At 38.9% G+C, this 72,089-nt stretch overlaps 3 protein-coding genes across 4 annotated transcripts; 1 reads left to right on the forward strand and 2 right to left on the reverse strand.

Moving 5' to 3' along the window:
- The first annotated feature begins 30,406 nt into the window (after positions 1 to 30,406).
- LOC107800069 (uncharacterized) lies at positions 30,407 to 36,747 on the forward strand. 2 transcript variants are annotated; one of them, XM_075219953.1, is made up of 10 exons: positions 30,407 to 30,786; positions 30,879 to 31,006; positions 31,823 to 31,870; positions 31,984 to 32,043; positions 33,709 to 33,792; positions 33,902 to 34,006; positions 34,465 to 34,626; positions 34,839 to 34,939; positions 35,901 to 36,012; positions 36,159 to 36,747. In XM_075219953.1, the coding sequence occupies exons 1-10, from the start codon at positions 30,459 to 30,461 to the stop codon at positions 36,285 to 36,287; spliced, it is 1,257 nt and encodes a 418-aa protein (XP_075076054.1). In that variant the 5' UTR covers positions 30,407 to 30,458; the 3' UTR covers positions 36,288 to 36,747. The 2 variants fall into 2 exon arrangements, with proteins under 2 accessions (XP_075076054.1, XP_075076055.1); XM_075219954.1 differs by having other exon boundaries at positions 30,413 to 30,786; positions 34,465 to 34,578.
- A 5,642-nt stretch (positions 36,748 to 42,389) lies between these two features.
- Positions 42,390 to 44,065, reverse strand: LOC107797534 (peroxidase 3-like). The gene is made up of 4 exons (XM_016620435.2): positions 43,754 to 44,065; positions 43,397 to 43,594; positions 43,151 to 43,313; positions 42,390 to 42,973 (listed from the first exon to the last, which is right to left on the reverse strand). The coding sequence occupies exons 1-4, from the start codon at positions 43,961 to 43,963 to the stop codon at positions 42,558 to 42,560; spliced, it is 987 nt and encodes a 328-aa protein (XP_016475921.1). The 5' UTR covers positions 43,964 to 44,065; the 3' UTR covers positions 42,390 to 42,557.
- Positions 44,066 to 54,822: 10,757 nt separating this feature from the next.
- LOC142163459 (uncharacterized) lies at positions 54,823 to 55,389 on the reverse strand. Its single transcript, XM_075220745.1, has one exon. The coding sequence runs from the start codon at positions 55,387 to 55,389 to the stop codon at positions 54,823 to 54,825; it is 567 nt and encodes a 188-aa protein (XP_075076846.1).
- Positions 55,390 to 72,089: the final 16,700 nt, after the last annotated feature.

Below are 72,089 nucleotides of genomic sequence, written 5' to 3' on the forward strand. Positions count from 1 at the left end.
ATCTTTAGCTAGATCCCGCACCATAGTCTTAGATTTGAGAAATCTGCACTCATTCCAAACTTGGCGAACTCTTCCTTCTGGAAATACAGCCTTTGGGCCTAATTCGACGACATGTCCACTCAAATCTTCGTCATGGGGGACGGTTTGAAACCTGCCTAGTTGGCGCAAAACCCTATGAGGAGCATATGGCTGGATGCTCCGGATGCCCATTAAGAGAAGATAGCACACTTCGTCTGACATGCATACGACTTCGGTGGCAGGGAGCCATCCGAACGTCCACTCAATTTTATCCGAAGTTAAAGAACTTAAGTGTGCAAACCAAGCCTCGGTACCCTCTGGAAATTCAACACCCTCCACTCGACTTTCAAATTCTTCGATGCAATTCAAACTGGTTATGCCGTAGTTCATATACCCGACACGGTGGTAGAGATGTTCCTGTATCCACAATTGTAGTAGTAGGTTACAGCCTTGGAAGAATTTTCCCCCTTCTCGACAGATGGTCAAAGCTCGCTAAATCTCAGACAAGATCAGGGGAACCAAGGTGCCATTAGCTTTCTTGATTGCGACATCAACCATCCCCACGAGGCCCAATTCTATGTTGCCATCTTTTCGCGGACAGATTATAACACCCAGGAATGCTACTATAAAAACCAAACCCCGCCTTGCCTCCCATTTATCTTTATTTCCGGCATGGGTCAGACCAATATTCGGTGTTTCAAAACCTTGGGGATTGCCATAGCGTTGGTACAAGAACTGGAAAGTGCAAAACCCTTCAGATAAATTCCCATCCTGAATATCCCGGCAAATAATCAACATATCCAGAAACTTATGAGGAGATACTGGTCTCGGTGACACCAGGTACCGACTTCTAAGGTTTCTGCTAAGGCCGGTGTAACCCGCAATTTCCTCTAGCGTGGGTGTGAGCTCAAAATCAGAAAAGCGGAACACATAGCGAGTCGGATTCCAAAAAGGTATCAAGGCTTCAATCACGTCCAATTTTTGCTTGATGTTCAAAAGTCTGACAAGACCACCCAAAACTTTTACCACGGTTCCTCGGCTGACTTTTCCTAAGTCATTCCACCACATGTGGAGCTGTAAGGGGATCTCTTTAAGAGCTGCGAAGGGTTCATTTTCATCTAGGCTCATCGTGCACATTTATTAGGGTGATTTAATTAAAAATGATTACGACTTATTTTGACTCAAGAAAAAAGTTATCACTATATTTTTTCAAAATTTTCATAAACAAATCGGGCTTTGCAAATACAGCCTTTCAGCACTTCGGGGAAGAAGATTTTAAGGCTGTGTTTGCTAACCGGCCAAAACATTGAAAAAGCGACCAACGGTGGCTATTCTTGCAAAAAATGGCCTTTCGGCGCCCTTTTGGGGACATTCAGCTATTTTAGACAAGAATGACATCACCTTACTTATTTACAATAAAACAATAAAAAAATTTGTTCTTTTTAGGCTATTTTTGCAAAAAGGGAAGTTGGACCCGATGGGGGTTGCCTATGTATCCCACATCCGGTGAGAATCAAACTGGCGTAGTTCGGGCAGATTTGACAAAACCAACTATTTTTAAAAACAAAATTTTCTCTCTTTTTTTTCTTTTTTTTTTCAAAATTTCGGCAGAGTTTTGGTATATTGGTTTTTTCAAAAACAGGCAATTATCTCTCTTAGCCCTCACATTGACTCTTCTTTTTCCCAACTTTTCTCCTATTATCCATAAGCCGGTCAACATGCAAATCCGAAGCAAATAAATGCACATGTAACAAGTAAGATGCATCAAGATGGTCTTTTCATTTCGGGTACACCTGTCCTAGACAGACCCAACCCTTGTACTGAGTCTCCAAAGTCAAATGCACGTGATGCAAACAAACGTTCCTACTAGATTTAAAACTTGGGTGTATTGTTCTAGACCTAGCTTACCCGAGCGGACAACTCGAGCCGAGGGGGCAGCGTACCGGGAATACAGAAGCTTCACCAGCTTTGAAATTTGTCCGAACCTCGTTCTAAAATTGGATAAGACTCTAACAGAAGAGAAGTCACACGAAGTGCACACTCCCTAGATGATTTAGAAGACTCAGAGATAAGAAGGGTTTCGTAACAGTTTATATATAGTTCACGCAATATCAAAACGGTAAAAAGCGACATTTAGCACATTAGGCCCAACATGTAAAAATCAAATAAAACAAGCCAACTACAACAGTTATTCTAAGCTCGAATTCTTAAACCAAAGTTCTAGGTTTAGATCCCCAGCAGAGTCGGCAGAGCTGTCACACCTCCTTTTTACACACCCGAAGGTATATATAAGGAAGTTTTTCCAATTTAAGTGACATTATTAGAAATGAGATTATTTATTTATTTTGTTCAGAGTCGCCACTTGGGATGGTTTGTTTTTGGTGTCCCAAGTCACCGATTTATTTTAAAATCCCAAATCAAGGAAAATTCGACTTTCCTTTTGAAGTCTGCGAACCAGAAATTCTGAATAAGGAATTCTGTTAACACGAGGGAAGGTGTTAGGCACCCCCGGATTCCGTGGTTCTAGCACGATCGATTAAACTATTATAATTGGCCTATTACCTGATTTTAATACATGTTTTAGCTTATGGTACAATTTGTTAACTTATTAACCGCTTTTAATTATTTTTAGGAAGATTCAACGTTATTTAAAACACGCCTTGAACCACGCCACATGAAATGCACCCGTGATCCACGACACATTTTATTTAACGTTGTTGAGAATTGGAGTTGGGTCACATAAAATGCAAACCCGAATTTAAGGAAATTAATTTAAATAGCGCGCCTAAAGCAACTACGCACTTTCAAGTTTGCGAGGGCCATGGAAAATTCACTAATGGCACACCTCGATTTCTAAAGAGTTAAAATTAATTAAGTGAGAGCCATGAGTTTTGAGATTTTATTTGGCATGACACGCCTCAAATTATTCTGTTAAAAGGGTTTCTAAGTTTAGTTTTGAGGGCCATAAATTATATGTTCGACTAAAATGGCATGCCTCAAGGTAAATTGATAAGCTAATAAAAAGGGCCTATTTAATTAATCTAAAGGCTAAGGGGATTTCTAATTTATTTAAAGCAAAAGCTTAAGCTCAATTTTAATAACCAGTAAGCTAACAGTAAATGAAACCAAAGTTGAGTTGCTGAAGGAGTTCAGGCAGGCTGTGAGCCCAATAGCCAACTACCCATTACATGAACGAGCATGAAGACACAACTAGGCTCAATCACGAAGCCCATATCGAGAATCTGCCTTCCAAAGGGAAATTTGGCACAACTGGGCCAATGCTAATAGCCCAATTCAGCAATTTAAGCATTAACACTTGAAAGTAAACTACATTGTTATGAAAATTTAGAGTTTGAACAAACACTAACGACCTTGAACAAATGCAAAGCACATTCTTGATGCTATCATTCATGCTAAAATGAAGTTACAATTCCTGATTGGTAACGGCTCATATACAGGCCGTTTCATCATTTAAAATCGCCAATTTGAATTTCCAGCGAGAAGAAAAATAATTTATAATTTCAAAAAAACTTCATTTATTAACAATGGACTCGGAACTGCCTGACTCTAGACCTTGAAAAGAAAGCAAATACTAGCTGATTTCATCTAAACCAAATGAGAGATTTTCCTGTATTGCAACATAGAACACTTTATAGCTCAGAGAACAACCAATCTTCTACATCTTAAAGTCATAACTACTACGAATCATCATTGAAACTAAAACACTTAATGATACTACCATAGAGTATTATAACCAATCACCATATTGGTATCACTATCAAGACATAGCCAACTTTTACTTCAGTTTTCATCAGAACACTTGATGGATTTCAAAACATATGCATAGGCCTGGTAACATGGATTCAACAGGTGATTCTCGATCAAATCCCATGTAGCAAATCAAACGAGATTTCCAAATCCTACATTGACTTCATTAATACTTAAATATAAAGAAAACCAACAGTCCCCACACTTAAACAGTATTCCAATCTTTTTACAAACCAGTCAGGCAAACTAGAGTATCTATCTAAAACTTTCAAAAAACTTAGCAACAAAATGATCAAAATGTACACAGAATGGGAACTAAACTAAAATGCAGCAATCAGCTAGTTTCAGGAGTGCAGAAATAACATTTAACCTAACTGATGTGTCACAGATTTTCAGCTCACTCAAACAAACTTCATGTTCTTCCATTTCATACATTAAGGGAGTGTAGTGAATACCTGGATACAACAATCAAAACAGAAGAAGAAAATGTGCTTAAAGATCAGCAAAAATGAGTTCAGTCGACAGCAGCAGTATTTCAACAGCAATGGAATAGTGCACAACAACCTTTAAACCATCTTTGAATCCAAAATAAGCTAGAAATCCGTTGAAGGTTTTAGAATTGAAAGACTAATTGCAGAAACTTGATCAATTTTCTACCAAAAATGCAAGAGTTTTGGAGTTCTTCTTTTTGCTCAGCCGTTTGAAAACTTTTCAGTGTTTATTCGTTTTTCCAAAATCTCCTTTGTTAGTGAAGAAATAATGCCCTTATAGGCAAGCCTTAGGGCAGCAGAAATGGGTCAGTTTATTGCCATTTACCCCTTTTCAAATTTTTATTTTTTGCTATTCAATCCGTAATTTAAAATCAGATTTTCAAAACAGCCCCAAACCCACCTTTCTAGAAGTTTCCCCAGTCAGTTATACAAGATTCCCTATCCTAAATTTCCTAAAATAACCCTTAAACCCCTTGTATTTACTTCAAAAACCAAACAGGTCAAATTGACCCAAGGCTTAGCTCCAAACCAACGGGCTTGCCACCCGGATTGAACCCCCTTTTGGGCTTCGAATTTTCAGGGTCCAAGTTCAATCGAACTCAACAAATCCACACAACCAAAAGCGTGTAGAGTCTCTAAGACTCACGAAGCCCTGAGCCCCAAAGAAAGAATGGAAACAGAAAACTAAACTACTCAAAAAGAAAACTCAAGACCAAAAACAATGCTAACCAAACTAACTCTAAAACTGACATTCATACACAGATGATTTGAAGGAATAGAAAAATAAGAAATAAAAGAAAGAAGCAGAAGAGTAGGATAGGAGAACTAAGAATTAAAAATGAAGAAGCAGAAAAGCAAACAGAGAAAACAAAAGAACAAATACCTTGAGAGACGGTTTGGGACATCGAAATTGAAAAATCTTCACACCTTCAAATTTCGGCCGAGATTGACATTAATCGTGTGTTCTTATTAAGAGCACATGAATAAAATCAACCTTGAACCCTATCCTTTATTGAAACTCGGCGATTTGGGGAGATTTGGGTTTTAGGGTTTGGGATCGGACCACTTCGATTGAAGATTCGAGAAATCCTAGGGTGATTCGAAGGAAATCTGTTAGGAATCGGGAAAGGGGAGGTTGTGGAGGTGTTGTGGTGTTAGTTTGGGATTGATTGGAGGTGGAGCCTCCGGCTACAATGGCAGAGAACTCAAGGGTGGCGCTAGGGTTAATGGTCTCTCTGAAGGAGATGGAGTGAAACAATTCAGTGTACTAGGTTTAATGAAGGAAGTTCAGACATTTTTATGTAATTGGGGCAAGTAATTTGAGCCATTGGATGCGAATAAACGAAAGGCTGAGATGGATCCGGACTAGACTAACTCGAAGCTACGTCGTTTGGTTAGGATAAGGCTTGGACTGGGCAAAGACACTGGTTTGGGTCGGAAATTGGACGCGTTTCAAGGCATAATCGTTTGGGCCTGGGGAATTTTAATTAAAAATGGCCCAAACAGACTTTTCATTCAAATTCTTTTCTTTTTCTTTCAATTTCTTTTCGATTTCAAAATCTTCTTTTCTTTCTAAATCAAAATAACCTAAATTAATTACTAAACCAAATTATCCTTCCAAATTAGACTAATTACTTAATATAGTACTTACAAAAACTAATTAAGTCCTAAATTAAAAGAAAAAGCTATGAAATTCAAAATTAAAGAGTTAAAATGCAACATGAACTATTTGGGGATTTTTCATATTTTATAGAACAACTAATTTACTAATTAAATCCTAAGATGCAAAATTAAATTCTAAATGCAAATGCAAAGTATTTTTGTGTTCTTTCGTGAATTAAATGAAATTAAACATGCATGCAAATATGCAAACAATCAGAAGAATTCTACAATAATTCCAAAAATAACAAATAATTAAAAGAAAAATCTAAATTTTTGAATTCTGTAGGAGTAATTCATGTGAGGCAAAAATCACGTGCTCACACTCCGTCAACCATCCGAAATCACCTCGAGGTCCCCCGGACCTCAACCAAAAGCACAAACATATCCCATAACCTTATTGAAACTTGTACCAATCTTCAAAATACCTCAAACAACACTGAATCAACCAAAACACATCGTATTCAAGCCTAAGTTTCCAAAAATCTTCTGAATTCCGCTTTTGATAAAAAACCCAAACAAAACATGTCCGAATGACCTGAAATTTTGCACACACATCCCAAATGACATAACGAAACTACTACAACTCTCGGAATTCCATTCCGAGCCCTATATCAAAATCTCGCCTACCAACCGGAAATCGCCAAAATATCAACTTCGCCAATTCAAGCCTAAATCTACTCCGAACCTCCAAAACTCATTCCGATCACGCTCCTAAGTCCCAATTCACCTCCCGAAGCTAACCAAACCATCAGAACTCACATCCGATCCCTCTAACATATAAGTCAACATATGGTTGACTTTTCCAACTTAAGCTTCTTCAAAAGAGACTAAGTGTCTCAAACCTTATCAAATCCTTTCCGAACCCGAGCCAAACAACCCGATCATACGTAAAACCGATAGACAAAGCAGTAAGAAACAGAAATGGGGAAAATAAAGAGGTAACTCATGAGACGACTAACCGAGTCGTCATAAAAGTGAGGTCATAAAACTTTTTCAAACTGCTGCAAGAGTATACAGGCACAAAGAATTTGATCTTTATAGGTCAGATATAGCAAAAGTAGATAAGAAGACTTATGAATACTTAGTGGAAGAACCACCAGAAAGGTGGGCACGTTCTTGTAGTTTACGATGAAGATATGACATGCTCACAACAAACATGTTGAGTCAATGAATTTTGTCCTATTAGAGACAAGGGAGATGCCTATATTAAGAATGATGGATTTCATTCAAGTGAAGCTATAATGTTGGTTTTATGAAAGAAGAAATGAAGCAGAAGGAACTTTTTATGATGTTTCTTGTTGGGTAGAGGAGGAATTGAAGAAAAAGATAGATTTAGCATTTTTCTTTGAATGTAAGTATTATGTTATATGTTTAGGTTATTATTTTAATATAATTTAACATAATGTACTAACTTATAATTTTTCAACATTGAAGGTCTTCCCTGTTGATTCATGGCATTCTAGAGTTGAAGAAGAAGGAATAACTTTCTTGGTGGACTTAAACAAAAGAACATGTGATTATTTTCAGTTTCAATTTGATGAATTACCATGCATACATGCAATTGCAGCTATCGAGAAGAGAAACATCAAGAAGTTCAACTTTTGCTCGCACTGGTACTTAAAGGAATCTTGGCTGAAAACATAGGAAAGACAAATACATCCTGTAGGACTGTCACGACCCTAAACCCGAACTCGGTCGTGATGACGCTTCTCGTGAAGACAAGGCCAGCCAATTAAACCCAATTCACTTTTAAAATAGTTAATCAACATAAATGTAGTCTAAAGCATGATTTAATGATAATAAGTAGCGGATAATATCAATAAGGTGCAGAAGTACAACCCGACACAGCCTTAACCGGGGTGTCACAAGTCACGAGCATCTAACAACACTAAGTCCTCAAATGTAACTACAGAGTTTAAATACTGAACTAAGGATATTAAGGAAAGAGATAAGGAGGAGCTCCGGGCTGCGAACGCCAACAACTACCTAAAGACTCTTCGAAGATCCGCCTGAAGCTGGATTGAATCAGCACTCGGGAGCGGGATCAGCTACGCCTGAATCTGCACATAGGGTGCAGGGAGTAAAGTGAGTACTCCAACTCAGTGAGCAACAAATGTAAATAATGACTGAAAGTAAGAAAACACGTAAGGCACAAGGCATTCTATAATAAAGCAGTAAGACCATTTAAAAGTAGTAAACAGTGAAAAGTCAAGTAAAATCCTCTTTCAACAGTAAGCAAGTAATTGACAGGTAATTAAGGTAAAGTAACAAATAGAAGTTTTCCCCTCGGGCACAGTATCACCACATCCACCCCTCGGGCAACATCTCAGAAAAATAACAGCCCCTCGGGCTCGATCTTACAACACAATGAGTACCCGCGCTCCTTGGGGGTGTGCAGACTCCTAGAGAGGCCCCTTACGACCCAAGCGCAATAACAAGCCATCTCGTGGCATCAAAACTAGGCCCTCAGCCTCATATCAATTAGGCCACCTCGTGCCGTACATATCTCAGGCCCTCGGCTCATAATCAAATCAGTGTATCACCGCTGTGGCATGCAGCTTGACCCAAAAGTATCCTCACAACACAGGCCCTCGGCCTTACTCAGTCAAAAATCACATAAGCCACTCAGGCACAGTAAAACATGATGTTGAGCCCAACATATTATTTGAAATATCTTTTCAAGTGTTAAAGCAGAGTAAACATGGCTGAGTTTTGAAAACAGTGGAAAATAACATGACTGAGTTCAAGTATAAAGACAAAACAGTGAGGAAATATCAACAAAAATCCCTGAAGGGTTCACATAGTTGGCACGAAGCCCAAATATGGCATTCAGCTCAAATCATGATGATAGCAAATAGTTTTCAATCAAATACGCGGTAAAATCATCAATCGGGATAGACCAAGTCACAATCCCCAATAGTGCTCAACCCCACGCTCGTCATCGAGCGTGTGCCTCACCTCAATATAGCACTACGATGTGCAATCCGGGGTCTCAACCCTTAGAACATCATTTACAATCATTACTCACCTCGAACCATCTAAATCTCTAGCTCGCGACGCCTTTGCCCCTCGAATCGGACTCCACGCGCGTCGAATCTATTGAAAATCAGAACAAGAACGTCAAAATATGCTAAGGGAATGAATCCCAAGCGAAAACAACCATTAAAGGGCACAAATTCCGAAATTACCAAAACCCGACCCCCGGGCCCACATCTCGAAATTTAGAAATTTTTACATCAATAGGTTCCTTATCTCCCCATGAGTTTGTACATATCAAAAGTTCTCAAATCCGACCCCAAATTGTCCTTCAAATCCACAATTAAAGGCCTAAGTTCTCAAGCCCTAGTTTCCCCAATTTTCACCATTAATTTCCATAATTTTTAGCTTTAATCCGTGAAATAATAGCTTAGGAATGAGTTTTAGGTACAAATTCCTTACCTCAATGAAGTTACTTGAAATCCCTCTTTTAAATCGCCCAAAAATCTCCAAGGCCGAAGTAAAAATGGTGAAATAGCTCAATTTTGCGAAATGAAATAACTGATATGTTCTGCCCAGGACTTTCCGCATCTGCTGTCCAAACCCCGCTTCTGCGGTACCACATTTGCGGTTAATTTCTCCGCTTCTGCAGAAATCACTAACAGCCCAAAAGTCGCATCTGCGATACGCCTTCCGCATCTGCGGCTCCGTAGATGCGACCATCCTTATCGCTTCTGCGGTCACTGACAAATCCTCACAATTCGCTTTTGCGGCCATTCCATCGCATATGCGGCGCCGCACCTGCGGCCCCCAAACCGCAGGTGCGAAAATACCAGAAGCAGCAATATCAGCTACCGCAACAAGATTCCAACCTCTCCGTTAACCATCCAAAATCACCCCAAGGCCCCTGGGACCTCAATCAAAAGCAAAAACATAACCCAATACCTTATACAAACTTGTTCCATTCATCAAAACACTTCAAACAACATCAAATCAACTAAAACACCTCGGATTCAAGCCTAAGTTTCAAAAATCTGCCGAATTCTGCTTTTTGATAAAAAATCCAACCAAACCACGTCCGAATAACCTGGAATTTTGCACACACATCCAAAATTACCCAATGAAACTACTGCAATTCTCGGAATTCCATTCCAACCCCTATATCAAAATCTCGCCTACCAACCGGAAATCGCCAAAATACCAACTTCGCCAATTCAAGCCTAAATCTTTTCCAGACCTCCAAAATCCACTCCGATCAAGCTCCTAAGCCACAAATCACCTCCCGAAGCTAACCGAAGCATAGAAACTCACATCCGAGCCCTCTAATACATAAGTCAACATTCGGTTGACTTTTCCAACTTAAACTCAATCTAAAGAGACTAAGTGTCTCAAACCTTACCAAATCCTTCTTGAAATCGATCCGACCAACTCGATACCACATAACACGGATAAATAAAGCATAATGAAGCATAAATGGGGAAAGTGGAGCAGTAATTCATGAGATGACTGGTTGGGTCGTCACATCCTCCCCAACTTAAACAAACGTTCGTCCGCAAAGGAATCAAGAAACATACCTGAAGCCTCAAACAGGTGAGGATATCTGCTCCGCATCTCCCACTCAGTCTCCCAGATAGCCTCCTCTACCGGCCAACCTCTCCACTGCACCTTCACTGAAGCTATATCCTTTGACCTCAACTTCTGACCTGACGACCCAAAATGGCTACTGGATCTACATCATAGGTAAAATCATCATCCAACTAGACCGTGATAAAATACAGAACATGAGACGGACCTCCAACATACTTTTGGAGCATAGAAACATGAAATACTAGATGCACACTCGACAAGCTGGGTGGCAAAGCAAGCTTGTAAGCCACCACCCCAATCTTCCGAAGCACCTCAAAAGGTCCAATGAATCACGGACTCAATTTCCCTTTCTTCCCAAATCTCATAACACCGTTCATGGGTGAAACCTTCAACAGAACCTTCTCGCCAACCATGTAGGACACATTTCGAACGTTCCTGTCAGCATAACTCTTTTTCCTCGATTGCGCTGTACGAAGCCTCTCCTGAATCACCTTCACCTTCTCCATAGCATCCTGCCCCAAATCTGTCCCCAATAGCCTAGCCTTACGGGGCTCAAACCAACCAACTGGAGATCTACACCGCCTCCCATACAAAGCCTCATATGGAGCCATCGAAATACTCGACTGTTAGCTGTTGTTATAAGCAAACTCCGCAAGCGGTAGAAACTGATCCCATGACCCTCTAAAATCAATGACGCAAGCACGCAACATGTCCTCTAATATCTGAATAGTGCGCTCGGACTGCCCGTCCATGTGAGGGTGAAAAGCTGTGCTCAACTCAACCTGAGTACCCAACTCTCGCTGCACAGACCTCCAAAACTGCGATGTAAACTGAGTGCCCCTATTTGAAATGATGGAAATTGGGACACCATGCAAACGAACAATCTCCCGGATATAGATCTCTGCCAACCGCTCTGAAGAATAGGTAGTACACACAGGAATGAAGTGCGCGGACTTGGTCAGCCGATCTACAATCACCCAAATAGCATCAAACTTTCTCAAAGTATGTGGAAGTCCAACAACAAAGTCCATAGTGATCCTTTCCCACTTCCACTCGGGAATATCCATCTGCTGAAGCAAGCCACCCGGTCTCTGATGCTCATATTTCACCTGCTGACAATTGAGACACCGAGCTACAAATCCCACAATATCTTTCTTCATTCTTCTCCACCAATAGTGCTACCTCAAATCCTGATACATCTTTGCGGCACCCGGATGAATGGAATACAACAAGCTATGTGCCTCTTCAAGAATCAACTCCCGAAGGCCATCCACATTGGGCACACAAATCCGGCCCTGCATCCGCAACACCATATCATCACCAATGGTCACTTCTCTAGCATTATCATACTGAACTCTGTCCTTAAGGACAAGCATACGCGGATCATCATACTGGCGCTCTCTGATGCGATCATATAAGGAAGACCGAGAAACCACACAAGCCAACACCCGACCGGGCTCCGAAATATCCAACCTCACGAACCGATTGGCCAAGGCCTGAACATCAACTGCAAGGGGTCTCTCCCCAACTGAAATACATGCCAAACTCCCCATACTCACTGCCTTTCGGCTCAAAGCATCGGCCACTACATTGGCCTTTCCCGGATGATACAGAATAGTGATATCATAATCCTTAAGCAACTCCAACCATCTCCGCTGCCTCAAATTAAGATCATTTTGCTTGAACAAATGCTGAAGACTGCGATGATTAGTGAACACCTCACAAGATACGCCATACAAGTAATGCCTCCAAATCTTCAATGTGTGAACTATGGCAGCCAACTCCAAATCATGAACAGGGTAGTTCTTCTCATGGGGCTTCAACTGACAAGAATCATAAGCAATAACTCTACCCTCCTGCATCAACACACAACCAATCCCAACTCTCGAAGCATCACAATACACGGTATATGAACCTGAAGCTGATGGCAAAACCAACACTGGAGCTGTGGTCAAGGCTGTCTTGAGCTTCTAAGAGCTCTCCTAACACTCGTCCGACCATACAAATGAAGCACCCTTCTAAGTCAACTTGGTCAAGGGCGATGCGATAGATGAGAATCCCTGAACAAACCGGCAATAATAGCCTGCCAAACCAAGAAAACTGAGAATCTCTGTGGCTGAGGATGGTCTAGGCCAACTCTGAACCGCCTCTATCTTCTTTGGAACAACCTGAATACCCTCACTGGACACACGTGCCCCAAGAAAGCCATTGAACTGAGCCAAAACTCACACTTGGAAAATTTTGCATAAAGCTTCTCCTCCCTCAATCTCTGCAACACAACTCTCAAATGCTCCGCGTGCTCCTTTTGACTACGCGAGTACACCAGAATATCATCAATGAAGACTATGACAAATGAATCGAGATAAGGCTGGAACACGTTGTTCGTCAAATGCATGAACGCTGCTGGGGCATTGGTCAGCCCAAAATACATCACCAAGAACTCATAATGACCATATCGGGTCCTGAAAACTGTCTTAAGAATATCCGAGTCCCTAATCTTTAACTGGTGATAACCTGAACAGAGATCAATCTTGGAGAACACCCTCGCTCCCTGAAGCTGGTCGAACAAATCATCAATGTGAGGCAAATGATACTTGTTCTTAATTGTTACCTTGTTCAATTACCTATAATCAATGCACATTCTCATGGTGTCATCCTTCTTCATCACAAATAGAACAGGCGCACCCCAAGGTGACACACTAGGCCAAATGAACACTTTATCCAGGAGTTCCTGAAGCTGTTCTTTTAATTCCTTCAACTTCGCTGGTGCCATATGATATGACCGAATAGAAATAGGCTGAGTACCCGGCACCAGGTCAATACCAAAATCAATATCCCTATCCGGTGGCATGCCCGACAGGTCTGCAGGAAATACATCTGGAAAATCCCTCACAATTGGAACAGAATCAATACTAGGAGTCTTAACACCGACATCCCTCACATAGTCTAGATACGAAAGACAACCCTTTCCAATAATACGCTGGGCTTTCAAGAATGAGATTACTCTACTAGGAACATAATCAGTCACACCTCGCCACTCAATCCGTGGCACACCTGGTATAGCCAACGTGACTGTCTTAGCATGACAATTCAGAATAGCACGACATATATATAGCCAATCCATGCCCAAAATGACATCGAAATCCACCATACACAATAATAAAAGATCCATACGGGTCTCCAGACCTCCGATAGTCACCACACACAACCGGTACACACGGTCTACAACAACAGTATCGCCCACCGGGGTAGATACATGAATAGGTGAAGCAAGAAACTTATAGGGTGTACCCAAATAACGAGAAAAGTATGATGACCTATAAGAAAAGGTGGAACCGGGATCAAATAATACAGAGGCATCCCTGTGGCAGACTGAAACAATACCTGTAATGACAACATCTGAAGCAATAACATCGGGTCTGCCTGGGAGTGCATAGAAATGGGCCTAACTGCCCTCTGATCGACCTCAGCCTCTGGGGAGACCCCTGGATGACTGACCTCTACCCCTAGCTAGCTGAGTAGGTGGTGGTGAAGAAACTGGTGCTGAAGCCGATGACTGACCCCTCTGCTAGGACAAACTAGCAACACGACGAGGACACTGCCTCCACATGTGGCCTATCTCGCCACACTCATAACAACTCCCAGGTGCTGGAGAAGGGGACTAAAGGGAACCCCTCGCACCAGAGTGACTAGTAGATGAACTCAACATAGAAGAGCCCTGAACTGATGGAGAATGGGTCGAACTCTGAGCTAGAAGGGCACTAAGTGATGATTGGCCATGCTGAGAACCATGATAACCATGACCCAAAGAAGCCCCACGATAACCTGAGCGAGCTAGCTGAGCAGACTTGAATGAACAGCCTCTACCGTGCTGAAACTGACCCCTCGAAGGAGCACCACTATAACTAGCAGATCCTCGAGGCCTCTTGGCCTTCCGTTCCTCTCGCTCTTAGCGACGAACAGACTCAATCTCACGGGCAATATCCACAACCTCCTCAAGTAGCACCATTCACCCTCTCCCTAGTCATCAGAATACGGAGCTGATAAGTAAGACCATCAACAAACCTCCTAATCCTCGCTCTATCTGTCGGGACCAACCATATGGCAAGATGAGCCAACTCAGAGAACCTCAACTCATACTGCGACACGATTATCTCCCCCCTGACGCAACCACTCAAACTGCCTACGTAGCTCCTCTCTGCGAGACTGCGGCACATACTTCTCCAGAAAGAGAACGGAGAATTTCTGCCATGTAAGGGGTGCTGCACCAATAGGCCTACGCCTCTCAAAATCCTCCCACTAAGTGAAAACAGCTCCTAAACACTGATAGGTGATAAAAGCGACCCCGTTGGTCTTCAGAATACCCGCTGTATGAAGCATCCTCTAACACTTATCCAGAAAACCCTGGGCATCCTTGCCCTCTCACCATTGAATGACGGAGGACGAAGTCTACCAAACCTCTCCAACCTACTCTACTCGTCCTCCAGCATGGCAGGAACTACATAGTCCTGAGAAGCTGCAACCAGCTGGGCTGGATGTGCCCCCGACGTCTGGAGTCCCTGCACGACCTGCTCAGGTGTGCAAGCGGCAGGAGTTTGATTGCCTCCCCCGACCTGAGAAGTAGCTGCGGTTGTAGCGGCTGAAACAGCCAGAGCTAGGCCAGTGTGAACTGATACGATCTGAGTCAAGGCCTCTTCAAGACCCGGAATCTCGATGGGCACAACTGGTGCTGCAGGCGCGTCCATAACTGGGACCTGATCCTAAACTGGGGCAGCTGGTGGATCTGCAGGTGCTGCTCTAGCTGCTCTGCCCCTACCACGACCACGGCCGCGTCCTCGGCCTCTGGTGGCCACAACTAGTGGTACTGGGGGTCGTCCACCCCGACCAGTAGCGCATTTTCCTTACCATCTGTGAGAGAATAGAACAACAGAAGTTTAGTACTCGGATCAACAAGTTCTCACGACAATAATTTCAAGAATATGAAGTTATTCCTAAAGGTTCTGTAGCCTCTCGAGGATAAATACATACGTCTCCGTACCGATCCGCGAGACTCTACTGAACCTGCTCATGACTCGTGAGACCTATGTAACCTAGGATCTGATACCAACTTGTCACGACCCTAAACCCGAACCCGGTCGTGATAGCGCCTATCGTGAAGACAAGGCCAGCCAATTAAACCCAATTCACTTTTAAAACAGTTAATCAACATAAAACTAGTCAAAAACATGATTTAATGATAATAAGTAGCGGATAATATCAATAAGGTGCAGAGGTACAACCCGACACAGCCCTAACCGGGGTGTCACAAGTCACAAGCATCTAACAACACTAAAGTGAGTGCAGGGAGTAAAGTGAGTACTCCAACTTAGTGAGTAACAAATGTAAATAACCATTGAAAGTAAGAAAACACGTAAGGCACAAGGCATGCTATAATGAAGCATCAAGACCATTTAAAAGTAGTAAACAGTGAAAAGTCAAGTAAAATCCTCTTTCAATAGTAAGCATGTAATTGACAGGTAATTAAGGTAAAATAAACAAATAGAAGTTAGCGCCTCGGGCACAGTATCACTACATTCGCCCCTCGGGCAACATCTTAGAACAATAACAGCCCCTCGGGCTTGATCTCACAACACAATGGGTACCCGCGCTCATTAGGGGGTGTGCAGACTTCTAGAGGGGCCCATACGGCCCAAGCGCAATAACAAGCCATCTCGTGACATCAAAACTAGGCCCTCGGCCTCATATCAATCAAGCCACCTCATGGCGTACATATCTTAGGACCTCGGCCTCATAATCAAATCAGTGTATCACCGCTGTGGCATGCAGCCTGACCCAAAAGTATCCTCATAACACAGGCCCTCGGCCTTACTCAGTCAAAAATCATATAAGCCACTTGGGCAACAGTAAAACATGATGCTGAGCCCAACATATTATTTGAAATATCTTTTCAAGTGTTAAAGTAGAGTAAACATGGCTAAGTTTTGAAAACAGTGGAAAATAACATGACTGAGTTCAAGTATAAAGTCAAAACAGTGAGGAAATATCAACAAAAATCCCCGAAGGGCACATAGTTAGCACGAAGCCCAAATATGGCATTCAACTCAAATCATGATGATAGCAGATAGTTTTCAATCAAATATGCGGTAAAATCATCAATCGGGACGGATCAAGTCACAATCCCTAATAGTGCTCGACCCCACGCTCGTCACCGAGCGTGTGCCTCACCTCAATATAGCACTATGATGTGCAATCCGGGGTCTCAAACCCTTAGAACATCATTTACAATCATTACTCACCTCAAACCGGCTAAATATCTAGCTCGCGACGCCTTTGCCCCTCGAATCGGCCTCCACGCGCGACGAATCTATCCAAAATCAGAATGAGAACGTCAAAATATGCTAAGGGAACGAAGCCCAAGCAAAAACAACCAATAAAGGGCACAAATCCCAAAATTACCAAAACCTACCCCTGGGCCCACGTCTTGAAATTCAGAAATTTTTACATCAATAGGTTCCTTATCTCCCCACGAGTTCATACATATCAAAAGTTCTCAAATCCGACCCCAAATGGTCCTTCAAATCCACAATTAAATGCTTAAGTTCTCAAGCCCTAGTTTCCCCAATTTTCACCATTAATTTCCATAATCTCTAGCTCTAATCCGTGAAATAATAGCATATGAACGAATTTTAGGTCCAAATTCCTTACCTCAATGAAGTTCCCTTGAAATCCCACTTTCAAATCGCCCAAAAAGCTCCAAGGCCAAAGTCAAAAATGGTGAAATAGCTCAATTTTGCGAAATGAAATAACTTATATGTTCTGCCCAGGCCTTTCTGCATCTGCGGTCCAAAACCCGCTTCTACGGTACCTCATTTGTGGTTAATTCCTCCGCTTCTGCAGAAATCACTAACAGTCCAAAAGTCGCATCTGCGATACGCCTTCCGCATCTTCGGCTCCGCAGATGCGGCCATCCTTACCGCTTCTGCGGTCACCTATAAATCCTCACAATCCGCTCCTGCGGCCATTCCATCGCATATGCGGCGCCGCACCTGCGGCCCCCAAACCGTAGGTGCGAAAATACAAGAAACAACAATATCAGCTGGTGCAACAAGATTCCAACCTCTCTGTTAACCATCCGAAATCACCCCGAGGCCCCCGGGACCTCAACCAAAAGCACAAAAATAACCCAATACCTTATACAAACTTGTTCCAATCATCAAAACACTTCAAACAACATCAAATCAACTAAAACACCTCGGATTCAAGCCTAAGTTTCAAAAATCTGCCGAATTCCGCTTTTGATCAAAAACCTAACCAAACCACGTTCGAATAACCTGAAATTTTGCACACACATACCAAATGACCCAATGAAACTACTGCAACTCTCGGAATTCCATTCCGATCCCTATATCAAAATCTCACCTACCAACCGGAAATCGCCAAAATATCAACTTCGCCAATTCAAGCCTAAATCTTCTCCTGACCTCCAAAATCCATTTCGATCACGCTCCTAAGAAACAAATCAACTCCCTAAGCTAACTGAACCATCAGAACTCACATCTGAGCCCTCTAATACATAAGTCAACATCCGATTGACTTTTTCTACTTAAACTCACTCTAAAGAGACTAAGTGTCTCAAACCTTACCAGATCCTTCCCGAACTCGATACGACCAACCCGATGCCACATAACACAGATAAATAAAGCATAACAAAGTAGAAATGGGGAAAACGGAGCGGTAATTAATGAGATGACTAGCCAGCCATATAAAGCTTCATAAGGAGCCATCTGAATACTCGACTGGTAGCTGTTGTTGTAGGCAAACTCTGCTAAGGGAAAAAACAGATCCCACGAGCGTCCAAAATCAATGGCACAAGCTCGGAGCATATCCTCAAAAATCTTAATAGTCCGCTCGGATTGTCCGTCCAACTGAGGGTGAAACGCTGTGCTCAACTCAACCCGTGTACCCAATTCTCGCTGAACCGCTCTCCAGAAATGGAAGATAAACTGCGTACCTCGATCCGAAATGATAGATTCAGGCATACCATGAAGGCGAACAATCTCCCAGATATAGATCTCAGCTAACCTCTCGGAAGAATAGGAGATTGCCACATGAATGAAATACGCTGATTTGGTCAGCCTATCAACAATAAGCCACAACTACATCGAACTTCCTCTGAGTCCGTGGGAGTCCAACAACGAAGTCCATAGTGATACGCTCCCACTTCCACTCAGGAATCTCAATCTTCTGGAACAAACTACCAGGCCTCTGATGCTCATACTTAACCTGCTGACAATTCAAACACCGAGCCATATATGCAACGATATCCTTCTTCATTCTCTGCCACCAATAATGCTGCCGCAAATCCTAATACATCTTCGCGGCGCCCGGATGAATAGAGTACCGGGAACTATGGGCCTCCTCTAAAATCAACTCTCGGAGTCTATCCACATTAGGCATACAAACTCGACCCTGTAATCTCAAAACTCCATCATCACCTAAGGTAACCTGCTTGGCACCTCTATGCTGCACCGTGTCTCTAAGAACACACAAATGAGGATCATCATACTGCCGATCTCGGATACGCTCCAATAATGAAGAACGAGTGACTATGCAAGCTAACACACAGTTGGGCTCAGAAACATCCAACCTCAGGAATTGATTGGCCAAAGCCTGAACATCCAAAGCAAGCAGTCTCTCACCGACCAGAATATAAGCAAGACTGCCCATACTAGCTGACTTCCTACTCATAGCATCGGCCACCACATTGGCCTTTCCCAGATGATATAAGATAGTGATATCATAATCTTTCAACAACTCCAACCACCTCCTCTGCCTCAAATTCAACTCCTTTTGCTTGAACAAATACTGAAGGCTCTTGTGATCCATGAACACCTCACATGCCATGCCATACAGATAATGCCTCCAAATATTCAATGCGTGAACAATGGCTGCCAACTCTAAATCATGAACCATATAGTTCATTTCATGAATCTTTAACTGCCGTGAAGCATAGGCAATGACCTTGCCATCCTGCATCGATATTGTACCAAGTCCAATACGAGATGCATCACAATAAACTATATAAGGCCCTGAACCTGTGGGCAAAACCAACACCAGTGCCGTAGTCAGAGCTGTCTTGAGCTTTTGAAAGCTCGCCTCACACTCGTCTGACCATCTGAACTGGGCACCCTTCTAGGTCAACCTGGTCATTGGGGCTATGATAGATGAAAACCCCTCCACGAACCGATGATAGTAGCATGCCAATCCCAAGAAACTCCGAATCTCTGTAGCTGATGCTGGTCTAGGCCAGTTCTTGACTGCCTCAATCTTCTTCGGATCAACCTGAATACCCTCTGGTGATACAACATAACCCAGGAATGCAACTGAACTCAACCAGAACTCACACTTCGAGAACGTAGCATATAACTGACTATCCCTCAAGGTCTGAAGAACCACTCTAAGTTGCTGCTCGTACTCCTCTCGGCTGCGGGAATAAATCAAAATATCATCAATGAAGACTATCACGAATGAATCCAAGTAAGGCCTGAACACTCGGTTCATCAGATCCATAAAAGTTGCTGGGGCATTTGTTAACCCGAATGACATAACCAAGAACTCATAATGCCCGTACCGAGTGCGAAAAGTTGTCTTAGGGACATCGGATGCCCTAATCCTCAACTGATGGTAGCCATATCTCAAGTCAATCTTCGAAATACCTTGGCACCCTGAAGCTGATCAAACAAATCATCAATCCTCGGTAATGGATACTTATTCTTGATGGTAACCTTGTTCAACTACCAGTAATCAATACACATTCTCATCGATCCCTTTTCTTCTTAACAAACAACACCGACGCACCCCAAGGCAAAACACTTGGCCTAATGAAACCATTCTTAAGCAAGTCTTGCAACTGCTCCTTCAACTCTTTCAACTCAGGCGGGGCCATACGATACGACGGGATAGAAATGGGCTGAGTGCTCGAAGCCAAATCAATGCAAAAGTCAATATCTCTGTCGGGTGGCATACCCGGTAGGTCTGAAGGGAAAACCTTAGGAAAAACACGAACAAAGGGCACAAAATCAATAGAAGGAACCTCAACATTAGAATCACGAACATATGCCAAATAGACCAAACACCCCTTCTCGACTATACGCCGAGCCATCACATAAGAGATAACACTACGGGTAGAATGACTAGGAGTCCTTCTCCACTCTAAACGAGGTAAACCCGGTAAGGCTAAGGTCATAGTCTTGGCATGACAGTCCAAGATAGCGTGATAAGGTGATAACCAGTCCATCCTTAATATGGCATCAAAATCGACCATGTCCAAAAGAAGCAAATCTACACGAGTCTCAAGACCTCCAATCACAATTATACATGAACAATGGACACGATCTACCATAATAGAATCACCCACCGGCGTAGACACATAAACATGATCACTCAAAGAATTACTAGGCATGACCAGATACGGTGTAAAATAAGAGGACACATACGAGTACGTAGACCCTGGATCAAATAACACTGAAGCATCTCTATCACAAACCAGAACTGTACCTATAATAACTGCATTAGAAGCCTCAGCCTCGGGCCTGGCTGGAAGAGCATAACATCGGGGATGGGCCCCACCACCTTGAACTACATATCTGGGACGCCTGCTGTTGGCTGGCCTCCACCTCTAGCGGCTTGAGCTCCACCTCTAATACCTCTACCTCCACCTCTAGCACCTCTACCCCCACCTCTAGCTGGCTAAGCGGGCTGTGGAACACCTAGCGCCTGAACCATGGCACGGGAACCCTGATGCTGAGAGCTACTCGGTGCTTGAGGGAAATAACTAGCTATGTGCCTCATGTCACCACAAGTAAAACAAGCCCTCGGCTGCTGGGGCTGACGACCCTAGAAACTCTAAAGCGGTGGTGCACTGATAGGAGCTGGTGGTGCACTGTAGGACTGATGATCAAAATATTGCATCTGAGGACCACGACCACCTGAAGCACCGTGAAAAACCTGAAGTGCCAACTGAAAAGGCCTAGGGGGATGGCCTCTACCATGCGAATCCCTACCTCCAAACGAGGTACCACTGAATCTGCCTGAATGATGAGGCCTCTTGTTCGACCCATGACCACCTCCCTGTGACAGAACCATCTCCACTCTCGTGGACACATTGGCCGCCTCTTGGAAAGATATCTCACTCCCAGTCTCCCTAGCCATCTGAAGACGAATTGGCTGAATAAGACCATCAATAAACTTCCTCACCCTCTCTATCTCTCGGTGGGAAGTATGACAAGATCATGACGAGCCAAGTCGATGAATCTGGTCTCATACTGGGTAACAGTCATAGAACCCTACTGGAGACGCTCAAACTGCCTTCGATAGGCCTCTCTCTGAGTGATGGGGAGAAAATTCTCCAGAAATAGTTGCGTAAACTGCTCCCAAGTCAAGGCTAGCGATTCGGTTGGTCTAGCCAAACAGAAATCCCTCCACCAAGTCTTGGCGGATCCAGACAAGCGAAAAGTGGCAAAATTGACCCCATTGGTCTCAACTATCCCCATGTTCCTGAGAACCTCGTGACAGCTATTTAGATAATCCTGGGGATCCTCAGTAGATGCACCGTTGAAAGTAGTAAGGAAGAGCTTGGTAAACCTATCTAACTTCCACAAAGCATCGACATACATAGCCGCTCCATCATCGGTCTGAGCTACCGCACCCGACTGAACTGCTCCAACTGGTTGAACTAGGGTCTGCACAAAAGAGTGTAGAATGTAGTATTAGCACAACCGACCCCATGTGCTGGTAAGTACCTAGCCTAACCTCGGCGAAGTAGTGACGAGGCTAGGACCAGACTACCAAATAAACCTGTGCAGTTATATAATATACAATGGAAAGTAAAGCAGGAATAAACAAATAAGGATGGGCGGCGGAAACATGCTTCAGGGAATAACAGGTAAAAACAGAATATCAAGAGAATTATAAAGGGATCCAAAATCCAACCACTAACAAGAATAAGGAAAAAAAACAAAGGCAGATTTCACTTTCTTTTCACATCTTGTTGCAGGTGTGCAACCCGATCCCATTTCCTGTATCTTGTGGTAGGCGTGCCACCCGCTCCCATTTCATTTATTTTGTGGCAAGCGTGACACCCGCTCCCATTTCACTTACTTCGTGGTAGGCGTACCACCCGCTAACATTTTATTTATCTTGTGGTAGGCATACCACCCGCTCCCATTTTATTATATCTTGTGGTAAGCGTACCACCCGCTCCCAGTTACAAGTAAACAAAAATCACAAGGAATCCCGAAAAGGGAACCAGAGCAATATAACAACTTTCCGGCAAGGGAAAAATGATATTTCAACAACATCCCGGCAAGGGAACAATAATATCAAAATAAACATCCCGCCAAGGGAACATTACTATCAAAACAAACATCCCGGCAAGGGATCATTAATGTCAAACAAACATCCCGGCAAGGGAACAATGGTGATAATAACACATGAAGCGCAATAAACCACAACTGAGTCATAACAATTATAATACAAGACTCACGGGCATGCTTGACACCAACATATAGATACTCGTCACCATGCCTATACATCGTACTCCACAATTAGCAAGTAGCAAATAAGACACAACTCCTAATCCCTCAAGCTAAGGTTAGACCAAACACTTACCTCGATACCACGAACACAATTCACGATTCAACTATAGCTTTACCCCTTGATTCCACCACCAATTCGCTCGTATCTAGTCACAAGTTACTTAATTACATCAATAAATGCAAAATGAATCAACCCCAATGCATGAGAATGAGTTTTCTAAAGTTTTACCCAAAAGTCAAAAATTGCCCCCGGGCCCACATGGTCAAAACCCGAGGTTCGAACTAAAACCTGATTACCCATTCCCCCACAAACTCAAATATATGATTTGTTTTGAAATCGGACCTCAAATCGAGGTCCAAATCCCCAATTTTTGAAAAACCTAGGTTCTACACAAAACACCCAATTTCCCCCATGAAAATCATTGATTTTAAGTTGAAATCATGTTAAAAGATGTTAATGATTGAAGAAAATGAGTTAAAATTAACTTACAATCAATTTGGAAGAAGAGTTGTTCTTGGAAAATCGCCCAAAGGAGTTTGTGTTTTGAAAATGTGTGAAAAATAGGTTTAAAATTGTCTAAGTATAAAGTTGCAGGTCGCAGGTATGGGAAATGCAAACAGGGGTTCGCAACCTCTGCTAAGTTGGGAAATGCGAAACAGGGGTTCGCAACCTCTGCTAAGTTGGGAAATGCGAAACAGGGTTCGCATTTGCGAACCCTTCAGGAAAATAGGATCTTCGCATTTGCAAACAGCTGGTCGCATTTGCGACTTGGGAATTGCGACAACTTCATCGCATTTGCTACTCAAGGCTGGGACAGGGATTTTCGCATTTGCGAAAGAAATTTCGCATTTGCGAGACTGATCCGGCCTGGCTTCCTTCGCATTTGCGATCAGCCACTCGCATTTGCAAAGCCTGCAGGCCTGCTATGCACAGCTGAAATCTACAACTTTTCTAAGTTCAAAATGCACCTCATGGCCTATCCAAAACTCACCCGAGCCCTTGGGGCTCCAAACCAAATATACACACAACCTCAAAAACATCCCACGGACTTATTCGTGTACTCATATCACCAAAATAACATCAGAAACATCGAATTAAATCTCAATATCAATGGAATTTATCAAAACTTCTTAAACATCAAATTTTGAATTTAAGGTCCAAATCATGTCAAATGGATTCCGTTTCTTACCAAACTTTACAGAATCATCTTAAATCATATATAAGACATGTACCGAGCGCCGGAACCAAAATACGGGCTCGATACCAACATGTCTAATCAAAATTCATTTCAAATTCCTTTAAACAATTTTAGAAAATAATTTTCTTTAAAAATTTATTTCTCAGGCTTGGGACCTCGGAATTCGATTCCGGGCATACGCCCAAGTCCCATATTTTCCTACGGACCCTCAAGACCGTCAAATCATGGGTCCGAGTCCATTTACCCAAAACGTTGACCGAAGTCAAATTAACTCATTTTATAGTCAATTTGTTTTATTTTTCACAGATTTTTATATTTAGGCTTTCTGGCTATGCGCTCAAACTGCGTATGCAAATCGAGGTGATACTAAGAGAGGTTTTAAAGGCCTCAGAATGTGGAGTTTCATTTTTAAACACATAGGGGTGTCCTACGAGGTCGTGAGGGTCGGCAAGGAGGTGGTCCCCAGCAAGGGGGCGTTGAGGTACCTATTAAGGATATTGGAGTTGATCAATCGGGTGACCACCCTGATCCTAATAATATGCCCTCATTTAGCCTGGGGCTTATTCCAGGGATTTTGCAGGTGACCCCATTAGCTCCATTGTTGATCGTGGGCACGACCATTACCTCACATGACTGGGATGCGTATTTTCCTGACCCTCTAGAGGCATCGAACGGTTGCTGATGTTCGTCTGGTACGAGATGTGGATAGTGGGCACCGGTTGAGTTATGGCTCATCATCGAGGAATGTTGGGATCTTTCACAGGCGCAGGTATATTTGTATTACTATTAAATTTAAATTTGTTTTTATCTTATTGATTAGCTATAAATATCTTTATGTTTTTTTTTATTAAGGCTTCATGCTCGCCCATCACAGAGGCTAGTGTGTTCGATACTGACTTGGCTGCGACGGATGATTATATTCAGGAGCTCGAGGAGACCATGGTAAGACAATTTTAATTTTATGTGACTTAACACGTACATTACTAATATATATTTCATATACTAAATATCTTATTATTTTGTAGGTTACTGCTAGACCGACGACCCCTTATACCGAGCCTACCAGCCCTACTAACGATCATACTGCAACGCATCCTCCGATAAAGAGGCGACGTGATGAGGATGATCCTGATAACATAGACGGGCGAGATGGGATGTGCCTCAGGCCAATGGTTGCATTAAAGCATACAGGATGTGGGACACATTTGTTTTTTTTTTTGTAATTTATGTACATATGACATTCGGTAAATAATAACAACACTTTTTATTGTTTACATTATATGTGCATTATGTTTTTATTTCTCTGATTCTTCATTATTTTAATACTACAATACAAACACAAACATAGCAACTTAACATAATTTAAATTCAGTACAACTAATGAAAATACATGACACAGAAAACATAAAGATAAAACAGTACACTCAACACATACATGTGTTTGTTTAGTCACTGCCGCCTATTATTCTCTGCTCCAACCACTTAAATTTCTCTTCCATTTTATTTTTTCTTCTTCCACCTCTTTTAGTTTCTCCTGCAGTGCCGCAATTTCTTGTTGTATTTCAAAGATCTGGCGTTGGTATTCAACGTTCATATTCCAAACATACTGCAAACTTAATTTATAGTATTACTGGTTAATGGGTTTATCATACCTACTGCAAACTTAATTTATAGTATTCCTGGTTAATGGGTTTATCATACCATTCCTCAAACATACAATGATTTTCGTCATTGCGTCCAAACAATTGTTGACACATCCAGTATTTGCGCCCAACATTACCATCAGACCAACATACCTTCAAAATCACACGTTTGCCACAATAGCACCTTAGTTGGTCATTGCGTCCAGACATTTGTTAATGCAAGAAAAATAAAAAATTTATGGAAAATTTTGCTATTTGTTTTGGTTAAGCGCAGATAATAACTAAAATGCGCTAGTCATTTATAGGCAAGAAAAAACACATACCGTGGTATTTAACCACACTATGTTTCGCGTGCTAATAATTCTTTATGGTACAATACAACTTTTTTAGAAGATAGCTTTTCCATAACGACAACTTTATCAGGTTGACAAGACAATACACACAACGTGGTATGTAACTGCGCTATGCTTCGCGTGCTTATGATTCTTTAGAGTACAATAAAGCTTTTCTAGAAGACAGCTTTTCCAGAGCGACAACTTTTTCAAGTCGACAAGACAATACACATAACGTGGTATTTAGCCGCGCTATTCTTCGCGTGATAATAATTATTTCGAGTGTAAGAAAGCTTCTTAAACTGAACCAAGTCATATATATTTCAACGACCTTTTGAATAAATATTACAACATCTATTAATAGATCCCCATGGATCACATCTTAACACTATCGATCCCTACCTTGAAAAAAATATGGCGAATGACAATTGTTTTTTTAATAGATTTATGTTAGATTGTTGTACTGAAGTATTAATGTTAAATATAAATAAGATTTAACAGCAATGAAAACATAATTTTATTTCATACATTCTGCAAGATAAACAAGTACATACACTTATTACAACCATATTACAGAAACAAAACACTACGTGTATCTTGATAGTTGGGAGCATTAGATGAACTTCCACCAGGAGATGGATTACCACCGCCATCCAAACCAGCTGAAGGACATTTACGACGGTTTTGTCCTGTTTGCGAGCATATTCCATATTTACGCGCATAAACGGTATCACCAACATCCATTTGGTTCCGTATATGCATTCTTTTTTGCACTTGTAGCTTACACAAATACTCCTTGTTACACACCATTTTAAATGGTTCCAATGGCCAATAATGCTCAGCACCCACTGGCTGCAACTGTCCACTATAGATGTTTAAGTATGCAGTAATACTATATTCCTTATCAATGTACCGGGTTGCCGCGAAACATGTATGTTGAAAGCACTTCATGGCATGTGAGCACGTCCACAAGAACACAACTTTTTGGTTTCATTTAAGGTATGTGTATTATTTTCCCGATTTTGATGGATAGCGGTGCGAACTTCAAAAATATTTCGCTCATTGAAATACTGTAAAAATGAATGCCAATGTGCTCGCCTCCTATATTTCTCAAATCGTTTTATTGGTATTGCCATAAATTCAACACCCTTCTCCATCAATGACGATGCACCTCTAGCCCTTTCAACAAACCTCTCCGCCATTTATTTGAATGACTTCCGCACCATGGTAGTGACAGGAAATCCACGTGCAGACTTCAATAACCTGTTAAAAGACTCTGACCCATTTGTAGTCAGGATTCCCCATCGTCTGCCACCATCCGCATGCAATGTCCATTTGTCAAGCTCATGCCGCATCAACCAAAGATAGGCTTCTTTACTGTACATAACTTAAAATATAGCCATGTCGATCAGATATCAGACAAATACCTGAACGTTGTCTGACAACATGCTCATTCAAGTGGTTTAAAAATAGCGTCCACGTCTCTTGGCTTTCATTGGTACAAATACCAAAAGTTAGGGGAAATATACCTCCATTACCATCTACTATAACGACGATCAACATCATACTTTTCATAGACATGAGTGCCGTCTATGGATATTACCGGCCGACAATGCACAAAACCATCAATTGCTGGTTTGAAAGCCCAGAACACATATATGAATATATGTTAATGTATTCCAGAACTCCACTCAAGCTTCCATTCAACAACAGTCCCGGGGTTAAAGTATTGCAATGCGGCCATGTACCTGGGTAGAGATGCAAATGACTTATCCCAGTTACCATAAATAATTTCAAACGCACGTTTGCGCTCGAGAAATGCCTTTTTGGTAATGGTACACCCATATTCCTGGTGGAAAGATTTAATACACTCTTTGATCTTGTGCCTTATGGAGGCTTCAATGTGTAGAATTAAGACAAGAGAAATCAAGTCAACATCCAAGTTAAAGTGATTCCCACCGAATGTGTCCATTTTACAATTGTGGGTGCCAATGTATTTATCTACAACCCACATATTTGTTTTCTTCTTCCTCGCACACAACATCCAATTACAACCCATAAACCATCTACGGTAAACAATCTTGTATACATCTGGAGATGACTCCCATACCATCATCTCACGACACTCTTTTATGCTAAATATTTACACCACCCTGCTTAGGCGCGCTTTATCAAAAAAAACATGACCTTTGATAGAACCGTTGGTCTAGATTCATCCCATATTATTGTCCGAATTTTGTTAATATCCCTTGTGAGGGCATCCACATCTGGCATACTTGGCAAATGATCAAGGTAGGGAATATGCCTTGAATGAAACGACACGTGAGACTCATACACTCTTGGTCTAACGGGAGGTGGAACATGATCCCTCGTCAAATCAGGTTCAACATTCTCTTCCTCCTCCTTATTACCCTCGTCAGGGAAGGGTGTGTCATCTCCAAACTCATCGGCGTTGTTGTTATAATCACTATTATCTTCCTGACTCTGCGCATCTGCTAGATCCCGATTAAATATGTCGTCTTCGGGCAATTGAGTAAGGACAGGACCATCAAGTTGCTCATTTTCACTACACAATCAAAGAAATAATGAGTTACTCAAATTAGTCCAAATAATATATATAACTTTATATATTCACTTACAAATCATAATGTGTTGATATCCTATGATGCATATTATCTTGTTGATGCTGACTCCCAGATGGACCATCATGATCGAACACATCAAAACTTGGCATATTCCAACTGGCCGTTGGTTCATAACTTGTAAAATTCATATCTGGTCGGTACCTCCTGTGGAATATATGAGTGTTAATACAAATATAATACATAAAAATAAACATTGTAACACAAAGGACAATTGAAGTTTACCACTCGGCTTGTGGATTATGTAAACTAGGGGAAAAATTATTTCCTCGCTCCTCATTTGCTTGTGGAGCTAAGTTTAGATCAGGGCAAACTCTTTCACCCGGAACCTCTTCGGCTAAAGCTGCTCCAAAATAATCACCCAATGATTGAGAGATATCCCTACTTTGTGCAACCTCATTATTGCGAACGTCTTCAGCCTTGACGTATATTTCCAACAGTTTTATCACAATAAATTCCCGGTATTCATCCGGAGTCCTCAAAAAATGTCTCAGAGTTTAACCGTCTTTGATGTTAAACTCAGCATAACGAGCAACCCCTTACGAAGTCACAGAATACGGATATCTTCTGATCACTTTAAGATTTACCGAACGTTTGCTCACACTCATTTAATTACATAACAACAATACCAATCTATCGTGCTCCATTTTAAGTGGCAACTTAACATAACACTGTGGAGATAAACTATAGCTTACTGAGTTATTCGCCACCACAACCTCACCCCCTCCCCCCAGTATAATGAAATCCTAATTCTCCGCTCTTCAAACAGTATGACAAAATGCGAAACAACTTAACAAAGAAAAATTTCACAAGACTTGAGAATATTTCTAAATGAGTTTTTACAAAATCCTTAATGTCTTTAAATAAGGCAATACCAATCCGGGGGGTCGAATTTTTTGAGGTATAGCGCCTTAAATAAGGGAGCTATACCCATTTGAATTATGTTATGTCAGTTAAGCGCAGAAGAATTATTGGTGAGCCCACAAAATATGTATAGCGCGGTAATAAAAAGTGCTATACCTCCTGTCTTTTCAAATTCAGGTATAGCGCTTTAATAAAGGGCGCTATACCTCCTGTCTTTTCAAATTCACGTACCCTTTTAAATGACGCTATATCTTAACGGGCAAACGGCTGTTAAGGTATAGCGCCCTTTAAAAGGGCATTATACATATTTTGGTCACTATTTCCCTCCCTCCCCCCCCACATATTTTGGTTGTTTAAGTCCAAAAGAATCACATTTTGATTCCGGACGCGTGATTTCCGGTCATCTATTTAAGCCTCAATCGAAGTAGCATGTACTTGTGAAATTTGGTCGAAATATAGAACTTCATTCGGACATCACAATTATTAAAAAGAACATCAAATTAAAATACGCAAAACTTAAGACTAAAGGAAAGGTCTACAAAGCAAACAATCCAGTGAAATCCCTCTTGTCACGTGTAATCAAAATGTCCAGTGTGTCCAAACTCCAAAGCAAGGTATAACGTATAAATACAAAACCACAAATAGAATCACGTAAACGGTTACACAATTTAAAACCCTCCATGCTGCGTCGCTTGCCTCGCCATCGCCAACTCACCTTTCTCAACTCGACCGAGTCAAACCGGTTCAACTCCTTCACCGGCTCAGCTCACCGGTTCAAATCTCTCCGCGCTAAATATTTCGTCGTAATACCTACCAGAACTCAAAACTATAAATCATTCTCAACAACCGGGAGCCGTACGCCGGCGAAAATGGGCTCAATTCCGATGACGGCGTCGGTGCTGGAGGATTTTGTTCACGTTGATGGAGGAGAAAGTGCTAATTCGAGTGTAGAAGGCTCGGAGGCGAGTATTGAAGATGTAACTTCGGCGAGTGTAGAAATGACAGCAGGTGGCCGCTTTGAGCACCCTTATTTAAATATAAGTTGATTTTGAGGCGGCTAAAGTTTGAATAATTTCGGCTAAAAACGACTAATTGTGCAGGTGAAGGATATGAAAGGAAGGTTTTTCCGGAGGGATTGTCGAGGAGTGTAATGAAGCTCACTTGTGAATCTTCTACGGACGCAGGCATTTGCGATGTATATGTTGTTGGCACTGCTCACGTTTCTGCGGTAAATTCCCTACTTTTTTTTAATCGTTTTATTAGAAATAATGCTAGAATAGAGAAAATTGAGTGAGAAATGTCCATATTCATCCTTTATAAGTTTATTTCATGCAACTAGCAATCACAAAGAGAGGTGAAAAGTAAAGTGTCAAGAGCGAATGTTTTACATATTTTTCGTCTTTTAAGTTGAAGGAGTGATAGAAATCGTATTATCTGTTTGTTTGTTGCAATTATTAGGTATTTCTACTAGCATTATTTTATAAGGAGGTCCAGGTGATTTTTGTATTCAAACTTCAAGAACTTTTTTACGGCATAAAGTTTCTTAACTCTAGAATTTTATTTTGATATAATTCATGCTTCCCGTAGTAGAGACTGGATCAGTAGTTCATCCATAATTGTTTGCTGAAATGATGCTCTAACAACATAGGATTGTTAGATATTTTGTGAGCATTGCTTGAGATGTCTCTTAGTCTTGGATTTGACTCAGCATCTGCTTTACATGGCTAAATTGAAAAATATAATTAAAATTCTTGAAGTTGAATGGGAGAAGACGTGATATAAAGTGATTTTGATTAAGTTCCCATGCCTCTATAAACTTTTCTCGCTACAAACTGAGCTTGTATAAATATGTACTTTCTCCATTTTTCGTGCCTCATCTTTCCTATTTTCTCCTTTCTCTTTGCTTAGGTTGATCAAGTTTGAAGCTTTATATGATATGGATTTTTTATTGGGTTAACCATTCATATTAAAGAAAAAGATGTTGTAAAACAGACTGACTTATAAAGGGTGTATGATCATCTTACTTTACTATGCATGGTTACAGGAATCCTGCCAAGAAGTTGAAGCAGTGATCAATTTCTTGAAACCAGAGGTCATACTTCTAACAATCTGTTGATGCATAGCAGCTTGTGGTGCATGCTATATATTTCAATCCTTTTTACGTTTTGAACATCAGTCTGATTCATGCTGGGTTGTTGATGATAGGTTGTCTTCTTGGAGTTATGCTCAGGTCGAGTGGGTGTACTCACACCTCAAGAATTAAAGGTCAGTCTTACAATCAGTAGGCACTCTTTTTATCATTTCACTAGTCATGTAGTTTGCACAGAACTTTGGGAAACAGAGAATTTATTTGTGTTAGGAGAAAATCCAGCAGTTAGTAGCTAGTGTTATAAGTATTGGAATTGTTTATTCTGTTAGTAGGCTCTCCTTTTATCATTTCAGAATTTACGTAGTTTGCAGAAACTTTGGAAACAGAGAATTTGTTCGTGCTAGGAGAATATCCATCATTTTGGGTAACTAATGTTTAAAGGTGTACATATTTAGCACATACAGACATATGTAGACAGCATTAGGACTGTTCAAAATCGAACCGAAACCGTTTAACGAAGAACCGATAGCTTATTGGCTTATTGGTATCGATTATTGGGGTAATGGATGGTGAACGATTGAGATTTTATAATTAACGGCTTAACGGTTTGGGAGCGGATTACTCAATTTTCTTATCGGGTAAATCGTTAACCCGTTAAGAATTTTTATATTTACACTTTTACCCCTATGTATATAAAGTACTATTGAAACCCTAAACGGCTAAATCCCTAATTTCTATTTTCTAATTCTCAATTGTCTGCATCCACTAGAGGCAGAGAAGTAGTCAGTCTCGTCTCTCTCTTGAAGTGTGAACTAAGAAGTCGAAAAATCGAAATCTCAATCATTAATACGTGTATGTCTGTATGAGCAGTCTTGATGGTATTAAAAATTTGGTTAATACGTGTATGATAGTATGAGTAGCCTTGAAGACTCTTCAATTATAAAATACCGTTTCGTTAGATCTTAGATGTTATTAAAATTTTGGTATTGATTTGAAACTGTTTGGTATTGATTGAATGATTGTTCAAAAAATTTCTATTTGGTTTAGGCGATAAGCCGCCCGATAATTATTAATCCGATACCGATCCGCCTGTTGTCTTACTGGATGGCTAGCGGATTACTACATTTATAATCCGATAACCGTTCAGCCGAACCGTTAAGCGTAATTATCCGCCCGATCCGCTCGATAAGCACCCCTAGACAGCATATGTTCGTCTCAACTGGTGTCATTTTTGATCTGTCTCACTTTAGTACTTCATATAAACATGTTATATTGCCATTTTTCTCTGTCTCTGATCTTTTGCAATTTGTTTGTTTATTAGAAGTTTTAGGTTTAAACATGTCTGTCCTGACTTTACTAAGGCACATCAAGCACATTAGAGTAATGCATGTTCCAGTGGACTGGCCATGAGTCATGGAAAAAGTCCAGATACATTCAAGGAATCAAGGGTGTATCAGATGGTGGGTATGTTGTTATGTCATCTCGGTCATGGACACAGATGAAAAGTGAAATGACCTTTTGATATAAGCTATGCCAGAGAACACAATTCTCTGTCTCTCTCGCTCTTCTGTGCATATGTTTTTTCGGCATCATGGTATTAATGTCTTAATTGACAGACATTTCAAACACCTACCTTTTCTAAATTTCTATGTTATAGAAACAAATAAGTATATTCTGTGATCCTGTCCTTGCTTGATTTATCATTTATTTGAGTAGTTTCATGTTACCTAGTTTTTGTATCATTTAGCTGTATTACTTTGTACCATGCGAGATGTTATAGTGGATCTTCACTTTCTCCTCTTCAGGTGAACTTATAATATTCTCAATTCTGAGATGGCCAGGTACCAACCATGGGAGAAATGGTGGAGATGTGGAAGAAAAATCAAAATCCATTTGGGATACTGTACAGCTGGTTTCTCGCCAAGGCATGACCTATCTCAAAAGTCATCTTTACAGTTTGGAAGTGCTACTTTGCTCCTTACCATTGGTGCTCTGGACATGCTGATCACTCATTGGATCTATGTTGCATTTTAGGTTGCTAGCAAGCTTGAGGTATTTCCTGGGGCAGAGTTTCGTGTGGCGTATGATGAAGCAATGAAGTACGGTGGGAAAGTGATTCTTGGTGACCGTCCTGTGCAAGTAAGATGTTTTGATTCATTCCATTGTTGAATTTGTTTGTTTGCTTCTGTGACTAAAAGTTATCACGTGCATCCCTTCTGTAATTGGATAATATTTTTACATCACCACATATCTCTTGTGATCATGGCACAATTGAGGTTGCATTCATGTTGTGTCTGGTGAACATCAGAATTGCTAAAGTAGGAAAACTATTGTCCCTTCTCATCTCTCTCTCTCTCGTTCTTTTTGACACACTAGAGTACCACTTTCATGGAGTGCAGGATCTGTATAAAAATATGAAGTTTCTTAATGCTTTTATGATGTTATCAGCTTACAATTACACTTTCTTTGGTAGTGTTTTCTACCTGAAAAAAGAAGAAAAAAGAAACAGTTTCACATATTCACTGTTCCTGCTCCGTATCGTTGGTTTTCCTTATGTTTTTCAGTTTAATGAATTGTTATATCTATTTTAAGAACAGGTGACATTACGAAGAACATGGGAAAAAATGCCACTTTGGCACAAGACAAAATTGTTATACTCTTTATTATTTCAAGCAGTGTTTTTACCGAAGCCTGGAGATCTCGTCAAAATGGTAGGTTCCTTGCAGAAGATTTTACGAGGTTGCCCCTCTCTGCATAAAGTAATATTCTCCCCTTTTGTTTTTCTGGTTTTTCTTATTATCTTGAGCCGAGGGTCTTTCGGAAACAGCCTCTCTACCCCTTTGGGGTAGGGGTAAGGTCTGCGTACATACTACCCTCCCCAGACCCCACTTGTGGGATTTTCCTGGGTTGTTGTTGTTGTTGTTGTTGTAGTATCTTATGTTGCTTATACCAAACTATTTTTGGCTAGCAGTTGAAGAAAATGGATGATGTTGACATGTTGACTCTTGTAATTCAAGAAATGAGCAAGCAGTTCCCAACTCTTATGGATACCCTAGTTCATGAGCGAGACCAGTTAGTGCCTCTGACCCCTCCCCCCTCCCCACCCCCCCACCCCCAAAAAAAAAAAAAACCACATGCATGATCTGTTGGTATGATACAAGTTCGGCCTGCTGCTTTCTTGTTTTATGGTTTTGTTTTGTGAATTCAAAGGTGTTATGAAATCTGTTTTTACTGGCTTTGAGTCTAAAATCAGGCACTACTGTCAAGTTTGGTATCTGTACTTAGGATTTTAGAATTATATGGCTTTTGTCTAAGTTATTCCAGATCAAAACTTTGAGAATACACTGATTAATTGCTTCATATGTCTTTGGATATTCTCTCTTAGTTTGATATGGATACATTTTGGTATAGGCTGTTCGACGATGCCTTCCCGTATGTACGCGTATAATCAGAATTAATATGAGTACAGGGACTCATATATGTCGTGCAAGGTCTAGAGCATGAGGACGGTGCTCTATCTCTCAGTTGTGCGCATTTAGTGATAGGGATAATGAGAGAGTTTTCCCCAGGAATCCTCCGTGTTTCATTGCTTATCATTTTTCCTATGTTCACTTCTAGTTTTCCCAGAGCTTCATTGCTCATCATTTTTCCTTTGTTCACATCTAGTTTTCCCAGAGCTTCATTGCTTATTACTTATGATTGTTTGCTGGGACTAAGGAAAGATGATATAAAGCTTATCAGCTTATTTAAGCTTAAATGTCATCAGTCTTCAGCTTATTCAGCTACAAAATGGTAATTACCAATGAGTTAGAAGTCCAATCTTGGCACAAATTATTTTATTATCTAATTAAACAGTCTAATGGTAACTTCATTCTTCCTGCCTAGCAAATAAAAACAAAAGTACAAAGAGTGATTGAACCGACATTTTGGTTTTGACATTTGACAGTCTTGAAAGTCATTACTTGTTCCATTTAACAAATCTGAAGAATCCGTCTCTCTCTCTCTCTCTCTCTCTCTCTCTCTCTCTGTGCAGGTTTATGTCATCAATGTTACTAGAAGTTGCCCGTGAACACAACTCTGTTGTCGCAGTTGTTGGTAAGGGTCACCTGCCAGGAATCAAGAAGAACTGGAAGCAACCTATTGAGGTAACAAGCATTTATTCATAGTGACAATATTAGTAAGACTTGAATGTGCCCTGTTGTGCATTGAGAAATATATGAATTTGCTTTCCTATTCGTTTTCTAAGACTTAACTTCTGGAAGGAACATAGTTTACTGATTCGCTGCCACAGGTTAAGGAACTGCTATCAATACCCTCGCGCAAGCCTGTCATTACTGTTGCGAAAGTTTTGACAACCATTGGAGCTGCAGTTGCAGGAGTGACCATAATATCTTGCATCTATGTTTCAAGCAAGAAATAATCATGAGAGATGTCTCAGATATATGTGTCTTGGCTTCCAATTTAGACATCACCGAGGCTAATCTATTGCGACTTTCAGCATCTGAGGTGGCCGTACATTGCTGCTGCTCTTCTACATTTTCAGCAGTTGAGGGTCATTACATTGAGGAAAGGGAAATTGTCATCTTGCAAAATTTCCTGTGGACACCAGAGGAAGCTTTTCTAAATTCTAAAAAATTGCATGCAGAGCGATAATAAGAAGTAATTTTCCCATAGCCCTTAACTTGTTCAATTCACATCTTTTATGATCATCCCCCCTTTCTCTCCAAATTTCACTTGATCTCGCTGTTTCTGTCTTCCGAAAATGGTGCATTGGCTCCTCAGCTTGTTCTCTAATTTGATATATTTAGCCTGTCGTTTTGTTATGCAGCAGAATCTTGGTCATATAACAGAGCAACATAAATTGAACACAAATTTAAATAGTTGCATTCCTATACAATGGACTTTTGACTGTTCAACATATTGTGAGGCCCATATATTGGGCAGATATATCAAACCCCCTGTCCCCTAATTTCCAGTTGTAGTTTTCTTCAAACGCATTAGCACATTAGACAGCTTTCTCGAGTTTTGGGTGCAGAATTGGCCTTCCAATTTGGCTGAGTTGAAGTCGAACATTATGATAAACTAGCAATAGAGATAATCTGATATCAGGAGCAACCCTCTTTTCTTTTGGGTTTTTGGCTGGGGATTTGAAGTCAGTAGTAGCTAGTTTAACCTGAGGTGCATGTCTTTTTTCCTAGTACTTCATTAGGTCCATATTGGCAGGAATTGCTTGATTGCTTTGTTTATTTGGCCCAGATTGTCGCAAAATTGTGTTATTAGCTACCAGTAGGGAATTATCAGTAGAGTAGTTTTTGATTTACTGTTGTTATTGACAAGATTTATTTGAGATACTATAGTTGGCGCCAGGGGCGGCCCTTCCATAAAGCAAGTAAAGCAACTGCTTTAGGTCCCATATTTGTGGGGGTTCCATTTTTTATTACTTCTACTAAGTTATGTATAAGTTTAAAAAAAGGTTCTGTGAAGTGAAAAAAAAATAATTTCTTTCTTTAACAAGAATAGAGAAGAAGGATTTACAACTGCTATGATTTTTGCCACGAAAATTACACTTGAAATTAATATCGAACCCGAATTTTGTAAGAAATGTATGATATATAGAAACAATTTGATGAGAATGTTGATAATAAAATCTCAAAATCTTTCGAAGAGTCCTTTGGAATTGATTACTTTATACATAGTAGACAAGACTATTTTTTTTTCACTTCAAAATAGATTTGATCATTTCAAAGCATATGAAAATATTTTTGCTTTTCTATTTAGCGGTAAAAATTAAAATCACTAGATGATGGAAATTTGGAAAAATATTGCCTTGATCTTGAATGTTCCTTAAAGCATAATAATCAATTTGATATTGATGATTTAGATTTATTTTCGGAATTAAAAATATTAAGAAAATAGTACAATTAGAAGATAACAGTTTAATTGATACATTCGGTGAAATAAAAAGATTTGATTATTTTTTCAATGCCTATATTACTTATGGAATAATGTTAATAACTCTTGTTACCGTCGCTTCAGCGAAAAGAAATTTTCAAAATTAAAATTGATAAATTCTTACCTAAGAAAAACAATGTCTCAAGAAATGTTAATTAAGAAAGACTTATTAGGATTTATTGATTATAAGAAAATTATTACTAATAACTTTGTATCTAGGAAACGCTAGAGAAATAGACTTCAAATAAATAAATAAATAATTTTTTTTTTAAAAAAAGTTAAGTATATAGATAAATTTGGTTGGCGCAAGTGGAAAATGTAAAGCTTGCGTTCCCAGGATTTGCAATGTCACTGGTATATAGATCCATTTGTTAGGCAGTAGACTGCACTGCCACACTGGAGGTTTTTTTTCTCCTTTTTTTTTGTGTTTTTGTTTTTGCCTTTGTGGTTGATGCTTCTTTTTAAACCTTAGACTATCCCAAACTCATTCTTCCTCATTCATTTTTTGGCATCAGTTAGGCCCTTAATTATTTTTCATGTAGAATTTTGTTTGCTAACCTAGTACCGTCACATTTGTTCCAATATTATATATGCCTAAAAACCTTTTTTTTTTAATTTTCTAAATAAGATTTATTTACTCTATAGATAAGTCCATAATATAGAGTAAAAAGAAAAAAATATAATATATCAAGAAAGGATAAAATAGGTATTTGACCACCGAAAATTTGAGAAATCTGGTTGAGTTTAATACTAAAAGAGATAAGAGTTAATAATTTAGAGGATAAAATAGGTATTTGACTACCGAAAGTTTAAAAAGTCTATTTGAGTGACCTTTTAAGTGTTATAGAAATAGTTAAGTGATTTTTCTGCTATAAATAAAAGAAATATTGTATGACTTTATTAGGTAATTTGAGATAGTGGAGTGATTATTTGAGTAATGGAATATCTTTGTTGTCGAATTTGCTAAAGTTAAGAATGGCGTCTACACTTTAGCACAATTGTCAATAAGTCCTCACATGAGATGCTTGACAAAGTGAGTATTTCTCCATATTTTTTGGATTTGGCCAAGGAGGGTGAGAGGAAATTACAAGTTGAATCATTGACTCTTATCAAATATTTAAAATAATACTTCCTTCTATAACGAATTGTACTTTATCTTTATATATTTAGAAATAATTTAATTTTAAAAGATTATGTTTATACTTAATGAAATGATCATTAATTTATAGTCACAAATTTTTAGAACTTATTTTAGTCTGGCCACAAGTTCAAAAATCTTCTTTCTTTTCGTCAAACTTTATGAGATGGAAGGAGTAATAATTATAATAAATAAATAAATACATAAATAAAGATTATGCTACAAGAAACTGGATTGATTTTCCATTTTCCTCTCACCCTCACCCAAAAGCAAGGAGAAAAACTTCTTTCGACAAGCAACTCGTGGGAACATACTGACAATGGTGCTAATAGAGTAAACGCCATTTTTTTTTGTTTTATTTGGTTTCCATCCGATGTTCAGTATTCGCATAGGGATGTTGATTGATTTGTTTTTTGCTCCATCAAAGAGAAATCGTTCCTTATCAAGATTTTTTCAGTCGTAAAACACGAATCCGTAAAATTTTTGGTTAACAATGAAGGAGTTCTATCATATTTATCGCACCATAATCCTTAGTGGTGAGTATACGCCATTCTTAACTTCAGGTAATTCGTTAATAAAGAGCATGCGGCTGGTCGTCTCTTCAGCTTATTCTATATCAAATATATTTATATATAGCCTTTTAGGAAAAAGAAAAATCTCAGCAACAACAACTGAATATTGAAACAACTAATTAAGTTTGGCGCATGCTTTAAACAATGACTTTTTATTTGGAAAATTAAATCTAATACGTTCATAATAATGGTGCATACGAGGTCTAAGGCCTTCCAATCATAGGTGATAATACCTGCTATACATGGCTGCCAAACTCATACATGTGCTACGACATTGTTTACAATGGCTGTTTTATGGGTTCAATGATTAAGATTAATTTTTAGTATTTTTAGTATTGAACCCATTGTATTTTTTTAAATTATGGGTTCAAATGTTCTATTTATTGCCTATTTTTTATATTATTTTATATATAATTAAACTCATATTCCGCATCGAAAATATTAGATTCATATGAACTTGATGCAACAATACTATTTCTGCCTCTGCATTGAAATGCATGCTAAATAAACACAGTTGATGCAGTTCTGCTAATTGTTTTTTTTTTATCAAAATCTACTCACTGAGATAACGTATTTGATATGAACAGCAAAAAGTGGATGTCGAAATAGTAAAAATAAATTCGAAGTCAAAGCTAATTAAGAAAAAAACAAAAGTTTTTTTGTTTTCAAAATTGGAACCTAATCAAAATATTCACCAGAAATTAGGCAGAAACCACCAATTTATTGGTACCTAATCTCTCGTAATCCTAAAACCATAAAGTACAACAAATAGACTTAGTCACTATCCACAACAGTAGAGAAATAAGTTATAGTATGAAATTAGTTACTAGCATTAATTAATTAAATTTTAGATATTTTTTTAACCATAATAAAAAGTTGATGTACGACAATACATATAATTGTCAATATTAACTATAAGTCTTGTTTGGTAACATAAAAAATAATGTAAATAGCATGTGATAACAGATTAACAACAATGGTAGCATACCGTTTTTTATACTATCAATATATATAAGTTAAATACTTTAAGAATTTATAACTTATGATCGTCACGAAGTATCACTTTGGTGTGTCATAATTAGGGGTGTACATGGGTCGGGTTGATTCGAATTTTTCAATTACCAAACCAAACCAATTGTCTCGGATTTTTAAATTTATAAACCAAACCAAACCAACAAAAATCGGGTTGTCCAGTCACAGGTTTTTTCGGGTTTTCCAACAAAATTTTCATAGCATAAAATTTATAATTTGTTCTCTAATATTTCTTAGATCCTAGTAGGATAAAACTATATAAGATGTTACCCAATAAAATAATATAAAATAATGTGAGACGAGTCATAATTATACTAAAATACTTAACAAATCGCATAAGATAAATATGGTGTTAGAGCTAAGTATTAATTACATGACGAAATAGTGTTAAAAGTGAGTTATGCATTTTCACTATCTAAATCAATACGAAATTAAAAAAAAATATCCAAGCTTGAAATAATACATTAAAAGAAAATTATTGTTATGTATAAAATATTTTAAAACTTGTATGTATGTAATGTCGGGTTTGTTTAGTTTCGGTTTGACTTTTCTTTTAGTTAAAACCAAACCAAACCAATTATGGTCGAATTTTTTTTCTAACACCAAACCAAATCAAACCAAACTATAGTCGGATTTTTTTTTCTCGGCTTGACTCGGATTATCGGTTTGATGCGGTTTGTCGCTTTCCTTTGTACACCCCTAGTCATAATGATTATGTGTTAGTACATAGTTATTTAATTACCATTTAAACTTATTATTTTGGCATTGCTTGTTGAGTCGATCATTTCAATTATTTGGGGGGTGAAAATCGTTTACACCAACTTTGCTTTCAAAACCAAATTCCTCCAGCAACTTTAAACACATTATTCTTTTCTATTCAATGCAATATTTAATTTGCCTTTTGATATTTTTAATTTCATTTATGTAATACCTTATTATATTATATATGAAATTTTATTTACTGCAAAATCTGTCAGTTTTTTATGATCATTAGTTTAATATTACGTGCATTATGCAGGAATATATATCATATATGAGAGGAAAATATCTACCGCTCAAAGTTGGAGGCGTAAGTGATTTTCACTCAATGTTTGGGTGCAAAAGTATTTATAGAAAGCAAGATTAATTAACTCTTGATTAGAATAACATTCGTGGAAACATATTAACTGCCCTATCCTGCAATTGGCTGTTATGGACATAAACATCCAATTAAGGGCTTGCTTTGGGCTGAAAATGTGGTGAAAGAACCTCTAGGACTTTGGGGTTTCCATATTTATTTTGTTTTCTACCCGTGTTCGGTATCCGTATTAGGGCCCGACTAAATCCGGATTCACACGGAAAGTCCCACATTTGATTGGGGGGAGGGGAGGGGGGTTAAAGTGCTTCCAGAAGGATGTGACTCCATACCAGAGCTCGAGCTTGAGACCTCTAGTTAAGGATAAAAAAATATTTATCACTCCACCAATCTTTTTTGGTAAATTGAATTTCATTTACTCAAAGAACAATAATGAAGAAGACCAGGAATATCGTGTTTACATGTTTCGTAGATACTCCTAAACTTCGTCTAAAGTATTTTAAATTTTAAGTCATCAACGTGTTCACACAGAGGAAAGAGAGACTAAACAAGACCAAGGTCTAAAGTCAACTTTGTCACATTTAAGACATTTTGTGGTTTACATTAAGTTAATTATTAATAAAAGTCGTCGAGGAACAAGAATTTATCTTATGTACATTGACCGTATGTATAATTTTACAATATGAGTTTAAGTTGACTTACAATAATTACGTGACCGTTCTCAACTTGAAGCTGTAGGTTATGGAAACAGTACCATCTTGGTTTTATTATCAAGAAAAAACCATACAGTTACAAAAACAGTAAGGAATAGATACAAAAAAAAAACATGATACATGTACCTCAAATCATTCACACCGTCACACAACACACATAAATACAAAACACAAAATGATTGAAACTAATTAAGAGTCCTTTGGACTATTAATTTACAAGTGCACATTGCTTTCTAATTTCACCATTAGAACCTGTCTTCGCTTCAATTCTCCCCATTTTTTCCATGGCTTGAGCAAATTCAGCATAGAACTCTTTGAGTGATCCTTGGACAAGTTGGTTGATGTATGCTTTTGTCGTAGAACTCGTCGTTAAGGCTGCATCAGATTGGAACAAACCTCTCCTCTTGAGCAAAAGCTTGAAGTAGCTAAGATCAAATGTCCTAAAACTACCAGGGTCCATCTCGACTATTGTGGTATTATCATTAACGGATTTGCATTTTTTGGCCTTAAGATTGGCCACGTATTCACTGTCCAAAGATGGATCTTGAGTACCAAAAGTTCCAGTGAAATTGTACAGACGTGAGGAAAATGATGGGCAATGAGAAACTCCAATAGTGTGAGCACCTGAAACATGTTAAAATATAGTAAATAAAAGTCGGCTAACTTTTCAATGAGATGGCCACGCAATTCATCATGATATCAGAGACAGAGATCCCGAGGTCAAGTCTATATTAATAAAGCCTATATATATAAATGTGGACTAGAAAAATTAATTGAGTATATATATATTTTTTGAGTTACCAGACAATAGGACCAAGTCCTTTAGATCAAGTCCTTTCTTGGCAAAAGATGACTGAAGTCTGGTGAAGTTACTAGTTGGAGCTGGAATGTCTGCTAAGGCTTCTGATGCATTTGATATTCTTCCATCTCTTCTACCCGTTGGAACATTCCAATATGGACCTCCCTATTAATATGCCAAGAAAAGGATTAATCAGAATAGAAAATGGTGCTAGAATTTGAGAATTATTTATTCAATATTTTGCTTACTGTTACAACTACAGAGTCCCTAGCAACCAAGGCAACAATATCAGCACAAGAGACAACTCCAGGACATTCTGCTTCAACTATTTTCTTAACACCATCAATAAATGAGAATCCTCTCAGTGTTTGATTTGGGATTGCAACTTTTTCGGTCTGATTTCCTGTACTCTTTGTGGAATTCAGGAGCACAGAAGCATCACAACCCTGCCAATACCCAAAAAGAGAGAATAAATCACAAAAATGAAATATAGCAAATGAGTTACTGCATGTGAACAACAAAAATTACGCATCAATCCCGAGCATGTTATGTCTCGCGCTATTTAAGTCCGTCTCAATCCAATTACGTTAAATGTATATACTTACCCTGACAAAGCAATCATGAAAATGCATTCTGAGTAAGGCAGCTGCAAGAGATGGAGCGTTAGGAATGTGCTTCTGGACATAGTCTTGAATGATCTTCTCTGCTTTTGGGCAACTCTTGCTATAGAAGTTGAGTTGTAACTGGCCATGGCTAGACCCTAGGATTCCTACAAAAATCAATACTAGAAAACCCAAAGAGCTAATTCTAGCCATTATTTGCTGCTACTTGATTCTCAAACGTGATACTTAGAATCTTGTTTATGTTTTGTTGTGTTTCTGTAAACACATTTCCTCCAACAGCATTAGAGCCAATTTATAGGCAGTTCGCGTCTTAGCTCTAACTTACATATGTTTAATTTTCGATATATTTATCTTTCTTTTGTCATTTTTAGTTTTTTTCTTATACATTACATAAGTGATTAATTATAGAGTCTGGCACTTATTGTACGTGTTCAATCAGATCATATGTCATAATCACGTTGACCGATCTTCCCTTTTTGTGTTCTTGTGTACTGGAATCGACTCCTTGTTGGATTTAACTTAAAGATAACTAAGAGAATAATGAAGCTAATGGCATATGTAGGAATTTACGCAAATGATGTTCAAAGCGGAAAATTGTACTGCAAAATTGTACTGCTTAGAAAATTGTACAAGTGAAGTTCGAGTGCTTTTAGGATAGGGATAAGGTTATGTATATTTTACCCTCCCCATACTTCACTTGTGAGAAAATTATTGTCACACCCCTTTTCTACCCCTCAAAATAATAATAATATGTGTATGGGCCAAAGAGTTTTTCCAATTAAAGTGACAAAATTTGAATAGGGATTATTTTATTGTTCAGAGTCGCCACTTAGAATTGATTTTTTCGGTGTTCCAAGTCACCATTTATTTGGATCCCTAGTCAAAGGAAAGTTTGACTCTATTTTAATCGGTCTGCGAAAACAAAGTTCGGGTAAGGAATTCTGTTGACCGGAGAGAAGGTATAAGGCATTCCCCGAGTCCCGTGATTCTAGCACGGTCGCCTTATTGACTTAAACTTGGCTTGAATTAATTTTGGACAAACTGTGATTTATATTATTTTCATGTTTTACCTATCCTCTTTTATCTCTTGATTATTAGAAAAAATTAAAGAATATTTTTGAATAATAAGATGTCATAACCACACTACGCAAGCGAATGCGTGATCGACGAAATTTATTATTTAGTCATAACGGCGCTACGCAAGCGAATCCGCAGTCATGACAGACGATTGTTAGCACATTATTTACTTTTGAAAAATTGCTGCAATTGTGTTGGAGGAAACATTAACCCTCTTTTTTTCAGAAAATTTATTAAATGTCACTACCACGTTACGCAAGCGAATCCGTGATTATGACAAAAGATTTATAAATTAATTAAAACTATTGAATATGACATGAAATTGGTGAATTAACTTATTAAAAGTTAAGCGTCACGCTACACAAGTGAGTCCGTGAAGTTAAAGCGCACCTACTATTTGCCTAACGTTTAAATTAATTAAAGGAAAACTAGTTAATTAAAATAGTAGAAAAATCTGATATTATTATTATTTTTTCGAGCTTTATAGTTGGGAAAAATTATGCAAATAAATGTTGGACCAACTTTATCTATTTTAAAAGAAATGAGCCAACTTCTTGTTAAAAAAAAAATGGGCCAGCTTGTATGAAGCTTTTGGGCTGCTGGAATTTATTATTAAAATGGGCCAAGAAATAAATTTCAATTGGCCCAATGCTATAGAAAACCTCTTATCAACTAAAGTCTCATTCCAGCACTTTCATATACTGCCAATGATAATGAAACACGCAATAAGCCATAACCATTTCCCAGATCAACCATTCAAGAAATTCATGACCACTGTCGAGACAACGATTCGTTGGTTCTATACTCCTGGCAAGAACTATCACCTCATTTTGAGAAAAATCATGGTCTTAGCTCCTTAATTTACTTCATATACTCAGATTGCACTAATCTCAAATTCAATGATCTCGTCTCACCCAGTACGAACTGCTCAGGCAATAAGCCACCCTAGACATAATCAAAAGTCGCATATGATGCCTCAATATGCCAATAGGATACCAATTCGAATGCGGTACAAAAGGAAAGCAAACTCGGGAAGGAATTACCAATCCCACGCACTACTACGGACTTTCCTTAGAAAACAGGAAGCAAGGCATACAAAATAGCATATAGAAAACTATACTCAAAATCATACTGTTGCGGCGTGCAACCCGATCCAGATAACATACCCATGGCGGCGTGCCACCCGATCCACACATAGATCTCACATAAGGAGATGCACATCGAGCCAAATTTGCTCATTACAACAAAATACCGAGTATCGGTCGTAAGCATGCTAAGTGCATAATAATATCTCTGAGGGACATATAGCATTATAAGCTACAAAACTCAAGCACAACTGAGGTGCGATGTACAATCTGAATTTCAAGAGCCAAGATGCTCATATAACGTCATTCCTACACAGATTCTCAACACATAGCAATTTCTCAAGTCATCTCACAACTCATACGGCGCAATGTATCACTACGCGAAATATCTGACAATGAAACATCAACCTAACTACTCCTCCATGAGGACCACGTTACTAAAATGCACACATCTGGCCTGATATAGAGCCATTATTCATATTAAATCTATCCATCGACTTCAAGCCGATTCTGATCACACTGAACTAGTCTGATAACCTTTCAAAGATCCATAATAACTACCATTTTTCTCATAACACACAAGAACAACCATCACAATCGGGGTAATCCTCCCCAGTTCACAACCCAATATGCCAAGTGCCCTCCAGGCAAGACCTTGGAATTTAACGACACCATCACAAACTTCATACTTGGTTTACATCTTTAATCAATCAAGTGATCACATGCCACACTTATATAATCTTTCCGTGGGACACACTCCCACAACCTACCACAACAATATCTAGAGCGTACCTCCAAACCATCGATCACACTAACGCTGAAGAGCAATCAAGAGTCATTAACCGGGACGCAAAACCCTTTTTACAAAACACCGATCTTAGGTGACGCTGAAGACAATTTCAACTTACCGTAAACATCGAAACTTATCTCCTGCTCATCCGAGCTCATGACATCTTGTCAAAAAATTTCCTTCACTCGTGCCATTCTCGGCCTAATTTCCACAACCAGAACTGATTCACCAGCATGCATCAAATCGGAACTAACATAGTACATAACCGTACAATCCGCTAACCAATAGCAAGCTCCCCAACTTGGCTCGAAGCTATAGATCACAACACATATACTCTATTGCTACCGTAATACCATGGTGAGATTAAACTCACTCCTTCATAAGCTTGTGGAAACACGAATCATCGGAAATTTTAACTCTTCTGCAATTTTTGCATTCACTCACACAACAGTTAAGCCCACTCTTTAGGCGACAAATTTTTTTACTAAGTCCCAAATTTTTTCAAAAATTTCGGTAGAGTTTCCTTTGTAATTGGGCATATCCACTTGCCAGAGAATCACCAAAACCATCCTAACAACACGTCCACAACTTGACAAAGCATCACAATGTATATCAACAACATTAATCTCAATATTACATGTATTATATTATCAAAATTGATACATGGATATGCGTTGCACTTATTTGAATCATAACACATAGAAAATACCTTTCAATCCTCCATTATTGGGCTATTCAACCGAGTAAGAACATATTCTTTCTTTAATGTTTTCGACCCTCAAGGTGGTCTCCTTGACTCAACGATTTCGTCATAATACATTTACAGAAGCGATCTCAGCTCCCAGACTTATCTAACTAGTATGACAAATAGATTCCCCTCATAAGCCAATTACCCACTAGCTTTACCTTTAGTTAATATTTTTTGTATACCTTCCACTGCCATACACATTACACAATCACTTAATCTTCATGAGTCTAAACTCATACTGTAACATGAAATTTACTTCACTCCAAATAGGAGAAATAAAAAGATTCTTCACGTACCCATAACTTGGGACTACACATCCTATCACAATGGAAATCATACACTCAATAGTTCATCTATCATCCAGTAGACCTTCCTCGTCACTTCCAAGTCATATAGATACATCTCGCAGTACTATCATACTCCTCACGTAGCTATCCAGCCATGATTCCCACTAATAGAGACAATACCGAACATAAAGGTTCAAAATACTTGCTCGCACAATCAGCACCTCAGTGCTCAAGCCATAGGCAAGATCCGGCCTCAAGTCCTTCAGACTGGCCCAACATCAATTTATAGAGATCGCATCTCGCCCCTTGATCGGGGAATTACAATCCATCGAGGCACATCTGATACTGAGCGCTCATGCGCGTGTACGAATGCGTGGAAGGAATTTCAAAAGTTTCTTTTCAAGATGAATCAAGGACGCACGATAAGAATTCAAGAATGTGAAGTTTTCCTAAAGGTTCTGCAGCCTCTCGAATAAATACAGACGTCTCCGAACCGATCCGCGAGACTCTACTAAACCGGTTCATGACTCGCGAGACCAATTAACCTAGGCTCTGATACCAACTTGTCACGACCCAATTCCCGAACCCGATCGTGATGGCACCTCTCTTGAAGGCAAGGCCAGCCAGTCTAACCCAATTCATCTTTTAAAGCAGTTAATTAACACAAATATAGATAATAATGCGGAAGTCCAGCCCGACACAGCCCTAACTGGGGTGTCACAAGTCACGAGCATCTATAAGAATGAAATTTCCACTTTATAGTCTAGAAATACACTGAACAAGAATAATGAATAACATAGAAAGACAGTGGTACTGCGAACGCTGACAGTCACCTCGCTAAAACCTCTACAACTCTGCCTCCATGCAGCCAATACCCGCTACCGGGTGAACAAATACCAACAACTGCACACAAGGTGCAAGGAGTAAAGTGAGTACTCCAACTCAGTGAGTAATAAATGGTAAATAATAACTGAGCAGCAAGAAAACACGTAAAACAACCAACATGCTATATAGAAGCAGTGTAAAACTCCTTGAGAAAAATCAATGAAACTGTGAATTCTTTAGAAAATACCTTGGCTCAGTTTTAAACCTCTTTTGAAAATGATTTTTTCAACAGTTGTGAAATAATTTCAAAACAATTAGTGCCGCTATGCACAGAAATCCGCCCTTCGGGCACAAATACCACAATTAAACAAGTAAAAGACAAGTGAGTATGCAAAATGAACATATAAACCTCGCCCCTCGGGCAATCATATAGAATAGTACCAGCCCCTCGAGCACAAATTAGTTCCTGGTCAGCCATTGTTACCTGACCTCACGGTGTTATTCCTGATCAGTCATTGTTACCTGACCAAATTGCATCATACAGTGTCATTGTTACCACTGTCCTGGTCAGTCATTGTTACCTGACCAAATTACATCATACAGTGTTATTGTTACCACTGTCTCAAATCACATGGGTACCCGCGCTCACTGTGGGTGTGCAGACTCCGGAGGGGCTCCTATAGCCCAAGCGCAATAATAACATAAGGCCTGAAAGCCTTCTCACTTCACTCATAAGGCCTGAAAGCCTCCTCACATCACTCATAAGGCCTGCACTCGGCCTCACATCACTCAAGCCACCGCGTGGCATAAATAGTAACTCAGGCCCTCGACCTCATATCACTCAGCATATCCTCACATATGACCCTCGGCCTCACTCAGTCCGAAAATCATCACAAGCCCCTTGGGCATTTGTAAAACAGTAGTTCTCAGCCCAAAATATCATTTAGAAATATCATTTGAGTTTCAAATCTGTATAAAAGTGGCTGAGTTTGTAAAACAATAATCATCAACAGGACTGAGTTTAAATATAAGTCAAAACAGTGAGGAAATAGTGATAAAAATTCACGAAGGATTCAAATAATTGGCACGAAGCCCAAATATGACAAACAACCCAAATATGATGATAACAAATCAGTTTCAATCAAATATGCAGTAAAATCATCAATACGGGATGGACCAAGTCACAATCCTCAGTAGTAAAGGAACCCGCGCTCTTCATCCAGCGCGTGTCTCACCTCAATATAGCATTATGATGTGCAATCCGGGGTTTCAAACCCTCAGGACATCATTTACACTCATTACTCACCTCAAACCGGCTACTTCTTTAGCCCGCGACGCCTTTGCCCCTCGAATTGGCCTCCACATGCATCGAATCTATCCAAAATCAGAACGAATATGTCATAATATGATAAGGGAACAAAGCCCAATCAAAACAATCGAAAAATACCAAAATTCTCGAAATTAGCAAAAACCCGAGCCCTGGGCCCACGTCTCGAAATTCAAATTTTTTTACATCAACGGGTTCCTTATCTCTCCACGAGTCTAACCATACCAAAATTATCAAATTCCCATAATATTTCGACCCTCAAATTCTCAATTCTATCCGAGAGGGTTTCTAACTTTTCCCGCTAAATTCACGAATTAAATGCCAAAACTTGTAATAGATTCGAGTAATCTAACCAAAATTGAGTTAAGAATACTAACCCCATTGTTCTCTCCGAAAATCTCCCGAAATATCACCTTATCCGAGCTCCAAATCGTTAAAAATGGAAAATCTCCCAAACTTAACATTCTGTCCGGTACTGTTCACGGGGTTACTGTACACTGCACTGTTCACAGGTATTGTTCACGAATCACTGTTCACCCCGCGTGGTTACTGTTCACGCGCGGTTACTGTTCACGGTACTGTTTACTGGGTACTATTTCTGCAATTTTTCTCTAAATTTTCCTAAGTCCGAAATCACTCCGAGACACCTCCGAAACACTCCCGAGCCCTCGGGGCTCCTAACCAAACATATGCACTAACTCAACAACATCCTACGAACTTAACCGTGCAATCAAATCGCCAAAATAACGTCATATACCATGAATTAAGCTTTAAAATCCAAGAATTCTTTCAAATTTCATAAAACATCAAATTTTTCATTTTGAGTCCGAAACACATCAAATGACGTCCGTTTTCAACCAAACTTTACAGAAAGTGCTTCAACCATATATAAGATCTGTACCAGGCACCAGAACTAAAATACGGGCCCGATATCATCACGAGCGAAAAATGCAGGAACTGCCCAGAAAATTGCAGCAGCTTTTCTTTTCACTAAAAAGGCTCTAACTCCATCATACGAACTCGGAATTCGATGATTCTTGTTCCTATGAGTCACAAATAATAATACGAATATAGCCCTTCAGTCGAAACTCAATTCGGAGCTCATTTGCTCAGTTCAATACCCATTTCACTCGTTAAACAATTAACTCATGTTTCGTGTGAAAAACCCAATCGCGACTTAATGAAATTAGACCAAACTTTTCAGATCAGTCCTATAATTCATTATCAAAATTCTAGAAGTCTCGAAATTATATTTCGATCTCTAGAACTAAAAATGGACCTTTGGATCATTACATGCTTATGCTCAAAACGATAAAATCTTCCAAAAACTCTTCCAAAACTTATCCGAGCCTCATGTGACCCCGACTAAACATGCCAACACACCCCATAAAATCATTCAAACTTTTTCCAATCAACAAAACATCTCAAACAACATCAAAACCATCAATTCACATCGAATTCAAGCCTAAGTTTTCCAAAAACTTTCGAAACACGCATTTGATCAAAAACTTGACCAAATCACCTCCGAATGACATGAAATTTTGCACACACATCCCAAATCATATAATGAAGCTACTGCAACTCTCAGAATTCCATTCCGACCCTTGGATCAAAATCTCACCTATAAATCGGAAATCGCTAAAATACTACTTTCGCCAATTCAAGCCAAATTCCACACCGGACCTCCAAAACCAATTCCGATCGCGCTCCTAAGTTATAAATCATCTAATGGAGCTAGAAAAATCATAAAAATTCCGATCCGAGATCAACTACACATAAGTCAACTCTTGGTCAAGCCTTTCAAATTTAAAGCTTTCAACTGAGACTATTCTTCCAAATTCATTCTGATTAACCTGAAACCCAACACCAATGATTTACATAAGTCATAATACACCACACGGGGCAAGTAATGCCCAAGAACTGGCGAGCGAAGTGCAAAAGCTCAAAACGACCGGTCGGGTCATTACAGTTTCCAAAGGAGTTGCAGCTGGCTTGGTTGCACTAAGCCCCATACTTGATATGAGCTCTAAGACATACTTCCTTTGTTTTAAGATTATTCCTTCCTTGGACCTTAGCACTTTAATTCCTAAGAAATATTTAAGCTCACCTAGGTCCTTCAACCTGAATTTTCTGATGAAGAACATGTTTTGCTTTAGTTATCAGCCTCTCATCATTTCCAGTTATAAGTAGATCATCAACAGACACCAAGATACTCACCAGACATGTACCCTTTCTTAAAGTGAACAAGGAGTAGTCATGATTGCTCTGCACAAAACCTCTCTCTGTTAAAGCAACAAACAACTTGATATTCCATTGTCTTGAAGCTTGCTTAAGCCCATATAAGGACTTAGTAGCTTGCATACCTTCTGCTCCCCCTGTCTTCTAAACCCTTCACATGTCCATATATACCTCTTCACAAAGATCTCCCTGTAAAAAGGCATTGTAAACATCCATTTGATATATGTTCCAACCTTTTGAAATAACTAAGGCTATTACTGATCTTACTGTGACCATTTTCACCACTGGTGAAAATGTATCATGGTAATCAAGCCCCTCTTGTTGGATATATCTTTGCAACAAGTCTAGCCTTGAATCTTTCAACTTCACCATTAGCCTTATACTTAATTTTATACACACACTTGGATCCTACAGTATGTTTTCCATGAGGTAAGTCAACTACTTCCCATGTTCTGTTGTCTTCTAGTGCTTTGACCTCTTGTTTCATAGCTTCTATCCACCTTGGATCCTACACAGCCTGCCTGAAGTTTTGAGGTTCTATCAGATTAGAAAAATTTGCTAAGTAGGAATGGTATACAAGAGTAGTTCTTTTATAAGACAAACTGTTTGTTATGGGATATCTGCTATTTGACTTCCCATGTGCTATGTATTCCTTTGTTTAGATGGGCTCTCTAGGTGCTCTAGTTGACTTCTTTATGGGAGGCTGAGACCCTTCTTCTTGCATGCTTTCATATGATGGATCAATCATAGTGTTCATGGGATTTGTTTCTTGTGCAGCTTGTTGAGAGATCACGTTTCCTTCATTTGTGGCTGCTTCTTGTGCTTCTGTATTATGTATCACATTTCCTTCTTCTGTGGCTGTTTCTTGTGCTTCTGCATTCTGATCATGTTCCTCATTGATATGAATGACTTCTGAAGTAGGGACATCATAGTTAGGTTGCTCTAAGAAACTAAGATCTTCTAAATCAGTTTCAATAGTAGACTGACCAAAAGGAAATACTGATTCCTTGAAGACTACATCTCCACTGACAAAGAATTGTCTTGTAGTTAGATCCATCAGAATATATCCCTTTTGTCTCTCAAAATATCCTATGAGCACAACTGCATTTTCCTTTCTGCAAATTTATCCCCTTTTGGAATGACTGTTGCATAACATAAACATCATATCATCCTCAGATGTGTTAATGATGGTAGTTTGTTATGCATTACTTCATATGGACTCTTTCCTAGAAGTGCAGCTGATGGAAGTCTGTTTATCAAATACACAACAGCTGTAACAAACATGCCCCAATATCTAATGGGCAACTTTGACTGAAACCTTATGACTCTTGCCACATCCAGAATATGTCTGTGCTTTCTCTACATAACACCATTCTATTGTGGAGTATGAACACAACTACTCTAATGCAGAATTCCTAGACTTTGCAGTAAATCCTTGCATTGAGAGTTAAAGAACTCTATGCCAATGTCTAATCTTAAGACTTTAACCACCTTACCAAACTGATTCTTTACCATAAGTAAAAAATTCTTAATTGCAACTATAGTTTCAGATTTAAGTTGTAGCAGATAAATCCATGCATATCTACTGAAATCATCAACAACAGTTAAAAAATAGTATTTTTTTATCAAAGGTGGGATATCTTATAAGGTCCCCAAAGATCCATATGAACAAAAGAGAAAGGAGCCTCAGCTCTGGATGTACTATTAGGAAACATCAGTCTAGTATATTTGGCTAATGGACAGACTGGATAATTATTCAATGACTCACTATTTACATTCTTGCTTAGCAAGGTGATATTCTTCATGACTAAAAGGGATGAGTGTACAAGTCTTTGATGCCATAGCCTGCAGTCTTCCTTCATTGCTGCAACAACTACTATGCCCTGCTGTACCTTATTGATGCCATTGGCCCCTCTAAATATGTACAAGCCTCCTATCTCCTTACCAATCCCCTTCACCCTGCAACTATAGAGGTCCCGAAACAACACAAAGTCAGGATTTCACTGAACACCAGAGTTCCTTGGTTAGTTTGGATACTGAAAAGAGGTTAAATTTGAATCCTTGGACATAAAGAACATCATGTATCGTTTCATTGCCAAATATGGTAGCCCAACCAGTAAGAGCAATAGGAATTCTATCTCCATTGGGTAAGTGAACTGCTTTACTAGGAGCTCTAGAGGTTTTCTTGTCATTTATTAGTCTATCATTGGAAGTCACTATGTGATGGCTAGCACCAAAATTTACAATCCATTCCTCAAAATGATCTTTAGGCAAAAATTCACTTGTTATACCTGCCATGTTGACTTGATAGTTAGATGTTGTGTCCTTGTTCAGTAGCTCAAGAATCTGTTTGTATTGCTCCTCCGTGAAATATGGTGCTTTTCTAGTTATTCCTCTTAAGGCATCACTAATTTGATGAAGATCCTTGATAATTAGCATCAATGTTTCCAAGCACATTGTTGGCTGCAGTAATGTGTTGGTGAGATCCACGCCCAAAGCCAAATTGACCCCTATTGCCATGACCATATTGTCCTCCATTGTTGTTGCCAGGCTTCCTCCTTCCCTTGAAATCTTCAGGATATCCAACAATCTTATAACAATTCTCCTTAGTGTGACCTTTTAGGCCACATTGCATAAAGGGCTTGTTGCCTTTCTATCCTTGATTTCTTTCTACCTACATAGCCATTGGATCACTCTTCTCAATTACTGAACCTAGCCCTGGAGACTGTTGAGACTCATTTTCTATCATCATAGCATAAGCTTGGTTCAGTGAGGGTTCATTAGTCTTCATGAGGATCTGTCGTCTAGTTTGATCATATGAATCATTTAAACTTTTGAGAAATTGCAGAAGCCTTTGTTGTTGGAGATGTTCCTTGTATTCTCTTGAGTTTGAAGCTGGCACTAATGCATCATAATCATTCCATAGACCTTTCAGCTTAGTAAAATAACTCAAAACTGAGTCAAGTCCTTGTGTCAAATTGGCAATGGCTCTGTGCAATTGGAAAATGCGTATTCGATTCACCTTATCAAATCTTTCCCTCGGATCTTCCCAAACAAGGTGTGCATTCGAAGCATATGCAATTTCACTTAAAAGTTCAGTGAAAATTGTATTCATAAGCCACGACAAAACAATAACATTACAAGTTTTCCACTGCTCATTCAATTCAGCTGTGAATGACTCCTTTGTACAAGTCTCAGTCACAAACCCTAACTTCCTCTTTCCTAGAAGAGCAATTTTCATCGTTCTACTACATAAATCATAATTTTTTGATCCTATAACCTTCAGAGAAATTAGAACAATTCCAGGAGTATCTGATGGCCCAAGGTACAGAGGATTAGTATACGGAATTGAGTTTCCGCCATTAATGAACACAGAAATGGAATTAAGCTAATTGAGTAGAGGAAACAGATTACCTAGATAGAGATAATCCTCAGAGATTAACTGTGACGACCCGACCCGTCGTCTCATGAGTTACTGTCTCGTTCGTCCCATTTTCTACTTCCTCATGTTCATTATCGGTATTGGGTGCATTAGAATTTATTATTTGGAGCGATTTTGATAAGAAATGAGACATTTAGTCTCTTTTAAGAAGGTTTAAGTTGAAAAAGTCAACCGGACATTGACTTATGAGTTAGAGGGCTCGGATGTGAATTTCGACGGTTCGGTTTGTTCCGGGAGGTGATTTGTGACTTAGGAGCAGGGCCAGAAGTAATTTTGGAGCTCCGGTGTTGAATTAGGCTTGAATTGGCGAAATTAGTATTTTGGCGAATTCCGGTTGATAGGTGAGATTTTGATCCGGGTATCGGAATGAAATTCCTAGAGTTGCTAAAGCTTCATTGTGTCATTTGGGATATGTGTGCAAAATTTCAAGTCATTCGGACATCGTTTGGTCGGGTTTTTGATCGAATGTGTGTTTTAGAAGTTTTAAAAGAACTTAGGTTTGAATTCGATATAATTTGATGATTTTTGCATTAGTTGAGGTGTTTTGACGATTGGAACAAGTTTGAATAATGTTTTAAGACATGTTGGTGCTTTTAGTTGAGGTCTCAGGGGCCTCGGGTGTATTTCGGAAGGTTAACAGATCGATTTAGGCACGAAAAAAATAAAGTTGTTGCATTTTTTACAGCACTGGGAACAGTAGTTATGAACAGTACCCATGAACAGTATCCGCGAATAGTGCCGTGAACAGTATCCCGCAACAGTATCCGTGAATAGTGTCGTGAATAGTACCCCGTAACAGTATTCGTGAACAATACCATAACAGTATCCGTGAACAGTACCCCGTGAACAGTAACACGGGGGAACAGTAACACGGGGTGAACAGTAATTCCGAAAAATTCTGGGCAGAATGTTTACATTTCATTCACGAAAAACACCCCATTTCTCTACCATTTTAGTTATTTTGAGAGCTTTTGGACGGGGATTGAAGGGAGTTTCAACTAAGATCGATTGGAGGTAAGTTTTATGAGTTAAATACATGATTTTATTGAAGAATCATCCTAGAAATCCATGAAAATATAGCCAAATTATAAGAAATTAGGGCTTGAGATTGAAATTCTAAATTTGGGATTTGAGGGGTCAAATGGACTATGATTCTTGTGAATTTGGTATGTATAGACTCGTAGCGAGATAAGGAACATTTTGATGTAAAAATTTCTGGATTTCAAGACGTGAGCTCGGGGCTCGGGTTTTGCAAATTTCGTGATTTTTGATATTTTCGAGTCTATTCGATTGGGTTATATTCCCTTAGCCTATTATGATATATTTGTTGTGGTTTTGGCCAGATTCGACGCGCGAGGAGGTCTATACGAAAGGAAAGGGCATCGCGGAGTAGTATTTGGCCGGCTAGAGGTGAGTAATAGATGTAAATGAGGTCCTGAGGGTTTGAAACCCCGAAATTTCACATCGTAACACTATATTGAGGTGACTTGCACGCCGGATAACGGGCGTGGGGTAGAGCACCATTGGGGATTGTGACTTGGTCCGTCCCGAGAGATATTTTACTACATTTTTGGTTGAGACGTATACTTTATTATTGTGAATTGGGCTTGTTGCCATGCTTGGGGCCTTGTGCCGACCTGTAGAACCCTTAGGGGATTTTTGACTGGTTTTCCTCACTTATTTTGTTAAAGAATTTATATCCTCAGTCATGTTTCGAATTGTAGGCTTCTTGCCAATTATTTGAATCCTTCAGGGATTGATATCACTGCTTTCGCATATTTTGCATATCATTTGACCTCAGTCCAAGGTTTTAAATACTGTTTTGCAAACTCAGCCATCTTTCTAAGATTTGAAAACTTAAATGATATTTCGGGCTGAGAACTACTGTTTTACAAATGCCCAAGGGGCTTATGATTATTTCTGGACTGAGCATGGATCGAGCTGCGCGCCGCAACAGTGTTATATTGATATTGAGGCCGAGAGTCTGGTTGATTACATTGATATTGAGGCCGAGAGCCTAGTTGATTACATTGATATTGAGGCTGAGAGCCTGGGTGATTGTACTGAGATTGATATGAGGCCGAGGGCCTAGATTTGATGCCACGAGATGGCTTGATATTGTGCTTGGGCTGTAGGAGCCCCTCCGAAGTCTGTATACACCCCCAGTGGGCGCCGTCGATGATAAATAAATATGGATGGCTCGGGTTGCACGCCATAGTGGGTACCAGAGGGTACCGTCATATGCATTGCATTGAACTCATGCATTTATTCTTTATCTGCATTATCTGCCATAATAATTATGTGCTCTTATTTCATTGACTGGTTGCTTTATACTGTTCTGAGCCTGAGGGGCTGATACTGTTCTGAGATACTGAGCCCGAGGGGCAGATTTCTACTTATTATTTTGATACTGAGCTCGAGGGGCAGATTTCTAATTATTATTTTGATACTGAGCCCGAGGGGCAGATTTCTAATTATTATTTTGATACTGAGCCTGAGGGGCAGATTTCTTCTTATTATTTTGATACTGAGCTCGAGGGGCAGATTTCTAGTTATTATTTTGATACTGAGTCCGAGGGGCAGATTTCTACTTGTTGTTTTGATATTGAGCCCGAGAGGCAGATTTCTACTCGTCATTTTACTGCCAAATTACATGTTTTACTGGTTTAAAAGAAATTTCACATGATATTTCACTGAATTGTTATTTTAAATGATTTCACTGCTTCTGTATAGAATGTTGTGTGCCTTAACGTGTTTTCTTACCTTCAGTCATTATTTATATTTATTACTCACTGGGTCGGAGTACTCACATTACTCCCTGCACCATGTGTGCAGGTATAGGTATTCCTGAGGCATAGAGCGAGTTTTTTGTTGTTCAGTTTTCATCGGAGTTATCGAGATAGCTGCATGGCGTTCGCAGACCCATTTTCTCCCTTATCTTCTGTTATTTATGATATCTTCAAACATTGTTCCTAATTCCATATTTTGTAGAATTTTAGTAAACTCTGTAGTAGCTCAAGACTTGTGACACCCCGGTTAGGGCTGAGTTGGGTTGGATTTTCGTATTTTATCTATACTTTCCGCTATTGGATATTATTAAACCATGTTTATACTATAATTGTGTTAATTAATTGTCTTAAAAGGATGAATTGGGTTGAATGGCTGGCTTTGTCTTCATGAGAGGCGCCATCATGACCAGGTTCTGGAATTGGGTCGTAACAAGTTGGTATCAGAGCCTAGGTTAATTGGTCTCGCGAGTCATGAGTCGGTTTAGTAGAGTCTCGCGGATCAGTACGTAGATGTCTGTATTTATCCTCGAGAGGCTGCAGAACCTTTAGGAAAACTTCACATTCTTGAATTCTTATCGTGCGTCCTTGGTTCAGCTTGAAAAGTAACTCTTACGATTCCTTCCACATGTTCGTATGCGTGAACGAGCACTTAGTATTCGATTTACCTTGATGGCTTGTAATTCCCCGATAGAAGGGCGAGACATGATCTCAGTGAGTTTGATGTTAGACCAGTCTGGAGGACTTGAGGCCGGATCTTGCCTATGGCTTGAGCACTGAGGTGCTGATTGTGCGAGCAAGTGTTTTGAACCTTTATGTTCGGTATTGTCCCTATTAGTGGGAATCATGGCTGGATAGTTACGTGAGGAGTATGATAGTACTGCGAGATGTATCTATATGACTTGGAAGTGACGAGGAAAGTCTACTGGATGATAGATGAACTATTGAGTGTATGATTTCCATTGTGATAGGATGTGTAGTCCCAAGTTATGGGTACGTGAAGAATCTTTTTATTTCTCCTATTTGGAGTGAAGTAAATTTCATGTTACAGTATGAGTTTAGACTCATGAAGATTAAGTGATTGTGTAATGTGTATGGCAGTGGAAGGTATACAAAAAATATTAACTAAAGGTAAAGCTAGTGGGTAATTGGCTTATGAGGGGAATCTATTTGTCATACTAGTTAGATAAGTCTGGGAGCTGAGATCGCTTCTGTAAATGTATTATGACGAAATCGTTGAGTCAAGGAGACCACCTTGAGGGTCGAAAACATTAAAGAAAGAATATGTTCTTACTCGGTTGAATAGCCCAATAATGGAGGATTGAAAGGTATTTTCTATGTGTTATGATTCAAATAGGTGCAACGCATGTCCATGTATCAATTTTGATAATATAATACATGTAATATTGAGATTAATGTTGTTGATATACATTGTGATGCTTTGTCAAGTTGTGGACGTGTTGTTAGGATGGTTTTGGTGATTCTCTGGCAGGTGGATAGGCCCAATTACTAAGGAAACTCTGCCTAAATTTTTGAAAAATTTGGGACTTAGTAAAAAAATTTGTCGACTAAAGAGTGGGCTTAATTGTTGTGTGAGTGAATGCAAAAATTGCAGAAGAGTTAAAATTTCCGATGATTCGTGTTTCCACAAGCTTATGAAGGAGTGAGTTTAATCTCACCATGGTATTACGGCAGCAATAGAGTATATGTGTTGTGATCTATGGCTTTGAGCCAAGTTGGGGAGCTTGCTATTGGTTAGCGGATTGTACGGTTATGTACTATGTTAGTTCCAATTTGATGCATGCTGGTGAATCAGTTCTGGTTGTGGAAATTAGGCCGAGAATGGCACGAGTGAAGGAAATTTTTTGACAAGATGTCATGAGCTCGAATGAGCAGGAGATAAGTTTCGATGTTTACGGTAAGTTGGAATTGTCTTCAGCATCACCTAAGATCGGTGTTTTGTAAAAAGGGTTTTGTGTCCCGGTTAATGACTTTTGATTGCTCTTCAGCGTTAGTGATGGTTTGGAGGTACGCTCCAGATATTGTTGTGGTAGGTTGTGGGAGTGTGTCCCACGGGAAGATTATATAAGTGTGGCATGTGATCACTTGATTGATTAAAGATGTAAACCAAGTATGAGGTTTGTGATGGTGTCGTTAAATTAAAGATTCATACCTGGAGGGCACTTGGCATATTGGGTTGTGAACTGGGGAGGATTACCCCGATTGTAATGGTTGTTCTTGTGTGTTATGAGAAAAATGGGAGTTATTATGGACCTTTGAAAGGTTATCAAACTAGTTCTGTGTGATCAAAATCGGCTTGAAGTCGATGGATAGATGTAATGTGAATAATGGCTCTATATCAGGCCAGATGTGTGCATTTTAGTAATGCGGTCCTCATGGAGGAGTAGTTAGGTTGATGTTTCATTATTAGATATTTTGCGTAGTGATACATTGCGCCGTGTGAGTTGTGAGATGACTTGAGAAATTGCTATGTGTTGAGAATCTGTGTAGGAATGACGTTATATGAGCATCTTGGCTCTTGAAATTTAGATTGTATATCGCACCTCAGTTGTGCTTGAGTTTTGTAGCTTATAACGCTATATGTCCCTCAGAGATATTATTATGCACTTAGCATGCTTACGACCGATACTCGGTATTTTGTTGAAATGAGCAAATTTGGCTCGATGTGCATCTCCTTATGTGAGATCTATGTGTGGATCTGGTGGCACGCCGCTATAGGTATGTTATGTGGATCAGGTTGCACGCCGCAACAGTGTGATGTTGAGTATAGTTTTCTATATGCTATTTTGTATGCATTTCTTCCTGTTTTCTAAGGAAAGTCTGTATTAGTGTGTGAGATTGGTAATTCCTTCTAGAGTTTGTTTTCCTTTTGTACCGCGTTCGAATTGGTAGCTTATTGGCATATTGAGGCATCATATGCGACTTTTGATTATATTTGGGGTGGCTTATTACCTGAGCAGTTCGTACTGGGTGAGACGAGATCATTGAATTTGAGATTAGTGCAATCTGAGTATATGAAGTAAATTAAGGAGCTAAGACCATGATTTTGCTCAAAATGAGGTGATAGTTCTTGCCAGGAGTGTAGAACCAACGAATCGTTGTCTCGACAGTGGTCATGAATTTATGCATACCTCATCCGTCATGTCAATATTGTAAGAGTTAGAACAATACCTATGTACATCATGCAGAACATGAGATGTGTAGCGATTTTCTTCTAGGTGATTAGAGAAAAAAAGCTTCAGATAATTAGGGCGAATGATCTTCGGATGATTGGGGAAATAGTATTGCTAATTGAAAGTGACTTGACGAGAGTATATGTCTCATAAAAAGGTAATGTTATTAAACTAATGATATTTCGGTAGTATTGCGGCATGTTCTTGTTGGGTCCGCTGATGGTACTGATGAGCTTAAGGTACGGCTCTTTCGTTTGAGTCATTTTTCATGACTTGAGTATGTTCAGGCCGTTTCTTATTGGTGCGCGTATTATGAAAGTTGTGGCTTAGGCCTGTATTGAGGTGTCATATCACCAGAGTGGTGTGTTGGATTCGAGGTGATCATTGGGGTCATTGATGAATACGAATGGATTTGATTTCAGCATGTTTGATGGGTAAATATCGAGGTTCAGTTTTTTAAAAAAAATTGTTACTATAATTGTTAGAGGAGAAATGGCCTCATGAATGGTTGATCTGAGCAATGGTTATGATTTATTGCGTGTTTCAATTATCATTGGCAATATATGAGAGTGTTGGAATGAGACATTGGCTGATAAGAGATTTCTATCGGTATTTGATTGCTGTGGGCAGCTGCTGTGAATGGAAGTTATTGCTGCATTTGTTTGAGTTATTGGTATATCATACAATTGCACCTAAGGTTGCAGGCATGGTCTATTACAGCTGGTTCAAACTTATTCTGAATGTAGGTGTGAGATTCTGATCTTGTGTATGATTCCGAAAAGGTGAAATGTGGCTCTATGATTTTGGGCTAGACTAGATTGTGTGATCTTAGTTACAACGCGTTATCGGACCCATATGAGATAAGGTGACGTGGGATCATCCCCAGGTTTATGCTTGATAAGGTCATTCAACTTTTGGTTGGCTTCTAGGACAACTCTGGGTACGCTCGAGGACGAGCGTTTGTTTAAGTTGGGGAGAATGTGACGACCCGACCCGTCGTCTCATGAGTTACTGTCTCGTTCGTCCCATTTTCTGCTTCCTCATGTTCATTATCGGTATTGGGTGCATTAGAATTTATTATTTGGAGCGATTTTGATAAGAAATGAGACATTTAGTCTCTTTTAAGAAGGTTTAAGTTGAAAAAGTCAACCGGACATTGACTTATGAGTTAGAGGGCTCGGATGTGAATTTCGACGGTTCGGTTTGTTCCGGGAGGTGATTTGTGACTTAGGAGAAGGACCGGAAGTAATTTTGGAGCTCCGGTGTTGAATTAGGCTTGAATTGGCGAAGTTAGTATTTTGGCGAATTCCGGTTGATAGGTGAGATTTTGATCCGGGTATCGGAATGAAATTCTGAGAGTTGCTATAGCTTCATTGTGTCATTTGGGATATGTGTGCAAAATTTTAAGTCATTCGGACATCGTTTGGTCGGGTTTTTGATCGAATGTGTGTTTTAGAAGTTTTAAAAGAACTTAGGCTTGAATTCGATATAATTTGATGATTTTGGCGTTAGTTGAGGTGTTTTGACGATTGGAGCAAGTTTGGATAATGTTTTAAGACATGTTGGTGCTTTTAGTTGAGGTCTCGGGGGCCTCGGGTGTATTTCGGAAGGTTAACGGATCGATTTAGGCACGAAAAAAATAAAGCTGCTGCATTTTTTTACAGCACTGTGAACAGTAGTTATGAACAGTGCCCATGAACAGTGCCCCGTAACAGTATCCGTGACTAGTGTCGTGAACAGTACCCCCCAGCAGTATTCGTGAATAGTTCCGTGAACAGTACCCCGTAATAGTATCCGTGCGTGAACAGTACCCCGTGAACAGTAACATAGGTGAACAGTAACACGGGGTGAACAGTAATTCCGAAAAATTCTGGGCAGAATGTTTACATTTCATTCGCGAAAAACATCCCATTTCTCCACCATTTTTAGTTATTTTGAGAGCTTTTGGACGGGGATTGAAGGGAGTTTCAACTAAGATCGATTGGAGGTAAGTTTTATGAGTTAAATACATGATTTTATTGAAGAATCATCCTAGAAATCCATGAAAACATAGCCAAATTATAAGAAATTAGGGCTTGAGATTGAAATTCTAAATTTGGGATTTGAGGGGGTCAAATGGACTCCGATTCTTATGAATTTGGTATGTATAGACTCGTGGCGAGATAATGAACATTTTGATGTAAAAATTTCTGGATTTCAAGACGTGGGCCCGGGGCTCGGGTTTTGCAAATTTCGTAATTTTTTATATTTTTCGAGACTTTTCGATTGGGTTATATTCCCTTTGCCTATTATGATGTATTCGGTTTGGTTTTGGCCAGATTCGACGCGCGAGGAGGTCGATACGAAAGGAAAGGGCATCGCGGAGTAGTATTTGGCCGGCTAGAGGTGAGTAATAGATGTAAATGATGTACCGAGGGTTTGAAACCCCAGAATTTTACATCGTAACGCTATATTGAGGTGACTTGCACGCCGGATAACGAGCGTGGGGTAGAGTACCGTTATGGATTGTGACTTGGTCCGTCCCGAGAGATATTTTACTACATTTTTGGTTGAGATGTATACTTTATTATTGCGAATTGGGCTTGTTGCCATGCTTGGGGCCTTGTGCCGACCTGTAGAACCCTTAGGGGATTTTTGACTGATTTTCCTCACTTATTTTGTTAAAGAATTTATATCCTCAGTCATGTTTCCAATTGTAGGCTTCTTGCCAATTATTTGAATCCTTCAGGGATTGATATCACTGCTTTCGCATATTTTGTATATCATTTGACCTCAGTCCAAGGTTTTAAATACTGTTTTGCAAACTCAGCCATCTTTCTAATATTTGAAAACTTAAATGATATTTCGGGCTGAGAACTACTGATTTACAAATGCCCAAGGGGCTTATGATTATTTCTGGACTGAGCATGGATCGGGCTGCGCGCCGCAGCAGTGTTATATTGATATTGAGGCCGAGAGTTTGGTTGATTACATTGATATTGAGGCCGAGAGCCTGGTTGATTACATTGATATTGAGGCTGAGAGCTTGGTGATTATACTGAGATTGATATGAGGCCGAGGGCCTAGATTTGATGCCACGAGATGGCTTGATATTGCGCTTGGGCTGTAGGAGCCCCTCCGGAGTCTGTACACACCCCCAGTGAGCGCCGTCGACGATAAATAAATATGGATGGCTCGGGCTGCACGCCGCAGTGGGTACCAGAGGGTACCGTCATATGCATTGCATTGCACTCATGCATTTATTCTTTATCTGCATTATCTGCCATAATAATTATGTGCTCTTATTTCATTGACTGGTTGCTTTATACTGTTCTGAGCCTGAGGGGCTGATACTATTCTGAGATACTGAGCCCGAGGGGAAGATTTCTACTTATTATTTTGATACTGAGCCCGAGGGGCAGATTTCTAATTATTATTTTGATACTGAGCCCGAGGGGCAGATTTCTACTTATTATTTTGATACTGAGCCCGAGGGGCAGATTTCTAATTATTATTTTGATACTGAGCCCGAGGGGCAGATTTCTACTTATTATTTTGATACTGAGCTCGAGGGGCAGATTTCTAGTTATTATTTTGATACTGAGCCCGAGGGGCAGATTTCTACTTGTTGTTTTGATATTGAGCCCGAGGGGCAGATTTCTACTCGTCATTTTACTGCCATATTACCTGGTTTACTGGTTTAAAATAAATTTCACATTATATTTCACTGAATTGTTATTTTAAATGATTTCACTGCTTCTGTATAGGATGTTGTGTGCCTTAACGTGTTTTCTTACCTTCAGTCATTATTTATATTTATTACTCACTGGGTCGGAGTACTCACATTACTCCCTGCACCATGTGTGCAGGTACATGTATTCTTGAGGCATAGAGCGAGTTTTATCCTGTTCAGTTTTCATCGGAGTTATCGAGGTAGCTGCATGGCGTTCGCAGACCCGTTTTCCCCCTTATCTTCTGTTATTTATGATATCTTCAGACTTTGTTCCTAATTCCATACTTTGTAGAATTTTAGTAAACTATGTAGTAGGTCATGACTTGTGACACCTCGGTTAGAGCTGAGTTGGGTTGGATTTCCGTATTTTATCTATACTTTCCGCTATTGAATATTATTAGACCATGTTTATACTATAATTGTGTTAATTAATTGTCTTAAAAGGATGAATTGGGTTGAATGGCTGACCTTGTCTTCATGAGGGGCGCCATCACGACCAGGTTCGGGAATTGGGTCGTGACATTAACGAGCATCAATGGCTCTGATACCATGCTAAAATCTGTGTGATCTGCTATTGTTGAACGAGCAACAAGCTCAATTCTCTTTCTGCGAAATACAAAGCATGTGAACGAGAGAATGAAGAAGAGGGGAAAATATCTGAAATATTAACTTCTTGCTCTATTCATTTACGGTGTAATGTATATATACAAGTTGACTCTACTAATAACCTTGAGCTGGAATCATTAATTTACAACTGTCATACAAGCTAACTAACAGTACAACACTCAACTAACTAACTGTAACGACCTTAACTAACTAACTAACGGAAATGGCCTAACTGCTTCTTAACAGTAACACTTCGTAATACCAATCATTTATAACATAATTTCATATTTTATGTTGACTATCGCTTCTTTAAGTTAAAATTATTTTTCAATTACCTTAAAATGTTGATTATATTTCAAAAAGCAGCTCTCAAAATTGATATTTGAAAAATCATCCAAGAAAATTCCAAGGGGTTGCTTTTGGAGTTTTGGGTTTAAATGATTTTAAAAAAAAGGCAGCTAAAAATATCCGGCATTTACGTAGGGTCCAAGGAGAGATCACACAATCAGGGAATACAATGTAAGCGGCCTACCCTGATACAAATATCATTGACAGATTCTATGACTTAAAGCCGCAACTTATAGGCCATACAAAGATAACTTAAAAGATATTGCTTAGCTTGATGGTTTCTGTTACTTAAAATAATAATAACGAAGAAGACCAGGAATCTGATCATATGTTAAAGATTCTCTAGCACATACTACCTTCCACGTCTATCCCTTTAAATAATTTACTAAGCCTTCATCAATGTCAGAGGGAGATTGAATGAAAGTGACAAAGACAAATATTCTTAACATGACAAACGTACTAAGGTCAACTTTCTACGGCATACTTTTATCATAATACAATTTATTCAATAGAAACTACTATATTATATACTTTGTTTCAATTTATTTAAATCGTTTTGGTGTACGATGATCAAATTGACTAAATATAGGTATGAAATCGGACATAGATTCCTTAGTTTATAAAATAAGAATTTATATACTTAGAAATTACATTAAAAAAATGTTACGTTACAATAGTTAGCAATTCAAAATATTTAAAAACTATTGCAAAAGATATGGTCAAAGAAAATTTATTCGACTCACTACTAAAAATTACCTGTTTACCGACGCGAGTTACCGACGGATGTCCGTCGATAACAAGGCTTTACCAACGGAAGTCCATCGGTAAGTGGTTGGTAGGTAAATCCTTCCTTGGTAAAATAGACCGACGGAATCCGTCGGTAAGTACCGAAGGACCCATCGAAAAGCTATCGGTACATTTTTGAGAAAATAATTTTACTTACCGACGGATATCTGTCGGTATATTATAAAATAATATAATAATAATAATATCAATACCGACGGATATCCGTCGATAAATTAAAAATAATAATTTATTAATACCGACGGACACCATCGGTATGTTTAGAATTTTAATTTAGTAATATAAAAATTTAAAATATGAATAAATTCATTTTTCGATGGCTATCCGTCGGTATTTGCAACAAAATCTGAAAATTTGGTTGAAGAATACCGACGGACTCCCTCGCTAATTAAAAATTCTAGATTGAAAATGAATAATATTTCCGACGGACTCTATCGGTAAGTCTTTCGGTAAATCTGATACATTTTTGGCAGGCAATGCCTATTTTTTGTTGCACCACCTGCCAGCAGAATATTACAATACAAACTAGAATGGAACTACAATAAAACTCAACTTAACAACAAAAAAAACTTTATAAACTATATCTAAACATCCAAATTATCCCATCAAACATCCAAATATCCAAATTATCCCATCAATCATCAAAACTATCCAACCAAACATCAAAACGTAACATTCAAAGTTAACATCCAACTAAACAACAATCCAACCAAACATAAAATCACTCATCTTTGGGTTCCCCCTCATCTTCTTCAACATTTGCATTATTTCCATCACTTTCATCCTCTTCATAAATGTGGCTTTTTGGCGGAGAGCGGGGCAAGCCGATAAAGTGATTCACTTGAGCCCTGAGGGATTCGATATCATTCCTAAGTGAATCTCTAATCTTCTCTTCATGCTTTCTTTTTCCTCGTTCATCCGCACAATTCCTAGAAAGCTGTTGAATTATTCTCCGCATCTCCTCAAGGTCCTCATTTTGCACGGTGGCAGATGTTCCAATACCTTGTTATCCACAAAAGATAAGTGGAAAAAACACACGAAGAGTTAGAATTGAATAATTCAACACCTAACTTCCTAAACTTCAACTAGGTAAATATAAACTTCAAAAGGCAACAACAAAAGAAGATGTTTACAACTTTGAAGTTGTTTTACTAGAGCTTCTAACTGGGAGAAAGCCAACAGATGAATCATTTTTGGAGGAAGGAACCAAGCTTGTAACCTGGGTAAACTTTTGGTTCACTTTTTTTTTGCCTTTTACATGCTAGCTGGCTTTACATAGGAATATTTCAAAGTATTTACACTCTTAGAATTGTAATGTACAATGTGCTTATCAGCGAGGTGCAAATAGCTAAAGTGGACATAAGCCTATGGACTTAATAGGGAAACCAAAATTCCCAAGTCAAACCTCAATTTTTCTCAAAAATTCTTATGTCACTTGACTCACTTGACAAGGCACCAGTTGTACAAAAAAAACTTACAGATTAAGTTTTCTAACTTTTTATTCTTATGGTGATTAATGATTAGTGAGACATTAATAGAAGAACCATATGCAAAGGAGCATGTCAAGCCCGACTAGAAGCCTTTTACCAAGAGATAATTTGTGATGATATTCAAATTGGACCTAATGCTCCACTAAATCATGTTACCATTCAAGAGGGTGACCACGAAGAAATTTTTTCTAGCATTACATCTTATAGAGAACAAATAGAATGTTTCGTTTTTTGAGAATGACAAACAAAATGTTTCTTTCCTTTGCTTCTATTTTTCTTTGACTTTTGAGGGGTTACTACTTGAAAGTGGCAATACATATCTACCTGCTATGAAACCAGATAAGAAGCACAACATAATACATATGTCTTGTGCCAAAATAAGATCACTGAATGAGAGGACCAGAGAAATAGGGAAGAGAAACCATGCAATAGCCTCAACCTCCCATTTGAACAAGACTAGTAACTAGTCTTAGCAAAAATGAAACCTTGTTGAATTTACACCTTAATGTGGACATTGGACTTGGAACGCGATGTTATTATGTCTTTGAGGATAAAGAAAGAATGTAGGGAACTTACAAGAACCAGCCAAGACCAATACCACAAAAGATATAATAATCAAAATGTCATGTTGTTTTTCTTTTTATCTAATCACCAAAAGTTTATGTTGTCATCCTCTGCTTAAAAATTTCAATAATTCAAATAGGAGGTTAAGGATATCTATTTGAATATCTCTAAGGTTTCTCACAGAAGACTTAAAATATTTAGCTGGAAAGGATAGCCTATGATGTAGTATTTGCAAACCTTAGAGTTTCTTAACAAAAAAAGATCTTATTAACCCTAAAAGTATATAACTTGTAGTCCACACGTGAGGCGATGAAAATTATACTCAGAGGAAAGGCCGTATGCTCTACCCTTATACACGCCTCCAACCACATTCAACCATAATGGGAGAGTTTCTTCCTCCGATGGCATGATTGGCTGGTCTTGCTCATCGGATGGCTGACTCCTAACGAGCTCTTCCACTGCTTCTTTATACAGAACATAGAACATCAGGTGACCTTTTAATTTCATAGTGCCATCTCATGTGTGGAGCGGAGCTCATCGATGCATACAATCTTTTTAGCCTTGGTATAAGAGGTAAATAATGCATAAACTTAACCGCAACCTTATTCCCGCTGGCAAGCTGTTTAAACGAGACATTCCACAAAATTTACAGTTCTCTAAGTTTGCATCATCTTTATAATACAACATGCAACCCTTTTCACAACAATCAATTCTCTCTGAAGAAAGCACTAACTTGGAAGCCAATATTTTTGCCTTATAGTAATTATCGGGTATGTCTAGGTTCGGATTAAGTTCTTTCATAAGCTCAATCATTGAGTTCATGCCCGCTTTAGACACACTGGCATCTGATTTAATACGTAGTAGTCTAGTTGGTACAGACAACTTAGAGTGTGACATGTCGTTGCAAAGTGGACGACTAGCAGACTCTAACTGTGCATAAAAATGATTTGCCTCTTCATTGGGAGCTTGATCAATATATTGTTGGTTATCACCCTCATTGTACATTCCAAAAGCATTCATAACCATTTCATGTAATCTAGGATCTTGACTACTTTCACCAATATCAAAATTATGGTTATAAATATTACCATCACTACCCTCAGTCTCTCCATGACTAGTCTACACATAGTAATTATCCATAAAGCCCTTACTATATAGATCAGTCTTAACATCCTCTAGTTTCAACCATTTTCTGCACTTGCATTTCGCACAAGGGCACCTAATCATCTCCTTATTTTGGCTAAATGACTTAGCATGATTAATAAACTCATCAACACCTTGTACAAATTCATTTCTTAAACCTCGGCGATTAAAAAGATTCATATCATACATCCACATACGATGTTCCATCTACATATACAAACAACATATTTATTATTCTTACTCATTTATTTTTATAACAATTATAACATAAGAAACATAGTTACTCTAAACTAAATCGAAGACTATTGATTGGACTTATCATGTAATGGTTGTAAAGTAAAGGGAAAAAGGATACGAGGATCTTGGAGAATAATCCGTTGTTCTTTCTGAAAAGTAGTATTGATATATATATACTGTTAAAAGTTCACAGAGAGCAACCATTCCTTATTGTCTGACCTATTTAAACCAAAACATTGAGTACCCTACTATTTACCTGTCATTTGAAAGACTTATGCATTCCCATGGAAAATGCATGTTAACAGGTATAGTAAGTTAAGCTACTTCTCCTCAAAATTGTTATGAATTGCTTAACTATAATAGACTAGCCAATAGTCACTAACAAAATAATCTCCTGCTTACAAGAATCTTTCTATATACAATGTCAAATTAGTTATTAAACTACAACACAGAACTATTTAGAGAAAGAATCCAATAGCGACAAGATTACGTGAAGTCATAAACACGCGGCAAGAAGATGAACACTGCCCTAATTTTGAGATTTAGGGCAGAAATAATTCGAAAATAGAGAGAAAAAAACTCACCGAGATAAAGTTGCCTGAAGGTCACTGATGGCCGCTTAGAACATCGGCGAGAGCGCTGAGTAGAGAGTTAGCCGCGTAAAATCTAGAGGGAGTTAGCGCTTCCTCGAGAGTTCGCCGTGTGGGAAAGGAAAAGCGTAAACAGGGAGAAAGGTGTTAGTAGGGTTTTGTTCTTTTTCCCAATTCCTTTTCCCGCCTTCTAATTACAAGCTAACGTTAAAACAATAATTACTATTAATAATTTAAAATAAATCTTAAGTTTAATGTAATTATTAATTGATAAGCTAATTACTATTAAGCCACTTTTACCCACTTAAATATCAATTAATAGTCTAATCAATCACTAATATTACTTAAGGATATCACAAATGCACTTCTACTTAGTGTAGTTATCATATTATAAACTAATCAATGAGTAATATTTCTTTAGAAATTGCTAATACACTTCTACTTAGTAGAATTTTCAATGTAAAATCTAATCAATCACTAATATTAGTTAAAATATACTATTAATATACTTTTACTTAGTAATTCATCTTTTAGCATTAATTAACAATGAAATTAATATTAACAATTTAAAATAAATCATAAGCTAATGTAATTATTAATTTACAAGCTAATTACTACCAAACCACTTTCACGTAGTTAAGTATCAATTAATAATCTAATCAATCACTAATATTTCTTAAGGATATCACTAATGCACTTCTACTTAGTGTAGTTATCATTTTATAAACTAAACAATGAGTAATATTTATTAAGAATACTGCTAATACACTTTTACTTAATATAATTTTCAGTGTATAGACTAATCAATCACTAATTTTTCTTACTGGTATTACTAATACACTTCTACTTAGTGTAATTCTCAATGTATAAGCTAATCAATCAGTAATAGTTCTTAAGAATAATACACTTCTACTTAATTAATCTAATTATTAATACATGGGCTAATTAATCATTAATATTACTTAAGGATACCACTAATACGCATCTACTTTCTGTAATCATCCAATTATAAACTAATCAATCGC

The sequence above is a fragment of the Nicotiana tabacum genome, chromosome 8, assembly GCF_000715075.1.
Source record: "Nicotiana tabacum cultivar K326 chromosome 8, ASM71507v2, whole genome shotgun sequence".
Classification (NCBI taxonomy): domain Eukaryota; kingdom Viridiplantae; phylum Streptophyta; class Magnoliopsida; order Solanales; family Solanaceae; genus Nicotiana; species Nicotiana tabacum.

Coding starts and splice junctions, on each gene's coding strand:
- LOC107800069 (XM_075219953.1), top strand. CDS start 30,459: ATGCTGCGTCGCTTGCCTCGCCATCGCCAACTCACCTTTCTCAACTCG. Junction 33,793..33,901: donor ACAGCTGGTTTCTCGCCAAG/GCATGACCTATC, acceptor GTTGCATTTTAG/GTTGCTAGCAAGCTTGAGGT. Junction 34,627..34,838: donor GTTGCCCCTCTCTGCATAAA/GTAATATTCTCC, acceptor TTTGGCTAGCAG/TTGAAGAAAATGGATGATGT.
- LOC107797534 (XM_016620435.2), bottom strand. CDS start 43,963: ATGGCTAGAATTAGCTCTTTGGGTTTTCTAGTATTGATTTTTGTAGGA. Junction 43,595..43,753: donor TTCATGATTGCTTTGTCAGG/GTAAGTATATAC, acceptor GGGTATTGGCAG/GGTTGTGATGCTTCTGTGCT. Junction 43,314..43,396: donor GGGACTCTGTAGTTGTAACA/GTAAGCAAAATA, acceptor GCATATTAATAG/GGAGGTCCATATTGGAATGT.
- LOC142163459 (XM_075220745.1), bottom strand. CDS start 55,389: ATGAAAATTGCTCTTCTAGGAAAGAGGAAGTTAGGGTTTGTGACTGAG.